Below are 57,982 nucleotides of genomic sequence, written 5' to 3'. Positions count from 1 at the left end.
CATTGATAGCACTTTCAAATTGATGGAAATAATTTTGTAACGCTACTAAATACATGATGATACTTTGGTAACACTTAACATTTATTAAACTCTTCTGTAGCTCTTAAAATGTTAAGAAAAACCAATCTATACACTTGTAAAAATTGTTACAAAAATTAAACTGTAACGGTTAAAAAATGTTACAAAAAACTTATTTACCGCATTTGATATGATTATAGAAAACTAAACTGTAACAGGCAAGAATGTTTAGAAAAGTTATTTATAGCATTTATTAGTTTTCCAAAATTATTCGTAACTATGAATTAGTGCTACAATATTTAAACAATTTTTATAACAATTACTGACAAGATTGGTACATGCAAAAGTGTTACCACTGTCAACTTTTTAGTAACACAAGCTATCACACATCCTTATAAATGCTACCATTACCTACGGTAACACTTTTTGGATGTTACGTAGGCCATTTTTGTTGTAGTGTCTTCTCCGATCAAGCTCTGGTGACTCTTCATCTTCTTTTCCGCTATCGCCGACGACGCTCCATCTTCCCTTCGTCGATCATCATCATCCTGCACGACACCACCGTATCAAGCATTTGCTGCCACGCCTCTTCGCATTGCAGCCGTTGTTGGGCCACTTTCCCGATGACCTCCACAACGTTTCACCTCCTTGGTGGCCAATCTTCCTTCCCCACACTCAGATCTATCCATTCCAAGCTTCAACTCGTAAAAAACGTTGTCTCCACCATCACCGCCGCCGCGTCTCTTCACCTTCCACCGCGACTCTCCCATTTTCGGTGACCTTTCATCTCCCAGGACCTAATTGAACTCCCTCACCAGAGCTTTCCATTGGTACCTTCGGATCCCATTTCGCCACCCTTGCCGAAGATCCGCCGGAAAACTAACGTATTCTGGCAGTGTGACTGTTAATATTCCGGCTTGTCCGTTGGTCATTTTCGCTCCTTCTTCACATCATATCGTTGTTATGTTACTCCTCTTCGCCATGATCAGCTTCGTTTCCACCGCTTCGCCTCCATCGACACCACCATGCGCGTTGAGTTCCCGGTTATCTGTCATGCATAGGCGAGATCGAGATCGAGATTGACTCTACTGCTCTCCTCATCACTCTCGACTAGTTGTATGAGCCTGATTGTAGGACATTTGGTAGTATTGTGTTTCAAATTATATTTGTTTTCGTTTCATGTTTGATTTCAATACTTTAATATGGTTTAAGCATAATTGTGATGAATATTATTGTCCATTATGATTAAATGTTTTCATAGAACTTACTTAATGATAGAGGTTGGTTTGAGTAATATTAAATGATGAATATTGTTTTTCATTACTTGGCGTCAATTGTAATTGAGTTGTGTTCGAATTTAATGTCATTCTACTATTGTTGCGTTATTGTGTAAATTGTTTTGATGATATCGTGTGACAAATTATATTTGTAATACAGTACCAACTAGTGGTATGGTCTTGTAACGTTTATATCAGACAACAATCAACTTGATTGATCGGTGAGACATGATGGATTATACTAGATGTCGGAAAGCTATTTCATTGATTTACCTTGCCTTGTAGGTTTAGGGATCGTAAGGTGGAGGAAAATTGTGTGAGTTGGTCTCGTGTCGAACCAAAACCGCAACGCAACGTTTTTTATTATAGTTCTCATTGTTTTAATTTTTAGGCTTTTATTATTTGCATTTAGTTTGTTTAGTTTAATTAATAAAATTGTCAATTTCATTTCCTCTACTCAAATAACATTAGGTTGAAGTCTTGCTCTCTGTGGATTCAACCCACTACCACACTAACTACGGTATTTAGTTTAATTTGTGGCTATGGACCGTTCGACAGTAATAATAAAAAAAAGAGAAATCGGCTCTGAATTTTTTTTAAAATTGCATTTTTTTTACTGGCTCACGAACCGACTCAAACTTAGCTCATTAAACTGGATCGCGAGCCAGCTCAAAATCCTCTCCTTTCTTCAGATCGAGTCTAGTTGAGCCGAGCCACCAGGAAATAAGCGGCTAGGCTCGACTTGGCTTGACTCAAATTTTACTCCCCCTTCATGGCTTGTTAGCCAAAACACGACTTTGCTCAACTTAAAACACCTAGAGTGTAATTATCTCATCTTAAATCAAGATACTCAGGGGGCTTTTGTTCAGGTAATATTAAATTACTAGAATGTTGGATTATTGGAAAGTTAGATTACCTTGAAAATTACTGAGAATCTTTAGGAAAATATGTTTATTAATTTGTGGGATGTTATATTAATATGTTTGTGGTTGGGAGAAACAAATTGGTGCGTATGTTATTTAAATTACTAATTGTCCCTAATTAAATTTATTTTTTTATTATTTTTAATATGATTATTATTTGGATTATTATACCCCCTTGCATTTAAAAACTTAGCAAAAACAACCCCATAATAAAGTTTGAAAAATCAACGAACACCCCTACCAACCCAGCTATTGGTCGGCTGCTGGCCCCATGCAGGCCGCCAATAGTTGGCACCTAACGATGCACGGAAGGTAGTGAAATGGCCTCCGTGTGCCGCATGGCCATTTCTGGCCATAGATTTTGGCCGAAAATGGCCAGACCGTGACAGATTTGGCCGTCGAACCAACGATCATGATGGATCTGGCTGTCAACAACTAATCTGGCACGATCTGGCCATTTTCGGCCAGATATTTGGTCGAAAATGGCCATAGCAGCGCTTAGCGCCATTTTCGCCTTCCTTGAGCTGTTTCGGCGATGGATGGTTGCGGCGTTGGTGGCCGGCGGCAGTGGTGGGGGTGGTGGCTTGGGTGGGCTGTTATTTGTTTTGAATTCAAGGTGTAATTTTGTCTAAAAGTTAATTAATTGGGGTAAAATAGTAAAATCCATATTCATGTAAAAAATTAAAAAAAAAAAGGTATCGTTGTCCTAAAATTTTATTAATAAGGGATAAAATTGTAACAAAAAAAAAATTATCCTGGTAATGTTATAATACATAAGAAAATGAAGGTATCAGGTTACCTCCAATATTACCAATAGTAACTATTATTGCTATTTGAAGATTTCTGAAATTTTATATTACTTGACAACCAAACTTATCCTCAAATAATATAAGATAACATCACTCCCGTAATCTCACATTACCCCAACCAAACGCCCCCTAAGTTTTAAAAATATTGAAGCCCACCTCCTAAACCTACACGCCAAAAATAAGAAAATAAAACTCCATTATACAAAGGAAGAATGACAATTTCCCACCCGAAGTTAGGCGTAAGGGGGTGTTTGGTTCAAGCAAGTTAGATTACTGGGAATGTTAGATTATAGAAAGATGATTACTGGAAATCTTTAAGAAAATGTGTTTGGTTAGTTTGGTGGTATGTTATATTAATATGTTTGGTTATAGGGATAAATTGATGGGTATGTTATTTAAATTATTAAATGGTCCCCTTTTAAATATTATATAATATTATTTTTATTTAATTTTTGAATAATTCTTTTAACCCCCAATATTTTAGATTTAGCTAAAACCCCCCGCTTATATAAAACTTTAATTTATGATGAAATCACCCACCTCCTACTGCCACCTACCGCCACCGTAAACCAATCCAGAAGTCTTTGAAGTCCTCATGAGTAGCTATCGTGACCAAGAGGCTCCGATATGGCCATTTCTGCCATATTGATGACCGAAAATGGCCATATCAGGCCAGATCGAAATGGCCGGAAACAACCATATCGACCCCCTGATGCCTCCCTCTGAATCTCGTTCTTTTTTAGGGACTCCGACGGTTTCTGACGACGGTCCATGGTGGTTGGCCCGTTTTTTGGCTGTGGTGGCTGGGTGGCAGTGGTGGTAGTGGCTGGGTGGCAGTGGTGGTCTGTAAATTATTAATTATAAGGGCATTATTGTCCAAAACTTTAATTAAACAAGGATAAAATTGAAATAGATATTAATATAAATTTCTTTTAAAATAGGGGTATTATTGTCCAAACTTTCATTAATAAGGGATAAATTGTAACAGAAAAAGATGCCCTTGGTATCTTAGAATACCTAAGAAATAGAGGTAATCAGATTATCTCCAATATTACCAATAGTAATCACTATTATATTTGAAGATTATCGATATCTTAGTACTTAACAATCAAAGATAATAAAGTAATATAAAATCTTTAACTCTAGTAATGTCAAATACCCCCTAGCCAACGGCCTCTAACTTTTTCTCCCGCCCGCAAGATTTAAAAAAACATTTCCTATTTCCCATCCATCATAAATTCAGTTTATTTTTATATAAAAGAAAAAAATTCCCTATCCCTCTTTTATCTTTCTTCTCCCACCTCACCGCTCCAGAGCGTCCATGTCTCCTCCCTTCAACCTCCCACCTCTCCTACCCCCCACCACATCGGTTCCAACTCACCCAATCTAAACCTAATCTCTCCCCCCAGCCCTCACAACCCAGTCCCCCACCTAATCACAACATCGCGGCGGATTTGTTGCTTTAGATCCACCGCGACCTAGGGTGTCCGCCACGATCTGGGCTAGATCGTGTGGATCGGTCGAGATCACAAGAGTAATCGCATTCTTCTGCCACGATCTGGCCGATTCCGGTTTGTAGTTAATATTTTTCTTCACTCGCTCCTCAAATGGCGACCAAGCAGTGGGTGATTTTTTTTCTTTTTTGGTTGTTAGGTAAATAGAAATTGGTGACGATCGATCACATTTGGTTTTTTTTTTTTTTTTTTTTTTCCTTAAACCCCATATTCCTTGTCATCGATCTCACCAGTTTTTTATTCTCCTAACACCCAATGCATGGAAGGCCTCTTATGACGACGGTAGATTGTGAAGCAAATACTATTATTATTATTATTTTTTCCACTATACTTTGTGTTTTACTTGAGTATTTCTTTAATTAATTTTGTACCGATATAGTTTGTGTTTTACATGAGTATTTCTTTAATGAGTTATTTATGTGCAACTATCAACTGATTGTAGTATGTTTGTTGCTAAGTGTGTCTACAATCTATGAGCTTATGAGATGGAATCCTTTGCGAATAGGAGAAGGAGTTCTCCTATAAGGAAGTAAATACTGCCTCCTTCTCGCAAATTCAATTGATTTTTTGCAGTTTAGTTACTTTTACTTAAAGATTTTGTTGAACAAATACTACTTCTTTGAGTATACTAATAGCATATTTTGCGTTACAACAGATATTCATGTCAATTCTGTATTATATTTCACATCCATTCATAACTATTTAATACTCATCTGTTGCTGTAATTCTTTAGCTTTACTGCTTAAGTTGGGAGCATTTTTATTTTGGATTTGAGGAACATGCTGTAAGATTTTAGTTGCTTCAATTTTCAGTTGATACTATCTTTGTCAGCCTGCTTTGTGTAATTAAGATTTTGTTGAAAGTTAGTCGAGTTGCAAATTTGATAGAACTTCTTTCACGAGATTTTACTTTTTAACTTTTCTGCTTGCCCATTTGAATCCTTAAAACCATTTTCCTATTTGCTTCATCACTGCTTGTTTTGTTTTATCTAGCGTATTTATATTTAGTTTCTTGTGGTTGTTATAGCTTTGATTTATCTTGTATATTTGTATTACTTTTACAGGTTCCTTTGACTCTTGTTCAAAGGTGGCCTGATTATTCGTCTGATTATCTTGTTGTGGACATGCTGGCTCTAAGATCTTCATACATTTATTCAGGCAATAACACAATTTTTGGTTATAGGTGCCCTATAAGATCAGATGTGTGAAGTTTAAAGATTCTTGTACATTTCTTGAGGAAATTAAGACAACTTGTGGTTATGGGTGCCCTGTAAAGTCAGATATTGTCAAGCCTAAATTTGATTAATCGTATTTCTCTTTCTTCTTATTGTTCATTTATTTAAATGTATGTATTCTACTTTGTTTGCTTGTTGAAGGTTGTTTTGATTGGTTCTGAGGAATCCTTCGAGTGGGAAAAAATAGCAATGCCATTGGTAACGGTTTCAAAAATGTAATCCTTGAGATCCAGTCAGACAATGATCTTCCCAATTTTTTGTAAGGGTTTTATTAAAGAAGAATTTTTGTTAAGGGTAATCATTTCATAACAATTACAAAATCGAAAAACAAAACTTAACAATCACAGAGGAAATCGCTATGAAAATCCGAAGTAAAATCCAAGTATTGTTATCCAATCTACAAAACATTTGTAAAATAAAACTTCTCTCTGGTAAACAATACATCGGTGCCAAGACATCGAATACACTTTTATACGGTAAATTTAACATTTCCATGTTACTAATTTCGGTAACATTATGCAAGTGATTGACTTGCCTTGGCTTTATTTATCTTGGTATGAATCATCTCGGCTTTGATTTCTTTAATCCTTTTAATGATAGTCATTTTGTTATTTCTTTAATTGGAGCTAATACTCATAGTTAAATAAATAAAAATCAATAATAAGCAAATTATATAAGCTAAGTAAGTGTCATAAGATACCATAAGCAATTGGAGGATGTTAAAGGTACATGGAGAGAGACTGAGTATGTTCAAAAAGACAACTTATCTTAGGTTAGATAAGAAATGGGAATTATTGTAGCATTTTAGTGTAATTTTTTATATTTGAAATGATCATTTTCATTCTCATCAGTGCAATATGTAGAATAACAAAAATGCTATGGACACTGGGTTTTTGCACCGAAATGTTGTACTGGCCTACGGTTTTTTTGCACCGAAATGTTTGTACTGGCCTACTGTCCCTTGATTCACACCAGTAACACCGACACATTTCATGTTATTTTTATTTTTTTCTAGTGAACGGCCGTTCATCATATGGACGCCCGTCACTTATATGGACTCTCGTCATTAATGACGGGGGTCCATTTACTACACGGACAGACATCCTTTTAAAGACGTCAGTCCATGAAAAAAATTCTTATAAAAATTAGGGACAGCCTTCAAGGTTTGGACGGCTGACCCTAAATATTGGACGGACGTTCATTTTTAATGGATGCCCGTCCATTTACAATTCATTTTTAAACATAAAAAATTTAGGGACGGCCGTTCATCAATTATGCACGACCATCCCTTAATTTTGGACGGGCGTCCACAATTAACCATTTAATTCAGTAATGTACTAATGACTAATATAGTAAATTATAATGTTATAATGTATGTTATAAATTTATAACTAATTAAATAATTATTTAACTATATAATGCTATAATTAATTAATGATCATAATATAATGCAATTAAAATTATAGGTGGCCAAGACCGGTCCCTTACGGCCCAGGCCTGGGCCCGTTTGGAACTGGTCCCAAATGGGACCAGTCACTCATGGGCAGGCCCTGAGAAAAACCAGACCCGGACCGGCCTTAGGCCTGGTCGGGCTGGTCCCATGGGCCCGGGCCGGTCCCATGGGGCTTGGATATTTTATCTTCCCCCCTCAATTTTTTTTTTATATTTTGGGGGCAAAACTAAATTTTATAGGGGGTTTTTAGTATTTTTTAGGGTTGATAGTAATTTTCTAAAAATTTAATTAATTTCAAAAAATAATAATTAATAGTTAATTTTATTTTAATAAATTTAATGTAAATTCGCATTTCACACATTCACGCTTCACAAATAAACAATTAAATAATTTTTTATATTAAATTATTCTCTTCAATTTCATCGTCACACTAGTTACATTATTCAAATCTGTATTCCTAAAGAGTTCGAGTGTTCGGGATCTTCAGGGTGTTGTTGTAGTCTTCTTCTGCATGAGTCCAATCCGTAACACCGTTATCACTTCAATCATCTCATCGTTAAAGAACATCTTCTGTGTTCACACAATCCGACCACTCGTTGAAAATGTTGACTCGATGCAATTGTAGAACCGGCACATGATAAATGTCACGTGCCATTTGGGATAAATGGGAATCGACTTTCATGTTGGTTCCACCATTGAGAATATCCATGTCAGTTTGCTCCTTCATCGTCATAAAGGCCAGGTCCACCTGTAGGTAGCAAGTCATCTCATTTGGTCCATGTATGTACGAGTAGGGCTTCTGCCATTTCCCACATACGCCACTTGCTTGATCCTTGAGGGGGGGCTACATCAAGGCCCTGATCGCCTCTCCTAGACGTTCCACTTCCACTTCCACTTCCATTGTACCTATTCTCATATAAAGAAAAAAGCCTATCCATTTGTGTTTAAAGTTAGTCAAATAAGACGTATAATCATATCCTAAATAATGGCCTAACTCAGTAATACACCGTTAACTACGATAATTTAACCTAGGACTAGAAAAATGCCTAATCCATATAAAAATGGAATATTAACCAATATCTCTTATATTTTTCTTCCATACTAAACAATTTCACTTAAAATGTTATCATATCTATATTGAGCAAAAGTTTTCAATTTGAACTAAAATATCTACCACTAAATTAGTGTTGGATAATAATACCACTTAATGTATTAGTAGCATCATAAAAAAATTTAAGAAATGAATGAAAAAGTTCACAAACCGCCTATCATCATAGTTGATACTTCCTCTGGATTTTTCTTCCGGTTGACGAAATCTGTAATTTTGTTTCGCGGTTGGCAAAGCTTTTTTCCAACATCAAGTAGGTAGAGTTCCAACGATAGGCATGTCTGTACATAACTTCAAAGGTCGAACCGGTAGCTCCTCTTAGTACAATATTTGACGTACCCTGCCATCTTTTATTGCTATCGCCAACAATAATCCGATAGCTCTACGCACCCTCTCCATCTTTGAATGTATAGCATCGAAACCTGCTTTAACTATCAATTGATGAGTGACAGCACATCCTGTTGATGAAAATTTGCCTTCACCAAGCAGATTATTTCTTTTCAAATAGAGATTGCCGCAGTGTTACAGCTGCATTATCAAGCTTAGCTACAACTCTACATTTAATAAATATTCTTGCAAAACTTCAAGAATTGTAAATAAATAGTTTCAACACTATGTTTTTCATATAATGGTTTAAAACCTATCAATTTTTGTTGTAAACCCCAATTATGATCTAAAATGTACTGTACAGTTAAAAAAATGGGTTTTTGATCTACAGCCCATATGTCTGATGTAAGTGCAATAGATATATTCCTAAAATTTTAAATTCGTTTTTAAGTTTATTATTTATTTTGTTATAAAGTTTTAGTATATCTCTTCTACTTGTACTTCTACTAACAGGGTTATATGCTGGACAAAATGCGTTTTAACCATATTAATAAAAAAAGGATTTTCAATAAACAAATGGGAGAGTCCGTAGCAAACTAATATCTTGCTATTTCCTCTCGTGCAACATGTGTATTGTATTGCCATGTTGAGAGAGTTGAGGATTTGGATTAAAATTAGTTGAGTTTGAATTTTTCTACCTGATCGCTTGAAGATCTTTATTTGGGATGCTTCTTTCTATGTGTCGTCGCATCGTCGAAGTCCCCTTCTCAGCGCCAATAATGGTTCCACATAATTACATATCCCATACGATTCTTCCCCTCCCCATTTGTCCTTGGCCGTTTTGATTTAGTGAAGTATCGCCAGACATCAACACGACCCTCTTTGACGGTCGGGGGGGTTGGGTTAGTCTGTGCCCGTTGAGTCGCAGCTCGCATGTGTTGGCTACACCTCGTTCCGACCGAATGTGTTGTTGGAATTGCAGCTGCTTCCTCTGGAGGAAATGGGTGAAAATGGATTGAAGGCTTCAATTTCTTCGGTGGATGGAATGTAAACTCATTTGGGGAAGACATTATAAATTTATGTAAAATAAATATTAAATGAAAAGAAATTAAATAATAATATGAAATTATAATGATATTGAAAATAGAAAAAATTGAATAATATAAATAATATATAATAAATTATAATATAAATTAAATGGAAATTGATTGGAGATTTGGAGTAGAGAGATTGAGAGAATGAAAGAATGAGAGATTTGATTGGTGTGAAAAAAATGAAAGGTTTTAGGGTTTTATGTGTAGTTTGTGGGGGGAAAATGAAAAAAACACTTATAATTAATAAATTTTAACTGTTGGCTGCTCTGCTGTGACCGTTGGCAGCAACGGTTATAAAAAGTTAAAAAAATTTTTTTTAATAAATTTTGTAAAATTTCATTTTAGCCCTTGTAATTTATACTTTGGGAGGGTATATATAATTTTACAAATGACTAAAAGATAAAATGCAAAAAAAAATGGGGCCCAGCCCGGGCCTTAGAGGAGGGCCCGAGCCCTCCTCCTTAAGCCTGTCCTGTTTTGGGACCAGTCCTCCTTAGGCCAAGGACCGGTCCTCTCAAGGACCAGTCCTGGGACCGGGTTTTGATGTTGGGCTTTTGGACCTGGTCCCAAATGCCCAGCTCAGTAATAATGTTATAATTAATTACTTAATAATTAATTAATTAATCATTTTGCTTATAATGCAATGTTACAAACAATTAGATAATCGTACTATAAATTTATAATGTAATATAATTGTCATATTAATTAAATTTCTAATCATTTAATTAAGTATTGTGCTATGTATGTAGTAAATTCTAATATTTATAATATATATTATAATCAATTAGTAATCATTTAATTATATAATGTTTATAATTAGTTATGTGATCATACTATAATATATGTTATAATGAATTATAATCATATGATAATCATAATTTATATTGTAATTATTAAATTTTAATCTTTATTATATACTAATGTTTATAATGAAATGTTACACTTGATTAAGTAATCATACATAAATCTATAATGGAATGTTTATATTGATTAAGTTTTCATACTATACTCTTAATGTAATGTTTAATTAATTAAATTTTTAATCATTTAATTAGGTAATATATAATATAGTAAATTATTTATGTTTATAATGTAACGTTATAAATTTATAACTAATTGAGTAATCATTTAACTATGTGATGTTATATTAATTAGTGATCAAATATAATGTAATGTAATAATGTTATAATTTAATTAAGTAATTATTAACACAATATAATGCTTAATTATTAAATTTCTAATCATTTATTACCTAATCATTTGTTTATATATAATGTTATAATTAATGTTTATATAATATCATAATCAATTAAATAATTAAATACTTATGTGATGTTATATTAATTTTGTAATCATACTACAATGAATTAAGTAATCATACTATAATCTTTAATATAATATTATATTAATTTGTTATAAATGAATGTTATAATTAATTAAGTAATCATTTAATTATAATGTAATGCTACAATTAATTAAATAATTGTACTATAAATTTATAATTAATGCTATAATTAATTAAATTTCTAATATTTAATTCATTATTGTGTTAATGTTTATGTAGTAAATAGTAATTCCAATGTTTATAATAATGTCACAATCATTAAGTATTATTTATATGTAAGTTATAATTAATTATGTGATCATACTATAATATAATGTTCTAGTGAATTATTAATATACTATAAATCTCTAATGAATATTATAATTAATTATTTTTAATCATTAATTAAATAATGTAATAATGTAGTAAATCATTAATGTTTATAATGTTATTATAATTTATAACTAATTAAGTAATATTAACTATGTAATGCTATAAATAATTAAGTGATTATAATATAATATATGTATAATGTTATTATTTAATTAATAATTATTTAACCAAATTTAATGCTTAATTAATTAAATTTCTAATCTTTTAATTAAGTAATCATTTGTTTATAATGTAATATTATAATTAATGTTTATAATATAATGTCTAATTAATTAAATATCATTAATTAGTAATGTTATAATTAATTAAATATCTAATCCTAATTAAGTATTGTGCTAATGTTTATGTAGTAAATTAGTAATTACTAATGTTTATAATATAATGTCTAATTAATTAAGTATTATTTAATTATATAATGTTATAATTAATTATGTGATCATACTATAATGTAATGTTATGTGAATTAAGTAATATACTATAATCTTTAATGATATATAATTAATTAATTTTTAATCATTTAATTAAGTATTGCACTAAGTTTTGTAATGAAATGTTATAATCATAACTAATTACCTAATTATACAATAAATTTATAATGTAATGTTATATTAATTATCCTATAAATCAATTAAGTAATGTTATAAATTAATTAATTAAGTAATCATTTAACTATGTAATGTTATAATTGATTAAGTATGTTCACTAGTAATTAAATTTATTAATGTTTATCAATTTATCATATATAATTAATTAATTGCTAATTTACTATAGATATACTTAGAACTTGACAATTGAAGTAAATAACTAAATATATTATTATTTAATCAAATATACTATTTTATTAAAAAATAATTCTTTTAATAACATTAAAACACTTTTAATTGGATCCTAATTTCAATTATACACTAAATCAATCAAAGCTTTAAAATTAATATATTAAAGGTTTTAATATGGTGTAGTTTATATGTAATAAGTATTATTGTATATTTATTTAATTAAGTTATTCTAAAATTTTAACTTTTTCTATTTTGAATTTTTTATATGTAAAATAATGAAACCCCCTATTATTCACAAATATTTTAGTGGAGCCCAGGTTCCAAAACAGGTTCCAAAAATTGGTTCCAAACAGGCTCCAAATAGGGTACCCGTTACAGGTTCCAAGTAGGTTCCAAACCGGATACCCGTTTCAGGTTCTTTTTCTAGGTTCCGATTTCGGTTCTAGTTCCTCCACACATAAAAACCGAAACCAGAACTGCACAGTGTTGGTCCGGGTAGGTTTTAGTTCCGATTTTGGTTCTACCCGTAGGTTCCAGTTCTACCAGTTACCAGTGCTCACCCCTACCACAAAGGAATCAAATTTTGTATCTACCCCAAAGACCAAATTAATTAGTTATGCGTAGTAATTCTCCCTCAATCCTTTCATTTATTTATGTTCAAATAAAAAAGCATATTGCAGATATTTGATTGGTGATGGTGTGTTTCATCATATGCTTAACTGATTCGCTACGAAGGCTAACAATGCTGGGAATTTTCTGTAAAGGACTCAAATGGCATGCTTGCCGCATATCAAATTGGTTAGTCATGCTTTGAACGAAATAAAGACCCATATGAAACCAAGATAACAGTAAACACACAAACACAAATAGTAAAGAGAATAAGTGATATTGCGATTTACCCTGGTTCACCTAATTAACAAGCTACATCCAGCAAAGTCAATATTATTTCAATACTGCCTCACCTCTCTCGTTTACAATGAATAAATTTGCCCAATTACTTTCTATATTCACTACAAAAGAAAAGTGTGTTTATATACTAGGTTTAAAAGGCTAAAACCTAGTATTATAAAAATTCTTATTCTTAAGCCTAAACCTGATAAAGAATTAATAACTTAAAAAAATCCTTCAACGGGACCCCCGAATGTGTTTGCGTGACCTATTAATGTTGAAGTGGTCGACAATTCTAACATGGTCGTCATTGATATGTTTTGTTTCTTCATTTGTTTAAGTTCTAATCAAAGAGTGTGTATATCATATAACTGTTTGCTGTTATGCTTCTTTTAATATCCATAAATCATTTGCTACTCATGCTAGCTATTCCAAGAATCTAAATCTCCTTTACCAATCAGCAGAGAAAATACTTGTTAGGGCCAAAAATCGTCCTTGGCCCAAATAGGAGAACGGGGATGAATGAGGAAGAGACCAGGCCCAATCTCGATGTGGCCCCATCCGGATTAGGCCCATTTTATACGAGATACAGTCGGCCCAAACCATCCAGGCACAAGCCTCCCAATCCTAGTTCACTTCCTGGACCTATGAGCGAGTTCAGAGCCCACAGCACCCACAGATCACTTTCCTATTCCAGATCAATCTCCTATTCGAGATCACCTTCCTATTCGAACACTGGTAAGAACACTCGCCACCACCCTAACTCCTCTAGTGTTCATATCAGAGTCACACTAGGACTCCTACTCCCACCAGGATTGGGAGACCAGACAGTCACTATATAAGTAGAGGCCCGCCCTCTCACAAGGGACATGACATTACACCTTCATACCCAAAGCTCTTACTTGAGAGCTTCACATCATCGTCGTAGTCACAGTCCCCGACTGGACTTTTGGTAACCTCTCTACTCCCTAGCCCTCACTATATTAGCCTCTTTCAGCCTTGCTGACTTGAACGTCCGAGTGCCTATGGCAAACACCACCCCGGTGTTTTCCGTTCGCTTCACGCTTGTTTCTCTACGTGTGCAGGTGCAGCGGATTGTTAGTGGCCTCAACCTTACGGGATCAGACCCCCCTTCCGTACATGTAGATTTTTACGTCTACAGTTTGGCGCCTACCGTGGGGCCTCTAGCAATCATTCGGCTTGACGAACCTTGCTACGTAGAGGAATTTTCCATGGCTGACCCTTTGGACAACGCTAACTTTGTCCTTGAGGCCAGACTGGAGGCTCTGACCACTCTCATGCAACAAAATTCAGACAATGAGGCCGCACTGGAAGCCGAGAACAATGCAATCCAGACCGAAAACGCATCCATCAGGGCCGAAAACCAGTCTCTTAAAGAGAATGTGAGTCAATTCTATGATCTGGAGCTTCTGCCTTGCCAAGTACCTCCCAATCGATTCTGCGCCCCAGCTCCATCCATGCAACCTCTCCAAACCCTAGAGCACAGACCCTCGGCCTCTGGTAAAAGGCCACTTCCATTAAGTTCATCGGTGGTCGACGACTCGATCCTGACTCATGGAGGAAAGGATCTGCCAATAGAACCCTATTCATTCGATCCACCCCAGTCTCGAGATCAAGACGCCCAAGAGACAGAGAGCCCACATCCGTAGGACCAACCCATTCTTACCATCTAGCCTCACCTCCAGTCAACCATCTCCGCACAAACACCATTCGGCTCGGCTCACCCTCACGGGTTGAATGGCCAACCCAACCAAATTATAGCACTCAAGCCCACCCATCCTGACGAACCGAACGAATATCAAACAACCCTCTTGACTACTCATGTAGGGCAAAACACCAAATCAGTTACCATGGGAGTCATCCGACCGGAGGGAATGAACGGAGATCCAGGCTACCAGGGTGTGCACGAAGGAATGATCCACCACACTACACCGAGCGGGATGATCCAACGGAATATGCCAAGGACGAATGCAATGGCTAACCCAGTCAAACGGGATGACCTAGTGGTATCCCCCTCTCCTATGGAACAGGTACTAGCCAAGAGGCTGGCTGATGTAGACGCAGTGATGAGGCGCATCCAAGGAGTGCCGGTCCCGACCAAGAAGAGCAGGCCTCACTATTACGCGAATTCATCCTTTGTGGACGAGATCGCCCTTGCCGACATGCCCTAGAAGTTTACTATTCCTTGCATGAAACCCTACGACAGCACAACCGACCCAGATGATCACATAGCCTCGTACAAGCAGCGGATGTTCACTGTCTCAATACCTCGAGCGCTGAGGGAAGCCTGCATGTGCAAGAGTTTTGGTTCAAGCTTATCCGATCTAGCACTCTAGTGGTACACAAATCTCCCGAACAGTTTAATCAACTCATTCACTCAGCTCAACGACACCTTTGTGGAGCAGTTCGCCAGTAGCAAGAAACTCGAGAAGCTGTCAGCCGATCTATACAGAGTATACCAGAGGAGGGGAGAGCCATTGAGAGAGTATGTCAGCAGATTCAACAAAGAGAAGATTTCCATCCCTTCCTATAACCCTGAGACTGTCGTAGACGCCTTCAAAAAAGGTCTCCTCCCGGATGGTGAACTATACAAAGAGCTAACGAAGCTAGGTTGCACCACGATGGAAGACGCCTTGGCCAGAGCAACGATTCAAATAAGGTGGGAGGAAGATGAGATGAATCAGGCAATTCACGCCAGGTACGACTGAATGTAGAACGACAGGAGGCCAAAGCTCAGATCGATTGTAGGCCCTACAAGATCACCAAAGAAGTAGGGAAGGGTGCCTACCTACTCCAAACTCCTAAAGGCAAAGACATCAGCAACGGTTGGAACGCAATCCATCCCACATGCTACTACTTTTAGGTAAAATCAATTTAAATATTTGTTGTCTTTTCATTTTTTATTTAAAAAGGATGAGTGGGCCCATCCACCGCCTTCATAGACAGTCGATCTCACGGCCTAAATTCAATAAAGCATCAAATGTTTGTTACACCTTCGGATCGACCCTGCTCGATCCACGGATACACATCTTCGAAGTCGACCCTGCTCTATCAAATGTTAATTACACCTTCAGATCGACCCTGCTCGATCCACGGATTTACACCTTCGAATTGACCCTGCTCGATCCACGGATTTGCACCTTCAGATCGACCCTACTTGATCAAATGTTAATTACACCTTCGGATCGATCATGCTCGATCCACGGATTTACATCTTCAGATCGACCCTGCTCGATCAAATGTTTGTTACACCTTCGGATCGATCCTGCTCGATCCATGAATTTGCACCTTAGGATCGACCCTACTCGATCCACGGATTTACATCTTCAGATCGACCCTGCTCGATTCATGAATTTTTTACACCTTCGGGTCGACCCACGGATTTACAAATTCGGATCGACCTTGCTTGATCCAAGAATTTACAACTTCGGATCAGCCCTGCCCGATCCACGAATTTACACCTTCGAATCGACCTTGCCCGATCCACATACTTACACCTTTGAATCGACCCTGCTCGATCCACAGTTTCATCTTCGGATCTGCCTTGCCCGATTCGTGGATCCACACCTTTGATCAACCCTGCCCGGTTCATGAAGCTACACATTTAGTCGACCAGACTAAGTGAAGGGTTCTTACACCTCAAAATCGACAAGTCATCGACCCAACCCAACAGAGAGTTCACATGACTCAGCCACTAGGCTGCACCAAAATCATAACACACGCATACGACTCAACCCCTAACACATCTATGAACAAGGAAGCAATCAACAAATCATTCACCATAAGGAAAAGCATCAAAAACATAATCACATGTACCATATAGAAGAAGCCTCAAGCGGCTAAGTTCAGAATACAATGAAAGGCACACACGCCAGGAAAAGGCATCGCAGGCCCCGAGATACATGAGCAAAAGAAAAATAAAACTAAGTGTCATCGGTGCGAGTCGTCTCTCTTATCTCCGACTCGGTCACCCTATCACCAACACTCACCCAGCCTTTTACCTCCCAGTCAACCCATTCATACGAACGTGGTGCCCTAATCTGGATTGAATCTGGAATGTGATACATTGTCCGGAGCCGCCACACGTCATTCTCTTTAAGCAAGGGTGGATAATCCCTGCTTAGAATCCCACTTTCCAGTTGACCTGGCTCGTCCTCAGAGTCATTGCTAGACAAGGATGGACTACCAACTCCTTCGGAGTCTTCCCCACTCCCCCCTTGCCTGCCTAAACCACTCGGATTAGCAGCATTCATCCCTTGGGTTGCCATGTTCACACCGGTCGGTATACCTACTGGAACACCCCATTCGGGCATTATCACCATGGTTGGGGCACTCTCGTACTCATTCCTGACATCTGCCCCAGCTCCACTAGAACCACTCTACCCAACCAATCGACCGACTCAACTCTACCATCCTCACTCCCCAGGAACCAAGTATTGGATCTCCACTCTACCCAACCGACTGACTGACTCAACTCCACCATCCTCACTCCCCAGGAACCAAGTATTGGATCTCCACTCTACCCAACCGACCGACTGACTCAACTTCACCATCCTCACTCCCCATAAACCAAGTATTGGATCTCCACTCTACCCAATCGACCGACTCAACTCCACCATCCTCACTCCCTAGGAATCAAGTATTGGATCTCCACTTTACCCAACCGACCGACTGACTTAACTCCATCATCCTCACTCCCCAGAAACCAAGTATTGAATCTCCACTTTACCCAACTGACCGACCGACTCAACTCCACCATTCTCACTCCCCAGGAACCAAGTATTGAATCTCCACTTTACCCAACTGACCGACCGACTCAACTCCACCATCCTCACTCCCCAGGAATCAAGTATTGGATCACCACTCTCCCTATACCACCGACCTACCGACCGACCTGGTCTTTTCAAACTTTGACTATCACCACTCACCCCACCCTACGCCACCGATCAACACACAAACTTAACCTGTCTAAAGATTCAATCGCCCTTCTTACCCAACCGAGCCAGCACATTGCAACACGCCAGCTCCCGCAATGAAGCCGACACTCCTATGCTTCACGTCCAGGAGATTCTCCCAATCGAGGCAACTGGCTAAGAGCAGTCTAGCACATGTTCACCCTCGAGGCGATCAAGCCGAGGGGTTTCGCCCATTCGGTCTTCCATAGTGGACGAGTGGGCAGCCATGGGTCAAATGTTTGCACATTTTATTTGGCCCTTTGGCATCCAGTAAAGAGCACCGTGGAATCACAAGCGCAAGTCTTACGGTGCAACAAGTCGACCGAGCCGATTCCATCCCATTCGATCACCCGAGTACCCTAACCGAACGAACCTTCAATTTAACATCGTCTCCAACTCATTCGACCCGGCATGCCAAGCGGATACTCCTGTCATGGGATTTTAGTTCACTTTTCTAGTCGGCAGGATACATCGAACGAGCACGTGAGCCCTAGAAGTCTCGTTATCTCAGTCCCTTTGACCCTTTACACCGATTGGGCACACCCCCTTGGGGTGATTGCACATTCCGGATCAGTTTTGATACCGAGTGACCCTTGACTACGAATCACCTACATCAAACTGGTTAGCTACGTCGACAATCAGTCGTCCAGGAAGGGAGACCGAGCGCGCCTTGATCGCCTCCTACTCTCTGACTTAAGAAAAACTTAACTCAAAGAGTGGGCGGCAAACTGTTAGGGCCAAAAATCGTCCTTGGCCCAAATAGAAGAACAGGACTAAATGAGGAAGAGACCAGGCCCAATCCTGATGCGGCCCCATTCGAATTAGGCCCATTTTATATGAGATATAGTCGGCCCAAACCATCCAGGCACAAGCCTCCCAATCCTAGTTCACTTCCAGGACCTATGAGCGAGTTCAGAGCCCACGACACCCACAGATCACTTTCCTATTCTAGATCAATCTCCTATTCGAGATCACCTTCCTATTCGAACACTGGTAAGACAGCTCGTCACCGCCCTAACTCCTTTAGGGTTCGTATCAGAGTCACACTAGGACTCCTACTCCCACTAGGATTGGGAGACCAGACAGTCACTATATAAGCAGAGGCCAACCCTCTCACAAAGGACATGACATTACACCTTCATACCCGAAGCTCTTACTTGAGAGCTTCACATCATCTTCGTAGTCACAGTCCCCGACTAGACTTCTGGTAACCTCTCTACTCCCTAGCCCTCACTATATTAGCCTCTTTCAATCTTGCTGACTTGAGCGTCGGAGTGCCTATGGCAAACACCACCCCGGTGTTTTCCATTTGCTTCACGCTTGTTTCTTTACGTGTGCAGGTGTAGCGGATTACTAGTGGCCTCAACCTCACGGGATCAGACCCCCCTTCCGTACAGGTAGATTTTTACGTCTACAATACTGAAGGACCAAATTCTATTGGTCAATAACTACTAAAACTTCGTTGAGGCTCAAGTCTTTAACGTCTAGTTTTCACATTTGCTTGGTGAGCTTCCTCAAGTCTATATTTATATTTCCTTTCTTTCAGTGTGTCTTCCTTGCAAAATAAAATTCTTTCAATTATATAATACTTTCTCTCAATGCTTTGTGTTTTTCTTCATGCTAACAAGGCTAGGACGAAGAAATTATGTTACTGATTAGCAGAGGAAATACTCGAGGCCAAAGCAATTAATTATGAAATTTAGAAGGAATTTTCTTCGAATATTTACTCAATTACGATCTCCAATGTGAAGAATCCCCTAAAAGACAATTTATTTATTCTTTAGAATTTTAGGTTAGAGTTTTGGCTTTATTTATTTATTTATTTATTTTTGGGTAGATTCTTCAAGTGAGAATCATGATCAGAATTAAAAAATAAAAAAATTAAAAAATAAAGATGTATGCATTAGACAATTTCATTCCTTTATATAACTTTTAACAAGGTTTGTATTTGAAGGCCTATTGTTGGTATTTAATTAAATATATTAATTCCTTTTCACAAACTCAATCAATTAGGTGTCAAAAGTAAAATAATAGAATTAATTAATCTGACTTTACGGCAATGCATATACAAGAAAAATTAATGAAGAATAGGGCCTATGTCACATAATTACACAATTTATTTATAGCAATTAGTTGTTAGAGTTATTTCATTCACGTCAACTTTGTCAATACTTTTTGAATTATCGGGCGTGTGGGTACTCCTTTGCCCAATTAATTAATTAATCCTACCATATGTGCAAGTGTCACACATCTTTTTAGTATTATCTTTGTTGACATTAGTCAATAAATTATTACTTATAAATTAATTTCATTTATGCATACGATAAGTTTCAGCTTTAAAACTAGAATAATACAAGATTTAATGTAAAATAAATCAATACAAATTGAGTTTATATACAAAATTTATATTTGTAGAGTTACTCTTAAAACTTAAATCACTACTATTTATTGAACATGAATGAACTTTAGCCAAATTTATTAATTATGTGCCTCTAGTTATAACTAAATTAAGTAATTGGATCATCTTGTTGGCCTTTAATATCAAGTAATTGGCAATATGATGGTTTTTTTTATTTTTTTTTATTTTTTTTTACACCTATTGTTAAAGTATTTTTGGACTTTTGTGAAACAAGATGAAAGCAACTTAGAATATTTAACCACCACAATTGCTTGATGTTAAAAAAGCAAATGAGGATCTAACATAATCTCTCAAATTCGAGTACCCTTTAGTGTAAAAGAGTAAGAGGAGAATCTAACATGGTCTCTCAAGTAAGAGGATCTAACATGGTCTCCTAGGTTTCGAGTCCCCTTAGTGGTAAAAGAGTAAAAAGAGAATCCAACATGGTCTTCCGAGTTTGAGTCTCCATGACCCCTAATAGGGGTGGCCACTGAAGCTCTTACGCAACTGATAGTTTCAAGGTCCTAAAGAATTAGTTATGATGCATACAACCTGGCCTGGACATCCTCAGTTATAATTAAAAAAAAAAAAAAAAAAAGAACACTTGTATCAGCATATATATAAAGTATTAGGAGCTAATTCACTTTTCTGGGATAAGTGTGGGCTGGTCATTTTAAACCACAATTAGCTTCCTTAATCACGTAGAAACATTTATATAAAGTTATCAATTAGGGGACAAGAAGTGAAAAATGACACAGTGCGGGAAGAGGAGATTTAATTACAAAGAAAAATGTGATCTTAATTGCTAATGTCCATCACTTAAAAAAAAAAAAAAAAAAAAGTATAATATATTAATTGTTGACTTAGGAGTCAATACATTAATAATATTCCTGCACCAAACTACTTTAAATGACAAAGTTAACGAGTCCGTCAATACTCTTTGGCCTTTTATGACCCCTTTATTCTCTGAACTTTAACCCTCATAAATCCAACTACCCCTGATAAGGGGTGATCTTGCAGGTAACTTTCCTGGAGTATAATTTGATTGATTCAACTCGTTCAAGTTTGAGCATCAAACAGTCCAGTTGAGTTGACTTCCCTTTATTCTTAGATTATAATATTTGATGACGCAATTGGTTGATTAGAACATCAGAACATGTATGATTACAAATTGTTTTAAAGTTAAGGATATAGAGAATATCCTCAGGAATCCCCAACTATGGGCAATAATTCATAGCATGTATATAATATGAGTAATACTATATTTACAACTCAATCTCATAAATTTTCTCTCACAATCTTGATATGGCAGCTTATAATTAGTCAGCTCGTAAATAAGTTCAACATGCTCGCTATGGGTCTTGTTTATCCAATCGCAAGTTGCCAGGCTAAGGTTGTGAGAGAAAGTTTGCAAGATTGTATTATGAGTTAATCATTATCCATGCGGTATACTGGTATTTTGAGAATTCAACTAAAAATTCTTGAAATTGTATATTAATTCTTGAAATTTTAATTTTGAATCACAACAAAACTAGCCAAAATTTCATTGCCAGACATGGAAAAAATTCGCAACAATGTAGTTAGGAAAAGGAAATTTATTGTACAAACTCACATACAATACAATTGCCACTAGAAATGCTATATTATACTTGGTTGAGTCGTTGAGGCAGACTCAAAGCTTATAAAGTAACTTAAATTTTCATTCGGTAATGATGTAAAATCTGATATTGGAATGCTATGCTGTTACTACCTGCATACTGAAAAACATATTCAGTAGTTACCTTGTGATGGGGACTATCTCCATTCCAGGCTCAATGCAGACCTCTTCAAGTAAATCACTTGAACTTGTGAAGTTGTGTTGATGCTTTCTGTTCGGTAGGGTCTTCTAGTTCCTTCAGTTCTGCCAAACATTCCTTCAGTTCTGCCAGTACATGACTCATGTCCGGTCTTTGAGCTGCTCTTGGTAATACACATGACATGGCTATCTCTGCTATTTTCCAAGCTGCATTGTCGTTGAATTTTCCTTCTAATCTTGGATCGACAAGGTTTCGGATATCCCCTCTTTCAATCACCGAAATCACACGCTGAAGTATGTATTTGTCGTCTCCAAGGCTTCTCTTTATTGTAGGCTGTCCAGTGATCAGCTGAAATAGAATAATCAACTAAGAACAAGAAACTCTAGCTTTGCATTGGTCAATAATCGACGAGAAATCAGGTATTGGAGTGAGAGGGGTTTTGTAGAAAGGAGACCAGAGGTTCAAATGATGGTGAGTGAGAGAACTTTTGCCATCGGAATCAGCTTTAAGTAGTAATAAAATATTAACTTTGGGACTTTGGGTGAGAAAGTGGTATTTTGAAACTTTTTAGGTGAAAAAATGTCATTAAGGCAAACCTTGGGTGGGAAAAAGTCGTTTACACTAGTTTTTTTATTTTTTATCTGTAAATATCAAGTAATTAGCTTCACAATTTGTGCTACCACAAATACAATCCACAAACTCCAGTGATTGATAATTATGGAGGTATTACTATATTTAATTTATAATAATAAGGTGTGGATATGTAAGTATGTAGCCCCGATTTCTCGACAGTCCCCACGTGGAGTTGAAATGAAGGCAAAAGCATAACTAAAACAGGTTAAATGAAAAGTGAAGCTATAAACATCACTTTTCTTGTTTATAATCCCACTTACATAGACTCTGTCAGAAAACAAAAGTGATATGAACATTCACCAAGAATATCAATAACTTGAATAAACATAACTGCACAAATATTTTGTCAAGTTTAGAACTTACTCAGGATCTATATATCCAGGTGTACCAGCAGGGCAAGTGTCTAGACCCGAATCACTTTCTTTATAGATTAACCTGGACGTCCGAAATCAGCTAGTTTTGCTTGCATGTTTTCATTAAGTAAAATGTTGGAAGACTTCAAGTCCCTGTGGATTGTTGGTGGTTTGCAACCATTGTGTAGATATTCCAACCCTGCAACGCCAGTTCACGACTAGTTAAGTAGCTGTAAAGAAAGTGAAATTGGCCAAAATCATTAGAGATATATAACTATGAATTAGTTCTGCTTCCAAACCATTGGCTGCATCGACCGCAATTTGAAGTCTATCACTCCAGCTCAGCAAATTTGAGTCCACCTCTGTAATCAATCAAAACATAAGAGCTTTTCAGCGTAGAGTTCCAAATCTCATTATCAAATACATTTTAAACATTATTTCAAGTTCAGGAAAGAAATAAAATCTTGCATACCTAATAAATACTGTCTCAAGTTTCCATTGACCATGTATTCATAAATTAATGCCTTATTGTCACGGTCATCACAGTAACCGATCAGGGAAACCAAGTTCCTATGTTGAACAATCATCAAGAGTTGTGCCTGCATTCACATTGATACTGTTATATATTCAATATTGATGAAAATTTTCGAGTGATTGAAACTCTGGCTGACCTCTGCTTGAAACTCCTTATAGCCTTGTCTTGTTGACGGCGAGAGAACCTTAACAGCAACTTCGGTGTCATCTTTCAGACTACCCATATAAACTTTTCCAAATCCTCCTTCTCTGATAACGGTTTTAAAGTTATCAGTGATAGTAACAATCTCAGAGAAAGTAAATTTTCGATTTTTTGATTTCAGAGACCCTTCCGTCTTGGATACAGTACCTATATATTTCAACACCAATGAATATAATAATCTTTTAAAAAAAGCTCCAAAGTAAATTGCTGGGAGAATGAAAGAAAGTTATTACCTCTTTTTCTTTCAATTCTGTACATAGCCAGAGCACCACCAGTGAGCAGAATGAGCAAGGTGATTAGAGTGGTTATCATTGCTGGACTAATGGAGTTCATTTTGTTTTGATGGGATGGAACTGACATGCAAAGATCTGGGTTTCCTTCAAGTCTTGCATGTCACAAAAAAGAAATCATGAACAACAAATGATCATAAAAAAGGAGATCAAGGAAAGAAGGGGAAAACCTGTAATGAACCATAAGCAATTAAATAACTTTGAAAATTGATTACCTCAACAGCAATGTTCTACACTTGGACTTTTCCATAAGAGCATCTGGAACTGAACCAGTGAGTTTGTTCCCAGTTAAGTTCCTGCAATTCAAATACATGTACATCATCTTCACTTCCTACTCCAAAATTTGTTGTTCCGATTTTAAACTCAAAGTTGAAATACTTACAAGACTTTTAGATTTGGAAATTGTCCCAAAAATTCTGGTATTGGCCCGATCAAGTTGTTGTATGATAAATCCCTGTAATAAAAAAAATTGGGTTCCTCTTTAGTGCAACAATTTTCTGGTAAAAATCTCCAATGTAATCTTCTTTGCCTTTAATACAGTAACTGAATGCTAAGAGTCAATCACTATATATATAATTATGCTTACAATATCGTAATTGCTTCAAGATTGGACAGTGAGGTTGCTATCTCTCCTGTCAATTTGCTTGAGCTCAAATTCCTGCATGAAGTTCATCAAAGAGAATGCATCTCCATTAACTCAGAAAACTGATGGAAAAAAGAAGTGCAAACCAATTTTCAAACCAAAATTTACTATCAGTTGTGCCATGTTTGGCCATTCCATAAAACTAAATATCAGTTATTCAAAATTTCCCCCAAGTTGAAGGACCTTCCACAGAATTCCACCGAATATTTGCAATATTAAGTCAAGTTATACTACATTTGGTTGTGAACTTTTAGTCATTGAAGGGGTACTCACAATGAGATGATCCTTGGCGAAACATCATTGGTGCAATTCAGACCTTCCCATGAGAAACTACTTGGAACACATGGATCGCCTTGCCAGTTTCTAGTCACTCCGTATTTTTGTTTGAGGTCCTTGATAGATTAACTGTTGGTTTCAAAGAAAAACAGGAATTCAGTTATGAACCATTTGAGAAGTGAAGACAAAAATCTGGCTAATTCTAACATCAGAAGAGAAGAAAAATACCATCATTAATATTTGGTGGATTGGAGGAAGATCTGAACCTTCCGCTGCATAAATAGAAAAATGAAGTCGATTGCCATTGATTGGTGGATTATTTGGAGCTACGGTCATTGGCTTTAGGTATTCAAGACTAAAAGATTCTGTAAGATTGCGTTCGCCATTTAGCTCAATACGCAATTCCCTTTTCTGGCCTTCCTTAAGCTTTTCAATCCTGTAAAGTGGAAGTAAACATAACATGGAGAAGAAGAATCTAGAGGGCTAAAGTATAAACTCAGGGGAATGCTAGCATTTTGTGATTTTGCGGCAGTTTCAAGCACTTCAGCTGGTATTTTATAACCATCATCCAAACTTTGAGTATATATTGTTGACTGTGTGGAAATGACAATCCAGTCACTGAAATTAAGAGGCATCCATAAGCGATCATAGATGTCAACTGGGTACCTAAATGAGAAACATTGACATCCGCAAATGTAAATCAATGTGATGAATAATGGTTGCCACAGGAAAATAATGAAATGCAGTATGTGATTTCAATTTGTCAATCAGTAAGTTCAAGAATTCTTTTGATAAAACAACATTGTTGGGAATGCCTTAAATGATTTACCGGGTAAGACGAGAAATACCACCAACATCATATCTCCTAATGGTGAAGAATGCACCATCTTGAATTCCATAAATGGAGCTGTCCAGAGGCCTTAAATCCAACGCTGAAATAAAGGGTACTCCATAGCCAGTCTTTACAAGACACACATCTATGTAATCCACTGAGGGAACATGAATAATCTCAAGTACTTATTTTGGAAATCCCAAGTCACCCATTTATTAACACCAAGATATAGGTCAAACGAGGGGAATTGGTTTTTGCCATCATAATTCCCATATGCAAAGACAGCCCTGATTAGATAATTATGGTTTGCACCTTGTTTAGGCTTCAGTGTGTAACAATTCCTCGTTCCTTGAGGAAAACTCCTCAAATGCCTTACCTGCTGTTGGTAAACTTCCAGGGTGAAGTTGGTGAAGTTGGGAGATACGGATACTTCATGGATTTCTCCTGAATCAATGTATTTTGCATCTGAGTCGTAATATAGACCAGTTACATAGTCTATGTAATCTCCAGTCGCTCCGCAATCAATGTTTATGAAGCCTAGAAATCACATTTGACAGAAAAATAGGAATCAATCAGGCAATTAAGATGTCCTGACCATAAATTTTGAGATCATAAGTGACAGAGAGCTACAAAGTGTCTTGAAAACTATTTTACTTAGGATTGAAAACTAAACACGAAGCATTATACACCGAATTCTGTAAGGTGAAATGTATACTAACCAGAAGGGTCACTGGCAACCTTCATGACAGAATGTTTATTATCTGCTACCGCTAGTTTTGAGCTGCTGACAGAAATGATGACTTGAAAAATGACCAAACATAGTTTCAGAACAAAAAATTGTGCCTGCCCACCAAACATGCTGATCTCTTTTGGTTCCAAATTCAGTTAAATTGTTGTGGGACATTTATATTAAGTCCTACCAGTGTGTTTGGTTCATAAAGCGTGCATTGGACTTCAATTAAGCTAGCGGATGTTGCGGAAGAGAGTACAGCTAGTGTTCTTCAGCATGTGGTCGGTTTTAGAAGTTGTATAGGATCCAGTTATTGATTTCAAGTTGCCTCGCCCAGTTGGCCTCATTTCCAACACCAAATTGTGCATAATTTCTAAACTTTCAAGCTAAATTTAGGGTTCTAGAAAAAGTCAGTACTTGATCCTTTGTCTGGGTCTAGCCGAATAGTTGACTAACTATTAGTTATAACGTACAGAAAGAGGAGCCGAAAAAATAAGACTTGACCAGCTCTTTAAGCTCCAGTTAAGTGTCCTATGCTATCTGTCTCTGCAAATCAAATTGCAGCCCAAGTGCCCAACCGGAAATTTTGCTGTCATTTTCATCGATTGAATGGTAAAAAGTTTTGGTTTTCAGAATTTTCATTTCAACCGCCAATTAACATGAAAGGCTAACAAAATATTCTGTTTCATTTCTCATTCCAGGGCTCTCAAATTCCTAAAATGTTTACATTACTCATATCTCAGTGTTTCATTTTTGCATAAGATTATAAACTTAAACCATGACTCAATAGTCTACTTTCTATCTTGCTTCAGGACCCTTTTCTGTTTCAAGATCAACAGGACTCATGTCCATTGAATTGTTTGATTCCATCATTTGACTCTCAATTTGTGACGCTTGTTCACGAGCAATTTCCATCTCCAAACACTCTTTCAATTGCATTACCACATGACTCATACTTGGCCTCTGGATGGAAATTGGTGGCAAACATTCCATTGCTGTCTCTACAGCTTTCCAAACAGAATTTGTGTCAAAATTTCCTTCTAGCCTCTGATCAACAATGCTTCTTACATCACCTCCTTCAAGAAATGGACTAACCCAGTGAATTATATGAATGTTCTCAACATTGCCTTTCAGTTGTGCCATGTTTGGCCATTCCATAAAACTAAAAATCAGTTATTCAAAATTTCCCCCAAGTTGAAGGACCTTCCACAGAATTCCACCGAATATTTGCAATATTAAGTCAAGTTATACTACATTTGATTGAGAACTTTTAGTCATTGAAGGGGTACTCACAATGAGATGATCCTTGGCGAAACATCATTGGTGCAATCCAGACCTTCCCATGAGAAACTACTTGGAACACATGGATCGCCTTGCCAGTTTCTAGTCACTCCGTATTTTTGTTTGAGGTCCTTGATAGCCTTAACTGTTGGTTTCAAAGAAAAACAGGAATTCAGTTATTAACCATTTGAGAAGTGAAGACAAAAATCTGGCTAATTCTAACATCAGAAGAGAAGAAAAATACCATCGTTAATGTTTGTTGGTGAAAGTGGTAACTCTACAAACACAAAAACTTCGACAGCATTAAGGATTGGAGGAAGATCTGAACCTTCCGCTGCATAAATAGAAAAATGAAGTCGATTGCCATCGATTGGTGGATTATTTGGAGCTACGGTCGTTGGCTTTAGGTATTCAAGACTAAAAGATTTTGTAAGATTGCGTTCGCCATTTAGCTCAATACGCAATTCCCTTCTCTGGCCTTCCTTGAGCTTTTCAATCTCTGTAAAGTGGAAGTAAACATAACATGGAGAAGAAGAATCTAGAGGGCTAAAGTATAAACTCAGGGGAATGCTAGCATTCTGTGATTTTGCGGCAGTTTCAAGCACTTCAGCTGGTATTTTATAACCATCATCCAGACTTTGAGTATATATTGTTGACTGTGTGGAAATGACAATCCAGTCACTGAAATTAAGAGGCATCCATAAGCGATCATAGATGTCAACTGGGTACCTAAATGAGAAACATTGACATCCGCAAATGTGAATCAATGTGATGAATAATGGTTGCCACAGGAAAATAATGAAATGCAGTATGTGATTTCAATTTGTCAATCAGTAAGTTCAAGAATTCTTTTGATAAAACAACATTGTTGGGAATGCCTTAAATGATTTACCGGGTAAGACGAGAAATACCACCAACATCATATCTCCTAATGGTGAAGAATGCACCATCTTGAATTCCATAAATGGAGTTGTCCAGAGGCCTTAAATCCAACGCTGAAATAAAGGGTACTCCATAGCCAGTCTTTACAAGACACACATCTATGTAATCCACTGAGGGAACATGAATAATCTCAAGTACTACTGTATTTTGGAAATCCCAAGTCACCCATTTATTAACACCAAGATATAGGTCAAACGAGGGGAATTGGTTTTTGCCATCATAATTCCCATATGCAAAGACAGCCGTGATTAGATAATTATGGTTTGCACCTTGTTCAGGCTTCAGTGTGTAACAATTCCTCGTTCCTTGGGGAAAGCTCCTCAAATGCCTTACCTGCTGTTGGTAAAATTCCAGGGTGAAGTTGGTGAAGTTGGGAGATACAGATACCTCATGGATTTCTCCTGTATCAATGTATTTTGCATCTGACTCGTAATATAGACCAGTTATATTGTCTATGTAATCTCCAGTCACTCCGCAATCAATGTTTATAAAACCTAGAAATCATATTTGACAGAAAAATAGGAGTCAATCAGGCAATTAAGATGTCCTGACCATAAATTTTGATATCATAAGTGACAGAGAGCTGCAAAGTGTCTTGAAAACAATTTTACTTTAGGATTGAAAACTAAACACAAAGCATTATACACTGAATTCTGTAAGGTGAAATGTATACTAACCAGAAGGGTCACTGGCAACCTTCATGACAGAATGTTTATTATCTGCTACAGCTAGTTTTGAGTTGCTGACAGAAATGATGACTTGAAAAATGACCACACATAGTTTCAGAACAAAAAATTGTGCCTGCCCACCAAACATGCTGATCTCTTTTGGTTCCAAACTCAGTTAAATTGTTGTGGGACATTTATATTAAGTCCTACCAGTGTATTTGGTTCATAAAGCGTGCATTGGACTTCAATTAAGCTAGCGGATGTTGCGGAAGAGAGTACAGCTAGTGTTCTTCAGCATGTGGTCGGTTTTAGAAGTTGTATAGGATCCAGTTATTGATTTCAAGTTGCCTCGCCCAGTTGGCCTCATTTCCAACACCAAATTGTGCATAATTTCTAAACTTTCAAGCCAAATTTAGGGTTCTAGAAAAAGTCAGTACTTGACCCTTTGTCTGGGTCTAGCCGAATGGTTGACTGAATTTTAGTTATAACGTACAGAAAAGAGAGCCGAAAAAATAAGACTTGACCAGCTCTTTAAGCTCCAGTTAAGTGTCCTATGCTATCTTCTCTGCAAATCAAATTGCAGCCCAAGCCCAACCGGAAATTTTGCTGTCATTTTCATCGATGAATGGTAAAAAGTTTTGGTTTCAGAGTTTTCATTTCAACTGCCATTTAACTGAAAGGCTAACAACAAATTCGTTTCATTTCTCATTCCAGGGCTCTCAATTCCTAAAATGTTACATATCATATCTCATTCATTTTGCATAAGATTATAAACTTAAACCATGATCAATAGTCTACTTTCTATCTTGCTTCAGGAATCACTGCCATTTAAATTGTTTGATTCCATCATTTGACTCTCAATTTGACGCTGTTCCGAGCAATTTCATCTCCAAACACTCTTTCAATTGCATTACCACATGACTCATACTTGCCTCTGGATGGAAATTGGTGGCAACATTCATGCTGCCTACACGCTTTCCAAACAGAATTTGTGTCAAAAATTTCCTTCTAGCTCTGATCAACAATGCTTCTTACATCACCTCCTTCAAGAAATGGACTAACCCAGTGAATTAATGAATGTTTCAACATTGCCTTCATCCAAGCAGGCTGACCGTAATCAGTTCCAAGAGTACGACTCCAAAACTATACACATCCATTTTCTCGGCCAACCTGTTACATGCATAATACTGCAGAAAGAAACAGAGAAATGATAAGAAAAAGTAGGTTCAATAACCAAAGAACTGCAGTAAGGAGGCTTACAGATTTTGAATTATCAGAATTTGTTGTGTATCTGTTAACGAACTTTAACTTTTGTAAATTTGCTTTTATTACTTACTCCGGATCAAGATAAACCCACGTGCCGACAAAGATGTCGATATAGGCTTCCACTTCAATTGGAAAAAACTTGGAGAAACAAAATCTCCGATCTTGGCCTCATTTTCTCATTAACAAAATTTTGCAGGCTTCACATCTCTGTGAATTATTGGCGGCTTGCAACATGGTGCAAGTACTCTAGCCCTGTCAAAAGAATTTTAGAATCGTTGGCTTGGCTAGAACACATGAAATTGAAAATTATGTATACTAAAAGTTATTCTGCTTATTATTACCTTGTGCGGCACCAAGTGCAATCTCAACTGTTCTTTCCAACTCAAGCTTCTTTAAGTTATTGGAGCAAAGAATTGTGACAAACTAGTCTTCATTTACCATTTTTGTAACGAATATTAATATTTAAGTGTGAAATTAGAAATGCCTTCAGGGAAATTACATGACTATTACCTAATAGATACCCTCTTAAGTTTCCATATCCATGTACTCATAGATGATGCAAGTTTCTGCTATCAGTGCAGTATCCGACAAAAGAAGCTAAGTTCCTGTGATGAACTAATCAAGACTGAGCCTGTTGATCAAGATAACATTTAATTATAACCAGATTCAAAGTATACTCCAGACAAAATGTATGTTATACCAATATGATACTTAACTATTAGTCTGTTTGAGTTTCGGATGGAATAACCTCAGTTCGAAATTGTATAGATCTTGAGTTGATGATGGACAGAGCATTTCACAGCAACTTGTGTTCCATCAACCAAGTAGCCAACGTAAACAGTTCCAAACCCTCCTTTTCCAAGAACTCTTTCAAAATTATGGTCATGCTCACAATCAGAGTATGTGAACTCTCGACTGTTCAATTTCAGTGACCTTCTCTCTTGCAAAGATTTGGCATCCACCTTAGCAGCTATACATAAAGTTATCATAGAGGTAGCATTTGTGCTAAGCAAAATCCTGGAGCTGAAATTGAATGTTTATCATCCAACAAAATTTGATGAAGCAACGATATATATAACCTCTTTTCTTCTATAGATCCACAAGGATAAGAAATGCAATCAAAATGATACAAGAGCTGAAAACATGGCTGAACAAGTGGCACTAGAATATTTCTCTCCTTTTTGCACGGTGCGAACAAACTAGATCGATTCCAATCATACTATCATTGAATCAGCTTTCTTAGAGGATAAATTAATGTTGGGAAATGAGAAATAGAAATAAAATTGTTTTGTTAACCTCAAAACTAGAAGTAACTTTTAAGTTTAGAGTAAGATGTGAACCTATATGAGTGATTGATTTGTGACCTTGCCCACAGAGATTAGGACTAAGCCGAGAGTTTGTTTCCTTCCAAGTTCCTGCAAGGACTACAGGATTAAACATTCCATTTTGCCTGAAATGAGTACAAACTTATGTATTAAATCTCAGTCACTTACAGAACTCTCAAGTGTGGTAGTTGAGAAAGAAATCAGGCAGTGATCCGGTTAAGCTATTGTTGGACATGTCCCATATAGTCTGTAAACTTACACCGGAAAATAATACACATTGTACTTATGCTTACAGCTGTTAATGACTTAAGATCTGAAAGTGAATGAACTATCCTGCCTGCCAATCCTTTCGATGATAAATTCCTGCCGGTAATTCATTTCATTTAGTTAAATAAGTAAGCTAGAAAATGCTTAATCAATTTGTTCTTTATTGGTTAATGTTTCAATAGCCTTATTTCTTGCGCAAGATAACACTCACAAAGAGATGATTTTGGGGGGATCATAACCATTGTAGCTGCAAGTTAGGCCATCCCAAGAGTATTTGGTACACATGGGTCCCCTTGCCAGCCTTCACCACCTGAAGCTCGACTTGATGTTCATGATTGCATTAACTATAATATTAGAAGAAAGATTAGAAATGAAATGACTAATATATGCTTCAACAGAGAAAAAAAGTACAGCAAAGACATACATCTCCTTGGTCCGTTGATGCTGAAAAAATCTTTTAGAACATAAATTTCTAATGCATTTTTAAAATGGGAGGAAGGTAGACTTCCGATGTTTCCTAAGAGAAAAACTTGTTTTCTTCCTTTCATAGGTTGATTTGCTGAACTATAGTAGTGAATTTAGATACTCAGGAACAAACAGATTCCTTCCACAGATTACCATTTTATCATATAATGAATTCTCTGTGACTGATTCACTTGGAGGATTTCAGTTCTGCAAAGTGATGTACATAAAAACTAAGAGAGAAGATCACCAGTTTCAAACTCAAATTCCAACGAACCGGAATAAATTGCTTAGCAGCAGTTTGCATGACCTTTGATGGCAACCTATACTCCGATTGAAGCAGGGAATCGACAGTGGGACGAGTATGATAGATCCAGAACCCGGGTAAGGAACCCACATCCGATCATAGCTATCATCTTTGTACCTGAGTGGCAATATCAACAAACATGTATAGACATTTGCAGTCAAGCTTAAACCAGATTCAGATATCAAATCCAACAGTATGAAAGAAACTTACCTGACTGTTTGATTGGTGTTGAACCAACATCGAGACGCCTGTATAGAACTAAAGCCGATCTGGTTGAGTTTCGTAAATGGTATTATGAAATGCCTTAGCTCCAAAGCTGATATAAAAGGAGTCCTTACCAATGTTGAGGAGACAAACATAAATTTCACCCGTTTAGGCCAAATGAATAATCTCCTTACATCAAACATGAGATGCATTATCAAATCTCAATTATCCCATCGATAACTCCGACATAGAGATCAAATTCGGCAATTTGTCGTCACATCATAATCCCCATACATAAAGAGAGCTCTTATAAGTAGATGTATCATTTTCTGAGGTTTTAGTGTGTAACAATTTCTCTCTCCCTGGGGAAAACTTCTAACGTTTCAAGAGTCTTTGGAAGAATACCAGACTTAACTTGGAAGATATGGACTTATTCACTCCAGTGTTAATAAGGTCTCATCAGATGTGTAAATTAATCTGTTATCTCATCAGTATAGTGAAACCTAGCGGTAAACCGCAATCGATGCTTATGGAGCCTATAATGATTCATAAAACCAGAAAAATAATCAAAGCAAGGTTTGATTATGAACACAATAAGTCTCTTATTGAATTTCAGTTATATACACAAATTAAAGAACTATAAGTACTAGAATACTTACCTCCAATGTCATCTAATTTCCTTCTAGCCTGCTTTAAGCAACATCAGAAGCCAAAACTGTTGATTTTTTTCAGGAAAATCACACAATGGTCATGAGTGATATGATAATAAAACAAACTATGGAAGTACCACCCACTTTAGCTCTCTTGTGCGCCATTCTTCTTCAAGGTAGCCATTAAGGACTCATTTGACTGGGGATAAAGCATAAATTGCAGACATGAAAGGGAACATATACCAACGTTGTATTTAGGAGAGAATTGCAATTTGATATTTTGGTCTTAATTGCAATTGATGGCCTTGGTGATTGGTAATGTCTATAACGTTGTGTCTTGGTTCTCAGAATTGTAAGCAGTGTGCTTCTTATTTCTGAAGCCAGCTTTTGGCATCTGGAGACACAATAATATTGATGCCAGCTTAACAAAGACTTGAACTTCTCGCGTATTAATGGCATTGGAATAGTTGCATGTCTCAGTCTAGCTCATAAATGGGATTTCCAGGATGAAAATGAAATAAGAAAATTACAAAACAGCCCTTTTGAAAACTCACATAGATACCTATATTTTTTGGCTCCTAATTTAGCCATTAAAAGAGTAAACGACTTTGTCCCACCCAAGGTTCGCCTTCATGACACTTTCTCACCCAAAAAGTTTCAAAATACCAGTTTTCCACCCAAAGTCTATATTTCGTTTACTATCCAGATTACAGAATATACTTTCTGATTCGATGGCCAACGGAGAGAAAAATCGGTCCACACTGTTGGGGCTTTTGAAGATGTGGGATGCCAGTGAGTCTTTTAATGGTGGCATGTTGGATTTTGGTAGTTGGGATTGGTCAGAATTTGACTTGAGAGGGATTGTTGTGTATTACACAAATCGTTCGATTGTCGGCGATTGACGGGGTTAGCGGGAACAAGATTTGAGGGGTTTTAGTGAGTGGTTATCAGGGAAGAGAATGGTGGTGGCGTGTGGTCATAAAGATGCCAGAATCGGCTAGCGATTGGTAGGAATATAAACTTTGGGTGGGACAATGGTATTTTGAAACATTTAGGGTAGAAAAGTGTCATTAAGGCAAACCAGTCGTTTACTCCCATTAAAATCACATTTCCTGATTGCAGGTATACATGAACAAGAATGTCATTAAGGCAAACCAGTCATTTACTCCCATTAAAATCACATTTCCTGATTTCAGGTATACATGAACACGAATGTCATTAAGGCAAACCAGTCGTTTACGCCCATTAAAATCACATTTCCTGATTTCAGGTATACATCAACAAGAAAAATTTGGATTATAAATATGATTTTACCTAAATTTTAAAATTTTAATTTATTTTATTGAAAATTAACTTTTTGGGGCCGCAAGGGCCCAAAATTTGTCGCTATACGTAAATCGCAACGCTGGTTGTTTAGCGTCCTTGGGCCTGCTGGCTAGCCTGATATGCAAGAATTGTCTGGAAAATAACGATTTCATCCCAAGATTTGGCTTAAGTAATGTTACTCTCATAGAATTTTTTAGTAACATTTTAGCCCCTGCCATAGTGTCATTGTCATAGTGTCAATAGCAAACCTTACTAAAAACTTCTATAGTTCTATAAGACTACAGGTAGTTAAGCCAAACCTCGGGGATGAAATTGTTAGCATCCCATAAGATTCAGCTTTTATATTATGCGAAAAAGGAAAGATGAACAATGCTATAAAATTTAAATACAGAAGATGTCTGATATATTATCAAAGCGTTACAGTAAGTGAAGCTTTCTTTTATTCATGACAGTTTGCTATAATCTATACAGGCCGAGAGAGCCATTTTGTGATCGGGTTTGAATAGGAACAGCGCAGCACCGGTAACATTGACCTGGTGGTGCAGCCGTGCAGCACACATAAGCTATACAGACTGGTCGCTTTGGCTGTCCAGCTCCCAGCTGCTGGAGACGACGATCACCTGCAAAAACTGTTATATTTTCGAACTCAACCAAAATATTAATTGTTGAACACTAACGTAATTTAAAGTTGATATATATTTGATTACCATGACCGGGTTACTCCAGCTAAATTACATGGCAAGGTTGAAGACAACACCACGGCAAAGATGAAGAGAGTCAGCAACAGAGACTTTCTTGTGTCCAAGTCTTTATAGTCTAACATGGCAGCTGGAAGTTCTTTCACCATGAAACACTGTAAATTCTTAAACTTGAAGTCAGTTCATTCAATTAACTTCGTCTATTTTCAGTCAAAACTCAAAAGTCAATGCTCTGTCAACAGTTATTGAGACTAAGCTTAACTGAGTTTTGTCTGCATTACAGAAAGAAAAAACAATGGAAGTCGGAATTAATTGATGGCAACTGACTGAAACATTGATGAATTTGATTGATCAGGTTAATTTAATCACTGATGCATTTAATTGTGTTGTCTTATTATATATATATATATATATATATATATATAGAAGAAGTATCATTTTATACAAAGACTTTTAGAATTTTATTACTGTGAATTTGTAAAACTTATAAAATACAGTCGTATAAAGTTGCACTGTAAACGGAAACTAGTACATTGACTATATAAACACATGGAAAAGCTATGAAATAACTCCTGAGGGCAAATTCTATCAACACACCAAAGGTCTTGATCGAATCAGTCAAGCCACCAGTTCCCAAATTACTTATGGTGACCATTTGTGGACAGGGTTCCGCCACAGAAACAGGGGCAACATTTACCTGGTTTTGCCGGTGCACAGCACACGCACTGTGGACAGTACAGACGATCTCCATGGAAACCTGCAAAAAGCTTTTGTTATCAGGGACTTTAAATTACTATAAAGACCAGAATATTTATACATATGAATGAATACATACCATTGGTAAATCGAGCGGCTTCACATGATAGCATCGGAGTGAAGACAACGACAAAGATGAAAAGGGTTACCAGCACAGAACTTGTAGGGTTGCCTGCTGCCATATTTTATCAACTTTCAAACTATATTATTCAGAATGGGCTTGCATTATTTCATTTGGAGCATACTAATTTATAGGGCTATAAGATTAACGTATATGATGGGCAGTCAATGTGTATTTAAAACCAATTTCATTCGATTATTCCTGTTAGTCTTCTGAAATGAAACTTCGTAGCATCAACCTAGAATTCATTCTTTTGTATATTCAAATTAGTTATTAATATGAAACTTTGAATCCACGTCCCTTGCTTTGCAAAAGCTTGTCCACCTCTCTTAAGACTTTATTGAATCTGACTTTGCTTGACTAAGTATTTAGACTATGACAGATACCAAAGTTTGGGGCAATTTCTTGTTATTGGAAATTAACCTGAAAACAAATGTATATGAAAATCAGAATCAATATGACAGATATTGACGACCCATCGTGGTAAGTAAGGTGAAGAAATGAATTTTAGAGGCATGGGCAGTGGCGGACCCAGCCCATTAGAGGGTAGGCTACGCCTAGCGTCACATTTAAAAAAAAGGCCAAAAAAAAAAAAAAAAAAAAATTGTTTATATAGGCCATAATTTTTTTTATTAATATGTATATTTAAGCCTACCTTCAAATTCTATAAAAATGAAAAATATTATACGTATATATCTAGATTCATAAAAAACTTGTTATTAATATATATATTCTACGTCTATATCATATTAAAAGTTTAAAACTCTCTCCATTCTTTTTTACGCCCACATGTTTTTTATGATTTTATCCTTAAAATTCTTTACTCTCTCATTTTCTCTTTCACTTTCTTTATGTTATTCGTTCTTAAAACTTTTGAAGATTGAAATTATTGATGCTTTCACTAATCAAGGTGCCACAATTAGATTCGTTTTCTGTTTTATCAGTTTTAGGTATGTCATATGTGTATTACTCATTTCATTTTAGTTTATTTTAGGGTTGAATCATGCTTATTTTTTGGAGGTTTTTTATTCTAATTTGATGGGAAAAGGCATAGATCTTGTGAGTTTGTTTTATGTTTAAAAATGTTCCTACTTTGGCAAATTAAATCTTAACTATATTTTACTGAACGTTATTCTTCACCCTTCACCCACCACTTTCCTACATTTCAAATGTCACCATTTAACTGTTCAAAATTATTAAAGAAGTTTGAGTTATTATCTATGTTTATACTAAGAAAATTTTCTTTTTTTTTATTAATTCATATTAAAAGTCAAGACAACGTTAACTTAATTTAAGTTTTAGTTGACTTTAGCTAGTTGACTTTAGCTTAGGCTAGGCAGCTGATCAAAATTATAAAAATTTATATTATAATCTTTGAAAGCTAAAAAAAAAAAAAAAAAAAAATAAAATAGAGGAGAAATAAGAAATTTGTGTACAACATTTTTGGTAGATTGTGATATTTGTAAACTCTTTTAATTATATTGGATTTAAGTGGATCGTTAGATTCTCATGGTCTTTTGCTCTCTTTAATTGAAGAGGTTTTTCCACGTAAAAATTTTCTTGTGTTTCCTCGTGAATTGGATGTTATTTTCAATATAATTTGTTCAATGCTTTGCTTCTCATAGATTTATTCAAGTGGTAAAGTATTGTATTATTACATTATTTTCTTTCAGATTATTGATATTGTATTATTTTCTTTGCTTAAGGTTTGATATTTTTTTTAAGTTTTTACTAATTGTTTGACAAACAATGGCAGAGTCACAAAGGCCCCCCTGAACAAAAATACTGGGTCCGCCTTCGGGCATGGGAGACTTGAACATTCTTAGAACTTGATAAAATTAATGGTTTTTTACTTCTAGTTTAATCAATTGTGTTATTTACTTCTGGTTTTTTCCATTGTCAACATTACAATGACTTTTAGTATGTGTTTCACGATATCCCTATATATGAACTCAGAGCTGGAAGCTTTGTTTATTTCTATAAAGCAATTGTAATTGACCCAAAAAAAAAAAAAAAAAAAAAAAGGAAAATGCTAAGAGTCTTTAGACCAACAGTTGAATAATTTTTATTAAATTTTAATCGTCATAATTACTAGTTTTTATTCGATAATTAATGCGTGATTGATGTCTCAACTATTGATAGATCCAGATACATGGTAGATGAGTTCCTAGAGGTATTGTCTGCTTTGAACCCTGAGATTCGCACGGTTTTATCCTAAAAATGCATCTCTGAGTGATGAGGGTACCCTTGCTATATAAACGATCAAGACCCTGTGAAACTTTGACACCAACAATAATATTATTAAATTTCATATTCTCTCTGATGCAGATGTTTGTATTTTTCTTTAGAATAATAACCTTGTTTACTAGAGCATGTTAGCTAATGATTTATATATTACAGCTTTTTATATAAAAATACAAAATTTCAATCAAACTTTTAGAATTTTTAATTATTCAAAAGAGTAAATCGAGCTGCTTCATATGGTAACGATATTGGAAGGAACACCATGGCGAAGGTGAAGAGTACAAACCTTGAATTGCTGCTGCTTGCCATGGCTTATGAGATATGAGAAAACTATATTGTAACAATTAATGAAGTGTAGTTTATAATTCTTTTAATTGTTCTTTTTTATGTGAATTAATGGATGTTTAGTAAGGATTTTGTTACAGGTAATTTATTTACATTATTAAGTAAATCAATCTTTAAAATTTGGGGTTTGACAATCTTTAGTTTTTAAATCTCGCAAATTGCAACTTCATATAAATTCTTGAATTTTGAATAGACTAAAGTTTTTTCAATTTATCATGGACCTTTTCTATGAAATTGAAACAATCTAGACTAATAAGAAATCAAAAACAGTAAAGATACATAGGTAAAGAGAAAGAAAAATATGTGCGATTTATCCTGATTCATTTAATTAACAAGCTACGTCTAACAAAGTCAGTATTATTGAAATACTGTCTCACCTCTCTCATTACAATAAATGTAATTTGTCATATGATTTGCTATTATATTTATACAAGAGAAAAATAAGTTATATACTAGGTTTAAAGAGTAAAATCTAATATTACAAAGATCTCTTTTCTTAAGTTTAGATCTAATTAAGAATTAATTACTTAGATAAATTCTTCACGGGACTCCCTGCCCATTGATTGGGCAGCAAAACCCACGAATGTATTCACATGGCCCCTTATTGTTAAAGTTTTCAACAACCCCAATAGAAATTTTATAAATTCTTAAATGTTGAATTGATTGAACCTTCTATCTTATATACATGAATGTTGATATTTAAATATTCATATATACAGTTTATACATATATTGAAGATTAAAACACTGTTATTTTTATTTTAAATAAGTCTCCCATCGTTTTTCTGAAGTTAATAAGAGACTGATTTTCATGATTAAATCAATATTGTCCCATATTTTTATGCCTTAATTGGTCTTCAATATGAAATAAGATCATACATTAATTAATTAGGGAATTTAGCAATGTAATCTGAGAGTTGGGCCTCATTGGGCTTTACATGGGCTTGCGAAAGTGCCCAATGAAATTAATGGAACGTTTATTTAATTATATTTAACAAATTTAATTTAGAGTAATCTTGTAGACCTCCCACATTTTATCTTTTAAAGTTTAAACCCCATTTCCAAGTTTATCCCATTAAATATTTTAGCATATGCAAATGCCTCATAAACCCTATCTACTTTCGAAAATACCCTTTTATTTATATTTTCAATATTTTTTATTAAAGATGAAATTCATTCACATGTGTTTCTTGTATGTTGAAAGAAGGAGAAGAAGAAAGAAATGAGTGGGACCGTGTGTTGAAACACAGAGAAAATTTAATTAATAAAGTTGAATTGCATGAGCCAAACAGACTAAGAAAGATATGGAAATGATAAACAAGCAAGAAAATTGTGTTCTGGAATCAAACTACAGAACATTTAAAAGAAAGAAAAAAAAAAACCCAGAAATCATAATGTATTGATTATACACTTGCATCACTCTAAACCATGCTTACAACCCACATTTTAGTCATCTTGAGAAGTTCTATTTATATCTTATACAGCTTCAACACCTCAGGAGCTTCCTCTTTATAACAGTCCACAAACTTGTCCCAGAACAACTTCTCTGGAGTCTCAAACAATTTAGGCAAGTAAAGGTTTTCCTTCACCAAACCTTTTGACAACAGAAACTGAAAGACAGGTGCCCCTTGGAACAATTCTCTTTTCCAGGCTCAAAGTAATAAGTCCTGGGCGTTTGACAATAACCGAAGGATCTGAACCCATTTTACTGACAAAAAAATCCATTACTGCCTTAATCTTAAACTCAGATGCCATCATAAACCATGGATTCCTCCCAAATGCTTCAAAAATCTCTTCCTCAGAAAAACTCCATTTCTTATAGAAAATTGCAATTTGGATTTTACAATGTAAGGATTCTACAAATAATGCATCCATGTTTCTACACAATGATTATTTTGGCTTTTCTAAAGGATTCAACTTCTCTTGGTACCGCTTCAATAATTGGGGAGCTTCATCATAAGAATTCACAGATTTCTGCAGGAACGTGTTTTCAGGGCACTCAAACATATAAGTCAAACTATTTATCTTTTTATTGATCAAACCTTTCGATGACAGAAACTGAATTATTGCAGCCCTAGGTATAAGTCTCTTCTCCAAGCTCAGTGTTATAAGTACTGGGTGCTCTGAGATAATGGAAGAATACCAACCCATCTTGTTCACGAAAAAGTCCATTGCCGCCGTAATCTTATCCACTGATGCAATCATACACCATGGATACTTTGAAAATGCCGCTAAAACCTCTTTGTCAGACCAACCCCATTTCTTATAAACATCGAGTTTCCTTTCCCAGTGCGACTTGCTCATTATTCTTTTCGCTACAATGGCTAGAACAAACTGTATCTTCAAAGGACTGATACCCATTTCCTTGACTTCCTTCACAGTTTCTTTAAATTGATCCGATTTTGCTAAGAATGAGTGAGGCCAATGACACAAAAACGTGGAAATCTTGGCCTCAGGCACACCATAATATCGCAAAATGTCAATCTTAGGTCCTATATAAGTTTCAAGAATGCATGGAGAGTTTTTAATAACAGTAATAGCCCTTTCACTAGATTGAAGCAAGTTACTAAGGTAATGAAAGGAAGGGATTATTTGGTTTTTTAAGCTCCTTTGAATGACATTACGTCTACGACATAAAAGTTTTGCAAGATCACGACTGGAAACGCCTTTGGAGTGAAAAAAACTCAAGTTTTGGCAAAAGGGTTTTCTCAGGATTGCACAAAAGCAGTTTTGGGCATTTTCTCATGAGGCCTGAGATTTGGGTTTCTAAGAAGCCACTGCTCTGGAAAAGGTTTACCACTAAGTCCGGTTTTTCTGGAGTATAAAATTGAACTATTTTGGATGCCTTTAGAGCAGATTCAGAAGACAACCCACATGAATTAATAAGGTATGAGACGGTAAAAGAATGTTCATTTGAGTTGGTTGAGATGTATTTTACTAAAATTGGTCACGAAAAATCTTGAAATTTATTAGGGTTTAATAAAGCTAAGTTAGCGTATCTTCCATGAACATGAAGTAAATTTCTAAAGAGAAAATTAAACATCATAGTTGCAAAAGTGATTGAATAAACTCACCTATGCTTGAGATTGAGAGTTGAGAAAATTTCTTTAAAATCTTGCCATTGAACTTCAAATCTTCAACAGGTGAAAGTAAAGCCCTGATAAGTTAAGAACTGCAGGCGGACTTGACATATCTTTCGGCGGTCCCAATGATGCGCCACCGTATTGTTCAAATTAGGTAATGGTATTATTTTGCCAATGGACTTAAGATAATATTACACCCCCTGTAACTTTTAAATGACTTTTGTCACCCATAACTGCAAGAAATACCAAGTACACCCCCTCCCCTTAGAATTTTCCGTAAAAATTAGACTTCAATCACCAATCAATATGTTGATTTCTAATCGTTATTAATTTTTAATCAAACGTATTTTGTTATTATAAGAGTAATATTATACTTACAAGTACTTTATTCAAAGTTATCTACATAAAGTTAGAGATGGTCAAGGACTAGTCCCAAGCAGGCGGGATTGGTCCCAAATGAGACCAGTTACTCATGGGCCTGGGACCGGTCCCTGGCCCATGAGAAATATGAGGACCCGGACCGTTCTCTAAGACTGGTCCTATGGGCCCAGGATCAATCTTATGGGCCTGGATAATTTCTTTTCCCCCAATTCATTTTTTATATTTTAGGGGCCAAATAAAATTTTATAGGGGGTTTTTAGTATTTTTTAGGGGTAGATTAGTAAGTTTCTAAAAATTTAATTAATTTTAAAAAATAATAAATTTTAATTTTTAACATAAATTCACATTTTACACATTCACGTTTCACAAATAAATAATTAAATAAATTTTTTTATTAAATTATTCATTGTCATCGTCAACAATATTTACGTCATTCAAATATGTATTCCTAAAGAGTTCGAGTAGTTCGGAATCTTCAGGGTGCTGTTGTAGTCTTCTTTCTGCATGAGTCCAATCCCATAAACACGTTATCACTTCAATCATCTCATCAGTTAAAGAAAATCTTCTGTCTTCAACAATCCGACCACTCGTTGAAAATGTTGACTCGGATGCAATTGTAGAAACCGGCATAGATAAAATGTCACATGTCATTAGGGCTACAATGGGGAATCGACTTTCATGTTGGTTCCACCATTGAAGAATATCCATATCATGTTGCTTCTTCATCGTCATAAAGGACAAGTTGACTTGTAGGTAGCGATTTAGCTCATTTGATCCATGTATGTACGAGCTGGAGCTGCTACTTCCGCCACGTTCCACATACGTCCACTTGCTCGATCTTTGACGAAGGGCTACATTAAGGTCCTAATCCTCTCTCCTGAATAATCCTCTCTCCTGAACGTTTCACTTTTACTTCCACTTCCATTGTACCTGTTCTCATATAAAGAAAAAAGGCTATCCAATTTTTGTTTAAAATTAGTCAAATAAGACGTATAATCATGTCCTAAATGTTGGCCTAACTCAGTAATTATACAGTTACCTACGTATAATTTAAACCTAGGATCTAGAACAAGGTCTAATACATATAAGAATGGAATATCTAACCAATATTTCTCATATTTTTCTTCCATCTTTAAAACAATTTCCCTTAAATCGTTATTATATCTATATTCAGCAAAAGTTTTGGCAATTTGAAGTAAAATATCTAACACTAAATTAGTAGTCGGATAATAAATACCACTTAATCTATTAGTAGCATCATAAAAAATTTGAAGAAATTGATAAAAAAGTTCACAAACCGCCCAATCATCATAGCTGACAACTTCCTCTGGATAGTGCTTCTGGTTGATGAAATCTGTAATTTGTTTGGCGGTTGGCAAAGCTTTTTCCAACATCAAGTAGGTGGAGTTCCAGCGCATAGGCATGTCCGTACATAACTTCAAAGGTCAAATCGGTGGGTCCTTTTGCTTACAATATTTGACGTACTCCTGCCATCTTTTATTACTACCGTCGACGATAAATCCAATAGTTGCGCGCACCCTCTCCACCTTCGAATGTATAATATCTAAATCTGCTTTAACTATCAAATTGATGATGTGGCAAGCAACATCTCTTGGTGAAAAATTTGCCTTCACCACGCGGATCCAATTTTTTTTCAAATAAAGAGATTGGCGCGGTGTTCGCACTGCATTATCTAGCTTAGTGAGACAACTCTATCATTAATAATATTCTTGCAAAACTCAAGAATTGTAATAAATAGTTTCAGCACTATGTTTTTTCATATAATGGTTTAAAACCCATCAATTTTTTTTGTAAACCCCAATTATGTTCTCTAAGAAATGTACTGTGACAGTTAAAAAATCGGTTTTTTATCTACAAGCCCATATATGTCTGATATAAGTGCAATAGATAATTCCTAAAATTTTGAAATTCGTTTTTAAGTTTTATTTATTTTGTTATAAGTTTTTCTTCTACTTGTACTTCTACTAACAGGGGTATATGCTGGACAAAATATAGTTTTAATCGTATGAATAAAATAAGGATTTTCAGATAAACAAATGGGAGAGTTCGTAGCAACTATGAATCTTGCATTTCCTCTCGTGCAACATGTGCATTGTATTGCATGTTGTGAGAGTTGAGGATTGTGGATTAAAATTAAGTTGAGTTTGAATTGTCTACCTGATCCGCTTGAAGATGTATTCGGCACTACATTTTTGGGGTGCTTCTTCTCCACGTGTCGTCGCATTGTCGAAGTCCCCTTCTCACGCCAATAATGTTCCACGAAATTAGATATCCCACACATTCTTCCCCTCACCATTGACTTTGGCCGTTTTGATTTGTTGAAGTGTCGCATACATCGGACATGACCCTCTTTGACGGTCGGGGGGTTGGGCATGCCCGTGCCTATGATTCGCAGCTCGCATGTGTTTGGCTACACCTCGTCTGACCGAATGTGGTTTGTGGAATTGCAGCTGCTGCCTCTAGAGGAATGATAAAATGGATTGAACCCTTCTATTTCTTCGGTGGATGGAACGTAAAACCATTTGAGGAATCCATTATAAATTTATGATAAAATAATAAATAATTAAAATGAAAAGAAATTAATATATAATATGAAATTATGAATCAGAGATGATATGAAAAATAGAAAAATTGAATAATGTAAATAAATTATAATATAAATATAAATTGAATGAGAATTTGAGTTGAAGATTTAGAGTAGAGAGATTGAGAGAATGAAAGAATGAGAGATTGATTGGTGTGAACAAAATTAAAGGTTTTAGGGTTATTTATAGTGTAGTTGTGGGGGGAAAATGAAAAAAAAAAACTTATAATTATAAGTTTATAACCGTTGGCTGCTCTTGTGACCGTTGGCAGTCAACGGTTATAAAAGGTTAACTTTTTTTTTTAATAAATTTTGTAAAAATTTATTTTAACCCTTATAATTTATGTTTATTTCAAATTTTATAGGGGGTTTTAGTAATTGTACAGGGGACTAAATTGAAAAAATACAAAAAAATTTGGGCCCAAGCCTGGGATTGGAGGAGGGCCCAGTGAAGGGCCCAGACCCTCCTTCTTAGGCTTGGTCCCGTTTTGGGACCAGGCCTTCCAGGACCGGGTTTTTCGGTTGGATTTTTGGACCCAGTCCCAAATATCCACCTCTACATAAAGTGATATGACACTACTTGTGTATTATTATATTATTCACTATTATTTAATGTACATTTATAAATTGGTTTTTCATATTAGTTCTTTCAATTATAATCTAACAGGTTAATTATATTATTTAATGGTTAAAATTCTTTATTTTAATTATTATACTTTTTCTTACCTCAAAAGACACAATTTTTTTTTTCTAATAAATTAATTTAAAGATACCAGAGTAATTAGGAGTGTTTAACGAATAGAGCCGCTCGCGAGTCGACTCGACTCGGCTCGAGTCTGGCTTGTTAACGGCTCGACTCGGTTGTATTAGAGCCAGCTCGGCTCGATTCATGAGAGCAAATGAGCTAAGTTTGAGCTCGCTTCGGCTCGACTCAACTCGGCTCATTCTGCTAGCGGGTCGAATCAAGCTTGAACTCATAGGGGTTTTTTTAAAGAATGAGGGATTAAAATAAAATTTTCAAAGCAAAATGTTTGCATAAATAACAAAGATCCCCCGATTTTAAAAGCCCTAAAAACGCGACTCCCTCACTGTCTGTCATAAAACCTAAATCAATAAATAATTTCAACCAAGTTTTCAGTCGCGTCCATGTCTTTTCTCGTCGTTGTTAGTGTTGGTGGAGAGAGCAGGGGAAACAAGGAGAAAGAAAAGAAGAAAAAAATAAGAGAAACATGAGCCATTAGAGAAAGAGAGAAAAAAGGAGAAAATAAAGGAGTAATTGTTAGAGTCATGAAAGTGGCGCTATTTTGGTGACAAAAAGACCCTATGTATGATTAAAATGAAATCATATTGAGATAATTAAGAGAAATTATGAATTTATGTATAAAAATCATATTTTGAGTTTTTTTTTTAGTAATTTGGCATGTTTGGATTGACATTTGAGATTGTGTAAGTTGATATTAAGATGTGATTTATTTTCTAGGGCTGATGTTGTCTCATTTATGCCATTCAAGGGTCAAATTGTCATAAAACTTGGGGTTGATTTTGTCACTTTTCAATAATGTAGGGACCAATGGGAATTTGCCATATTTTGTATAAAAATGCAGTGCAAGGTCGCACATTGGTGGCTACCGCCTACCAAAACCCTTCATCTTCTCCGACCAAGCTCTGGCGACTCTTCATCTTCTTTTTCGGCTATCGCCGGCGATGCTTCAACTTCCCCTTTGCCGATCATCATCATCCTGCACGACAGCACCGTGATCACGCGTTTGCAGTAAGCGCCTCTTCGCATTTCAGCCATTGTTGGGCCACTTTCCAGCGACCTCCGACGACGCTTCACCTCTTTGGTGGCCAATCTTCCTTCCCCACACTCAGATCTATCTATTCCAAGCTTCAACTCCCGCCAAAAACGCTGGAATCCACCATCACCGCCGCTGCGTCTCTTCACCTTCCAGTCGCGATCTTTCCCATTTCCAGCGACCTTTCATCTCCCTAGGACCTGATTGAACTCCCCATCACCAGAGCTTTCCATTGGTACTTTCGGCTCCCATTTCCGCCACCTTCGCTGAAAGATTCGTCGGAAAACCAACGTATTCTGGCGAGTGCGACTGTTCATATTCCGGGCTGTCCGTTGGTCATTTTTGCTCCTTCTTCACATCATGTCGCTATCGGTTACTCCTCTCCGCCATGATCAGCTTCGTTTCCACCGCTTCAGCCTCCATCGACATCACCATGAACGGTTGAGTTCCCGGTTATCTGTCATAGCATAGGCGAGATCGAGATCGAGATTGACTCCACTGCTCTCCTCATCAGCTCTCGACTAGTTGGATGAGCTTGATTGTAGGACATTTGGTAGTATTGTGTTTCGAATTATATTTGTTTTCGTTTCATGTTTGATTTCAATACTTTAATATGGTTTGAGCATAATTTGTGATGAATATTGTTGTCCATTATGATTAAATATTTTCATAGAACTTACTTAATGATAGACGTTGGTTTGAGATAATTAAATGATGAATATTGTTTTTCATTACTTCGCATCAATTGTAATTGAGTTGTGTTTGGATTTAATGTCATTTCTACTATTGTTGCGTTTATTGTGAAGTGGGTTGATTGGATGATACGTGTTGACAAATTGTATTTGTTAATCACGTACCAACTAGTGGTATGGTCTTGTAGCGTTTATCAGCATTCAATGATAGTCTTTAACCAATCGAACTTGAGTGATCGGGTGAGACATGATAGATTATACCTAGAGTGCTGGAAAGCTATTTCATTGATTTACCTTGCCTTGTAGGTTTAGGGGATTGTAGAGGGTGGAGGAGAATTGTGTGAGTTAGTCTCGTGTCGAACCAAAACCATAACGGCAACGTTTTTATTATAAAGTCTTCATTAGTTTTAATTTCAGGCTTTTATTATTTGCATTTAGTTTGTTTAGTTTAATTAATCAAAATTGCCAATTTCATTTCCTCTACTCAAATATACATTAGGTTGTTAGTCTTGCTCTATGTGGATTCAACCCTGCTTACCACTAACTACGGTATTTAGGTTTAATTTTGTGGCTGTGACGACCGGTTTGACAGTAATAAGTAACAAAAAGAGAAGAATCTGCTCTGAATTTTTTTTAAAAATTGCATGTTTTTTTACTGGCTGACGAGCTGACTCAAACTTAGCTCGTTAAGCTGGATTGCGAGCCAGGCTCAAAATCCTCTCCTCTCTTCAAGAATCGAGTATAGTCAAGCCGAGCCGAGCCAGGAAATAAGCAGCTAGGCTCGACTTGGCTTGACTCAAATTTTACTCCCCTTTCATGAGCTTGTTAAGCCAAAAATACGACTTTTCTGAGCTCGAAAACATCCTAGAGTGTAATTATCTCATCTTAAATCAAGATACTCTAAGGGGGTGTTTGGTTCAGGGAATATTGAATTAGTAGGAATGTTGGATTATTGGAAAGTTAGATTACCTTGAAGATTACTAAGAATCTTTAGGAAAATATGTTTAGTTAATTTGTGGGTATGTTATATTAATATGTTTGGTTGGGAGAAATAAATTGGTGTGTATGTTATTTAAATTACTAAATTGTCCACTAATTAAATATTATTATTATATTATTTTTTTAATATTGATTATTATTTGGATTATTATAACCCCCTTGCATTTAAAAACTTAGCAAAAACAATCCAATAATAAAAGTTTGGAAAATCAACGAAGCACCCCCACGAACCCAGCCACTGTCGGCCGTTGGCAACCATTGTAGGTCGCCAATAGTCGGCAACCTAACGGTGCACGGAAGGTAGGAAATGACCTCCGTGTGCCGCATGGCCATTTCTGGCCATAGATCTGGCCGAAAATGGCTAAACGTGACAGATTTGGCCGTCGACAGTCAGATCGATAGACGTGACAGATTTGGCCGTCGACAGCCAGATCGATGATGGATCTGGCTGTCAACTACTAGATTTGGCATGATCTGGCCATTTTCGGCTAGATATCTGGTCGAAAATGGCCATAACGGCGCACAATGGCCATTTTCGGCCTTCCTTGAGCTGTTTCGGCGACGGTTGGTTTCAGCGTTGGTTGCCCGCGGCAGGTAGGTGGGGGTGGTAGCTTGGGTGGACTGCTATTTGTTTTGAATTCAAGGGTAATTTTGTCCAAAAAGTTAATTAATTGGGGAAAAATAGTAAAATCCATATTCATGTAAATAAATTTAAAAAAAAGACATTGTTGTCCTACAATTTTATTAATAAGGGATAAAATTGTAACAAAAAAAAAAATTATCCTGGCAATGTTAGAATACATAAGAAAATGAAGGTAATCAGATTACCTCCAATATTACCAATAGTAACTATTATTGGTATTTGAAGATTTATGAAATTTTATATTACTTGACAACCAAACGTTATCATCAAATAATATAAGATAACATCACTCCGGTAATCTCACATTATCCCCAACCAAACGCCCCCTAAGTTTTAAAAAGTATTAAAGTACCTCCTTAAACCTACACGCCAAAAATAAGAAAATAAAACTCATTATATAAAGGAAGAATGACAATTTCCCACCCGAAGTTAGGCGTAAGGGGGCGTTTGGTTCAAGGAATGTTAAATTACTGGGAATCTTAGATTACTGAAAAGATAGATTACCTTGAAGATTACTGTGAATCTTTAAGAAAATGTGTTTGGTTAGTTGGTGGGTATGTTATATTAATATGTTTGGTTATGGGGAATAAATTGATGGGTATGTTATTTAAATTACTAAATTGTCCCATTTTTAAATATTAATATAATATTAATTTTATTATTAATATTTGAATAAATTCTTTTAACCCCCAATATTTTAGATTTAGCTAAAACACCCTGCTTATATAAAACTTTAATTTATGATGAAATCACCCCCACCTCCTACTGTTGCCACCGTAAACCACCGCCAGAAGTCTTTGAAGTCCTCGTGAGTAGCATACCGTGACCAAGAGGCTCCGATATGGCCATTTCTGACCATATTGATGGCCGAAAATGGCCATATCAGGCCAGATCGAAATGGCTGAAAACAGCCATATAGAAGCCTCCTGGTGCCTCCCTCCGAATCTCGTTCTTTTTTAGGAACTCCGGCGAGTTTCTGGAGGAGGTCTGTGGTGGTTGGCCCGCTGTCGGCTGTGGTGGCTGGGTGGTAGTGGTGGTAGTGACTGAGTGGCAGTGGTGGTCTATAAATTGTTTTAAATATAAGGGCATTATTGTCCAAAACTTTAATTAAATAAGGGTAAAATTGAAATAAGATATTAATGTAAATTTCTTTTAAAATAAGGGGCATTATTGTCCAAAACTTTTATTAATAAAGGATAAAATTGTAATAGAAAAAGATAATCTTGGTAATCTTAGAATACTTAAGAAAATGGAGGTAATCAGATTACCTCCAATATTACCAATAGTAACCACTAATAGTATTTAAAGATTATCGATATTTTATATTACTCAAGAATCAAACATGATAATGAAGGAATATAAAATCATTTAACTCCAGTCATGTCAAATACCTCCTAACCAAACGCCTTCTAAGTGTTTTTCCCGCCCGCAAGATTTAAAAAAAACAATTTTCTAATTTCCCATCCATCATTAAAATTCAATTTATTTTTATTATAAAAGAAAAAAATTCCCTAACCCTCTTTTATCTTTCCTCTCCCACCTCACCGCTCCTGAGGCGTCCATGTCTCCTCCCTTCAACCTCCCCACCTCTCCTACCCCCCACCACAATCGGTTCCTAACATCACCCAATCTAAACCTAATCTCTCTCCCCCAGCCCTCGCAACCCAGTCCCCCACCTAATCACAGCATCGCGGCGGATTTGTTGCTTTAGATCCACCGCGACCTAGGGTGTCCGCCACGATCTGGGCTAGATCGTGGTGGATCGGTCGAGATCACAAAGTAATCGCATTCTTCTGCCACGATCTGGCCGATTCCGGTTTGTAGTTAATTTTTTTCTTCACTCGCTCCTCACATGGCGACCAAGCAGTGGGTGATTTTTTTTCTTTTTTGGTTGTTAGGTAAATAAGAAATTGGTGACGATCGATCACATTTGGTTTTTTTTTTTACTTAAAACCCAATAATCCTTGTCATCGATCTCACCAGTTTTTTATTCTCCTAACACCCAAATGCATGGAAGGCCTCTTATGACGACGGTAAAGATGTTGTAGAAGCAAATACTATTTTTTTTTTTCCCACTATGCTTTGTGTTTTACTTGAGTATTTCTTTTAATTAATTTTGTATCGATATAGTTTGTGTTTTACATGAGTATTTCTTTTAATGAGTTAATTTATGTGCAACTATCAACTGATTGTGTAGCATGTTTGTTGCTAAGTGTGTCTACAATCTATGGAGCTTTATGAGATGGAATCCTTTGCGAATAGGAGAAGGAAGTTCTCCTATAAGGACACTAAAATACTGCCTCATTCTTCGCAAATTCAAATTGATATTTTTGCAGTTTAGTTACTTTTAGCTTAAAGATTTTGTTGAAGCAAATACTACTTCTTTGAGTATACTAATAGCATTTTTTGCGTTACAACAGATATTCATGTCAATTCTGTATTATATTTCACATCCATTCAATACTATTAATACTCATCTGATTGCTGTAATTCTTTAGCTTTACTGCTTTAAGTTGGGAGCATTTTATTTTGATTTTGGAGGAGCATGCTGTAAGATTTTAGTTGCTTCAATTTTCAGTTGATACTATCTTTGTCAGCCTGCTTTGTGTAATTAAGATTTTGTTGAAAGTTAGTCGAGTTGCAAATTTGATAGAACTTCTTTCACGAGATTTTTCTTTTATAACTTTTTCTGCTTGCCCATTTGAATCCTTAAAACCATTTTCCTATTTGCTTCATCACTGCTTGTTTTGTTTTATCTAGCGATATTTATATTTAGTTTCTTTGTGGTTGTTATAGCTCTGATTTATCTTGTATATTTGTACTACTTTTACAGGTTCCTTTGACTCTTGTTCAAAGGTGGTCTGATTATTCATCTGATTATCTTGTTGTGGACATGCATGGCTCTAAAGATCTTCATACATTTATTCGGGCAATTAACACAATTTTTGGTTATAGGTGCCCTATAAGATCAGATGTTGTGAAGTTTAAAGATTCTTGTACATTTCTTGAGGAAATTAAGACAACTTGTGGTTATGGGTGCCCTGTAAAGTCAGATATTGTCAAGCCTAAATTTGATTAATCGGATTTTCTCTTTCTTCTTATTTGTTCATTTTTATTACTAAATGTATGATATTCTACTTTGTTTGCTTGTTGAAGGTTGGTTTGATTGGTTCTGAGGAAATTCTTCGAGTGGGAAAAAATATCAATGCCATTGGTAACGGTTTCAAAAATGTAATCCTTGAGATCCAGTCAGACAATGATCTTCCCTATTTTTTGTAAGGGTTTTATTAAAGAAGAATTTTTGTTAAGTTTTGTTGTTGGAAATTGGGGGAAATATCCATATTGCTTGTTTGAATGACTAGTATTTCTGTTTCCTGCAGGACTAAGATGACTAAGGATCAGATGGTAGCAGATATTGCCTAACAGTCAAAAGCAAACTTCTGGGTATGCATAGTTTTGTGGTTTGCTGGCTGTTGGTATCCTTGGGTATATTTTCAGGTGCACAGATAAATTTCAATGAGTTCAATCTACTGTAGATGGTTATATTGATTATTGTTAATGTTGTTTTGAGTCTATTAATAAAAATTTGTCTCTAGGAGGTGGATCGCAACAACCAATCCAAGCTCTCAGATGATGCCAATGCTGGACACAAGCAACTCTGTTTGATCTGCTTCATGAAGACAAGGACTCATGCATTTGGATGTGGGCATTACGTTTCTTGCCATCAATGTGCTATCGTAGCAATTGAAAATGAACACGAGTGTATCACTTGTCACATGCCAATCCATAGAGTTTGGTAAGATTCAATGCGCTTACATTATTCATCGGAAAATCTTTGTCAACATGTTTCATTGATAGCTCTTGAAAGCTCCAGGAAGTGATATTGTTATTAATCTTTGTCAACAAATAGTTTGGAGCAGCTGATTGCTACTTGGACAAAGTTACAAACATGCCGGTGTTGGATGGTCAATCTTTTCTTTCTAAATATGCACCCAAAGTTACAGAATAAATAACAAGCCCATGTCCTTTGGAGGCTTCAACAATTGTGTTCTTAGTTTTGCAATCTTTGCCTTGATCTGGCCCAGATGATATACTCTGCATTATCATTTCATAACAATTACAAAATGGAAAAACAAAACTTAACAATCACAGAGGAAATCGCTATGATAATCCGGAGTAAAATCCAAGTATTGTTATCCAATCTACATCACATTTGTAAAGTAAAACTTCTCTCTAGTAAACAATGCATCGGTGCCAAAGACATCAAATAACACTTTTAAAGATAAATTTAACATTTCCATGTTACTAATTTCGGTAACATTATGCAAGTGATTGACTTGCCTGTGGATTTATTTATCTGGGTATGAATCATCTCGGCTTTGATTTCTTTAATCCTTTTAATGATAGTCATTTTGTTATTTCTTTAATTGAGCTAATACTCATAGTTAAATAAATAAAAATCAATAAATAAGCAAATTATTAGAAGCTAAGTAAGTGTTCATAAAGATACCATAAGCAAATTGGAGGATGTTAAAGGTACATGGAGAGAGACTGAAGTATGTTCAAAAAGACAACTTATCTTAGGTTAGATAAGAAAATGGGAATTATTGTAGCATTTAGTGTAATTTTTTTATATTTGAAAATGATCATTTTCATTCTCGTCAATGCAATATGTAGAATAACAAAAATGCTATGGACACTGGGTTTTTTGCATCGAAATGTTGTACTGGTCTACGTGTCCCTTGATTCACACCAGTAAACTAGACACGTTTCACGTTATTTTTATTTTTTTCTAGTGAACGGCCATTCATCAATATGGACGACCGTTCACTTATATAGACTCTCGTCCATATTATATGGACAGGGGTCCATTTACTACGGACAGACGCCCATATTTAAAAGACGTCAGTCCATGAATAAAAAATTCTTATAAAAATTAGGGACGGCCGTTCATAGGTTATAGACGGCTGTCCCTAAATATTGGACGGACGTTCATATTTTAATGGACGCCCGTCCATTAACAATTCATTTTTAAATATTAAAAAATTTAGGAACAGCCGTTCATCAATTATGGACGACCGTCCCTTAATTTTGGACGGGCACCCACAATTAACCATTTAATTAAGTAATGTATTAATGACTAATATAGTAAATTAATAATGTTTATAATGTAATGTTATAAATTTATAACTAATTAAATAATTATTTAACTATATAATGCTATAATTAATTAAGTGATCATAATATAATGTAATGTAATAATGTTATAATTAATTACGTAATAATTTAATTAAGTAATCATTTGCTTATAATGCAATGTTATAAACAATTAAGTAATCGTACTATAAATTTATAATGTAATATTAATATGTCATAATTAATTAAATTTCTAATCATTTAATTAAGTATTGTGCTAATGTTTATGTAGTAAATTACTAATATTTATAATATAATTTTATAATCAATTAAGTAATCATTTAATTATATAATGTTATAATTAGTTATGTGATCATACTATAATATAATGTTATAATGAATTAAGTAATCATATGATAAATCTATAATTTAATATTGTAATTAATTAAATTTATAATCATTTAATTAATATATTAATGTTTATAATGAAATGTTACACTTGATTAAGTAATCATACTATAAATCTATAATGGAATGTTATAATTGATTAAGTTTTCATACTATAACTCTATAATGTAATGTTATAATTAATTAAATTTTTAATCATTTAATTAGGTAATATAATAATATAGTAAATTATTTATGTTTATAATGTAATGTTATAAATTTATAACTAATTGAGTAATCATTTAACTATGTGATGTTATAATTAATTAAGTGATCATAATATAATGTAATGTAATAATGTTATAATTTAATTAAGTAATTATTTAACACAATATAATGCTTAATTAATTAAATTTCTAATCATTTAATTACCTAATCATTTGTTTATAATATAATGTTATAATTAATGTCTATAATATAATGTCATAATCAATTAAATAATTAAATAATTATGTGATGTTATAATTAATTATGTAATCATACTACAATGAATTAAGTAATCATACTATAAATCTTTAATATAATATTATAATTAATTTGTTTATAATAGAATGTTATAATTAATTAAGTAATCATTTAATTATAATATAATGCTACAATTAATTAAGTAATCGTACTATAAATTTATAATGTAATGCTATAATTAATTAAATTTCTAATTATTTAATTAAATATTGTGTTAATGTTTATGTAGTAAATTAGTAATTACCAATGTTTATAATATAATATTATAATCAATTAAGTAATTATTTAATTATGTAATGTTATAATTAATTATGTGATCATACTATAATATAATGTTCTAGTGGATTAAGTAATTACACTATAAATCTCTAAAGTAATATTATAATTAATTAAATTTTTAATCATTTAATTAAATAATGTAATAATGTAGTAAATCACTAATGTTTAATTGTTTATAATGTAATATTATAAATTTATAACTAATTAAGTAATCATTTAACTATGTAATGCTATAAATAATTAAGTGATTATAATATAATATAATTTAATAATGTTATTATTTAATTAAGTAATTATTTAACCATAATGTAATATTTAATTAATTAAATTTCCAATCTTTTAATTAAGTAATCATTTATTTATAATGTAATATTATAATTAATGTTTATAATATAATTTCATAATCAATTAAATAATCATCTAATTATGTAATGTTATAATTAATTAAATATCTAATCATTTAATTAAGTATTGTGCTAATGTTTATGTAATAAATTAGTAATTACTAATGTTTATAATATAATGTCATAATCAATTAAGTAATTATTTAATTATATAATGTTATAATTAATATATATTAATTATGTGGATCATACTATAATGTAATGTTATAGTGAATTAAGTAATCATACTATAAATCTTTAATGTAATATTATAATTAATTAAAATTTTAATCATTTAATTAAGTATTACACTAATGTTTGTAATGAAATGTTATAATCAATTAAGTAATTAACTAATTATACAATAAATTTATAATGTAATGTTATAATTAATTATACTATAAATCAATTAAGTAATGTTATAAAATTATAATTAATTAAGTAATCATTCAACTATAATGTAATGTTATAATTGATTAAGTATGATTAGAACTGGGCATTTGGGACTGGGCCCAAAAGCCCAGCTCTAAAACTCAGTCCTAGGACCGGTCCTTAAGAGGACCGGACCTAGGAGGCCTAGTCCCAAAACGGGACCAGGCCTAAGGGGCCCTCCTCCAAGGCCCGGGCCTAGGACCGGTCCCAGGCCTGGGCCCAAAAAAAATTGTATTTTTTTAATGTAGTCCTTGTCAAATAACATAAAACCTCCTGTTAATTTTAAAATAAATATAAATTACGAGAGTTAAAATAAAATTTTACAAAATTTATAAAAAAAAAAAATCTTCCAGGTATAAAAAAATTATAAATTTTACCCCTAAAAAATACTAAAAACCCCCTATAAAATTTTGTTTTACCCCCAAAATATAAAAAAATTGAGGGGGGAAAATGAAATTATCCAAGGCCCATGGGATCGGTCCTGGGCCCATGGGACCAGTCCCGACCAGGCCTAGGGCCTGGTCCGGGTCCTGGTTTTTCTCATGGGCTGGGACTGGTCCAGTTGGGACTAGTCCCAAGGGACCAATCCCAAACGGGCTCAGGCCTGGGCCCGCAAGGGACCGGTCCCTTGCCCACCTCTAAGTATGATATTTAACTAGTAATTAAATTTATTAATGTTTATCAATTTATCATATATAATTAATTAATTGCTAATTTACTATAGATATATTTAGAACTTGATAATTGAAGTAAATAACTAAATATATTATTATTTAATCAAATATACTATTTTATTAAAAAATAATTCTTTTAATAACATTAAAACACTTTTAATTGGATCCTAATTTCAATTATATACTAAATTAATCAAAGCTTTAATATTAATATATTAAAGTTTTTAATATGGTGTAGTTTATATGTAATAAGTATCATTGTATATTTATTTAATTAAGTTATTCTAAAATTTTAACTTTTTCTA

The 57,982-nt window shown here is 35.2% G+C and overlaps 1 protein-coding gene and 1 pseudogene across 1 annotated transcript; both read right to left on the bottom strand.

Annotated features, from left to right (window-relative positions):
* Positions 1 to 22,142: 22,142 nt before the first annotated feature.
* LOC116124053 lies at positions 22,143 to 29,995 on the bottom strand (annotated as a pseudogene).
* Positions 29,996 to 41,552: 11,557 nt separating this feature from the next.
* Positions 41,553 to 42,023, bottom strand: LOC116124052 (transcription termination factor MTERF15, mitochondrial-like). The gene has a single exon (XM_031409765.1). The coding sequence runs from the start codon at positions 42,021 to 42,023 to the stop codon at positions 41,553 to 41,555; it is 471 nt and encodes a 156-aa protein (XP_031265625.1).
* Between the last annotated feature and the right edge of the window lie 15,959 nt (positions 42,024 to 57,982).

Source organism: Pistacia vera, unplaced genomic scaffold (genome assembly GCF_008641045.1).
Source record: "Pistacia vera cultivar Batoury unplaced genomic scaffold, PisVer_v2 Contig147, whole genome shotgun sequence".
Classification (NCBI taxonomy): Eukaryota; Viridiplantae; Streptophyta; class Magnoliopsida; order Sapindales; family Anacardiaceae; genus Pistacia; species Pistacia vera.
Note: the sequence above shows the minus strand (reverse complement) of the source record. Positions and strands in the feature narration are given on the sequence as shown.

Excerpts from the sequence above, each read along its gene's own strand:
- LOC116124052 (XM_031409765.1), bottom strand. The coding sequence starts at position 42,023 with ATGGGTATCAGTCCTTTGAAGATACAGTTTGTTCTAGCCATTGTAGCG.